This window comes from Stegodyphus dumicola, chromosome 9, assembly GCF_044657685.1.
Source record: "Stegodyphus dumicola isolate Sdum_Otavi_A_Nest chromosome 9, ASM4465768v1".
NCBI classification, from domain to species: domain Eukaryota; kingdom Metazoa; phylum Arthropoda; class Arachnida; order Araneae; family Eresidae; genus Stegodyphus; species Stegodyphus dumicola.
In genome coordinates, this window is record NC_140776.1 from 74,192,809 (window position 1) to 74,253,756 (window position 60,948).

At 33.4% G+C, this 60,948-nt stretch overlaps 1 long non-coding RNA gene across 1 annotated transcript; it reads left to right on the top strand.

Annotated features, from left to right (window-relative positions):
* Window positions 1-4,803: 4,803 nt before the first annotated feature.
* On the top strand, window positions 4,804-48,965 carry LOC146995384 (uncharacterized). Its single transcript, XR_015043210.1, has 3 exons — window positions 4,804-4,981; window positions 16,041-16,136; window positions 48,918-48,965. It is a non-coding gene; the product is annotated as an uncharacterized LOC146995384 (long non-coding RNA).
* Window positions 48,966-60,948: the final 11,983 nt, after the last annotated feature.

Consider the following 60,948-nt stretch of genomic DNA (forward strand, 5'->3'; position numbering starts at 1 on the left):
CAGGGTAAAGTTAAATTAATGTTTGAATAATTGAATGAATGTGAAGTAAGCAGTAACTAAGGAAAACGAATCGTTTAAAAACAAAAATTCATTCAGTGTCAAGAAAGTGTAAATTATAATGTATTTAGAAATATACTGATACTTATTCCTTCCAGATGCTGGAAGGAAAAGAACAAGATTGATTGCTGAAGTCCAGGAAAAGTTGCTGTAAGAAGAGAGATTTATATAAGTATCTACAGAAATTTAGTATACTTTTGTTACATAAGATTTTTTTTTTTTTTTTTTTTTTTGTGTAAACGAGGTTCTTAAGAGTTAGTTCAGAATTCTAGAAACTTTACAACAGGTCGTTTGTAGGACCTGCTTCCAAGTTTTCCAAATTCTGGCAGCGGCAAATGTAGGGTTTATATTTATTTTAACTAATATTTATTTTAAGTTTAAACTATCTTTCCTGTCAAGCCTTACTTTCCCCTGGAACTGCCAATGCCAGAGTATGTAAATTTTAGTAGAACGCGCAAGGATTCAAATTATCAGCGGAAGTATTCTGAGTTAAATAGAATGGAAACGAGTTCCAGGTGTGCTGTTCTTACTTCACGAGCGCGGAGGTAGTTAGACAGAAATTGAAGAACCCCGCGTTTCGGCCTGTGTGCTTGCCTCGGAGAATTGTTAATCGTTCAACGTGATATTCAAAGTTTGCTGAATTAGCAGCGGTATTGTAAAACGCGGTGAGGTTAGTTACGTTTAGAGAGCCTCGTAGTTAGAGTCTTGTTATTATTTCTTTTCAGGTTCTTATTTTTATTTTACCGCCGGGTCGGCGTAGTTTGTGAGCGTCAAGAGCACGCACTTGTAATTTCTTAAGTTGAATAAAAAGGGACTTAAACCCTTAGCAAGACTCTGTCTATTTTCCAGTTTCAACAGTCACCTCTTGTTTGCTTGCAGTTTGGAGGCGCGCAACTCTACAAGTTCTTCCATAACGTCCTCGGGTTTGGTGTGAACAGATAATTTTTTGATTACAACTCTTATCGGTTTATCCTGAGAGAGAGGAAAGGTATGTCAAGGAATTTCTTTTTCGTCTAGGTATCTCGTGACTTCACGATACTCAGTGTCCGATTTAATTTTAATGTGGATATCACCACCTTTCTGTACACATTCCATGGATATGGTAAATTGCTTAATATTATCTCTGAGGGCTTTCCAGTTCGTGACATCTGAAATGATAATCGGCGGAATTCTGTTAGCCTTTTTGTTGGGCGTAATGAAATCACCTTCATTATTAGTACTGTCTTCTTGTGAGTTTAGCGAACTAACATTTGTAGTGTCCATTTTATCATCTATGTTTAGTGAAGCGTATTTATTTTTGGTTGACGTCATTGAAGCGTTGCTGCTTTCACTAAGTGTGCGTTTGTGGTATTTTTTGGGTGTAATCCATTTTTCATTATAATTATTTATTTTGCTTATTTCCTGAATAACATTTGAAACTGGTTTGGGTTGCTTTGTAGTTTGATTAGATGTCGAATCATTGCTAGTATTAACTAACGAGATGCTACCGCAGATATTTTGCACTGAATCTCCTGCAGTTTGTTTAATCGCTACACACTTCTCAAGCTCTGCATAGGTTTTTTGGAGCCTTTGCTCCATTTCTGGGGTGATTTTCCGTAAGCCATTTCTAAGCGTGTTAAACGCTAAGTTAAATTCAGACATAATCTGGCTACAATCCTCAATCGTGCCATGTTTAAGAATATTCTCAACAATATCGCCGCTTATTAAGGATTGCTAAATCATTTATCTCATCCATATTTACCAAGTCAAGCTATCCTATCGATGTACAAGACAATGCCCATAATGAAAGCGTAGAAATCAAAAATATACTCACGAACTTGTCCAGATGAGCTACTCCAAGTACACCTCTCGAAAGAGACCAACGAAAAACACTTACTATTTATAAATAAATTTCCTTCACTTCCTAAATTTTAGAATCACACTCGTAGAGCAAAATAATAATACGAACTCAAACAACTTTCGTATCGAACTTTTTACTACTGCACTACGAACTGAGAGGTTTTCCTCCTTTTATAAGATTTTAAAATCGTGCGCGAGAATTTTCTAGTACTTTCTCGAAATCAAAAAGTGCTATTTATTAAATGTTTAATGCACGCGCTCTTGTATTTTCAATTTTCCGGCTTAGCTTTCTTTTAATATTCTTCACGCGCTGCACTGCGCGGGAAATAAAACCATTTAACTTATAATTGAACTAACATTAGCTTTTTTAAATACCAAATTCGTAAGAATATATTCAAATTCACTAACAACGGATGCATCATAAACTCAGTAAAACATACAAGTTACTATCGTCGTAAAATTCAACGTACTAAAATTTTGTTCAAAACTTTAAACATGCCACGTCTTTCGATTGCCACATGCAAGAAATAAAACTAAAAAAAAAAAAATATTTAACTGACTCGGAAAGGTAGGAAATAAAAAAAATCTGAAATGTTTCAATTTTAAATTATATCCAAAGGGGCTTTTTTTAACATTTTGTGTGTTGCCTTTATTTACTAAATATCCGTAAACCACAAATCGCACTTAAACCATAAAATTCAGTTCAACAGCAATATCGCAAAATAATTTTAAAATGAGCATATCTTTAGAATTTCCAATACAGAGTCTGGCATACTGGAGTTATTTTTTTTCCCCGTACAGTGTTGCCATTGCTCGATTTGAAATCGTTGAGTTTGTTTATAAAAAAATTCGTTGAGGTGTTACAAAATATGAAGTCGATAATAAAATAAATTTCAAATTCAAATTAGGGCTTCCGCATGCCCATTTTCTATGGAAGATTACGTTATTCAAAGTTTGATGGCTCTACCGTTGTTTTATCACAATGGGAGAACCATGCATACATTCATGAAGATTCTTTATTATTTATTTTTTTTAAATATAATACAGGGCGATAATATTTGGCAGCAACAATTTGAAAAGTGAAACAGTGCTTATCGTGAATCGACCCAAGCTAGCAAAACGAAATTAATTGTCCTTCTGGGCAAATTGCCCCTTTAGACTAATAAAATTAAGCAAAAACATTTACACACACAAAATAATAATAATAATAATAATAATAATAATAATAATAATAATAATCTGAAAGGTTTCAGATTTTAAATTATGTCCAAAGGGGCGTTTTTTTTTTTTTTTTTTTTGAAAATCTTGTCTGTTACTTTTATTTATTAAATATCACGTTCTTTGCAATTAAACCATAAAATTCAGTTCAAAAGCAATATCGCAAAATAGTTTTAAATTGAGCATATCTCTAGAATTTCTGATAGAGAGTCTCGCGCGTTGGAGATAAAAATATTTTTTCTGTACAACGTTGCCATTGCTCGCTTTGAAATCCTTGAGTTTGTTAATGAAAAATTCGTTAAAGTTTTACAAAATATGAAATCGATAATAAAACAAATTTCAAATTTGGGCTTCCACATGCCCATATTCTCAGAAGGATTACATCATTCAAAATTCGATGGCTGTGTACCGTTGTTTTATCACAATGCGAGAAATATACATACATTTATGCAGATTTTTTATTATTTAATTTCTTCAGATATAATGCAGGACTCTAACATTTGGTGGCAACAAGTTGAAAAGTGAAACGGTCATTTATAGTGAACCAACGACAATCGCAAAACGAAAACAATAGTCCTTCAAGGACAAAACACTTTTGAGCTAATTATAAACTTCACGTCATCTGAAATCCAACGTAACAATCCAATAACAGCTTAACCTCCTGCAAATATTAAACAAATACAATATTTCAAAATTAAATTTTAAAAAAAAATCTGGTATGCTAAACTCGTACTCATTACAATCATCAAAATAAAGATCTAGGTTTGCCACAGGAAAACATACGGCAGAAACCACAACCAAATCAAAATCCTGCCGAATTAAAAACTCTCGCCAAGTTTCGCACTCACCCCGATTATGGAAGGTCAGCCGATACATTTTTCCTGCAACCAACTTTCGGATGCCTGAAGGCATGTTGCTTGCCCTAGCAATTTTCAGAACACAGGTCAGATAAATGTCTTTTAACCCGAATTTCACTGTGAGTGAAAATGTCCACACTGATACGTACTACTGAATAAAAGAGATAAGAATATGAAAAAAGAAAAAATAATATGCCAATTTTATGAAATTTCTCACAGTATGTCAAAGAACTCTAAACTAACGTTCCGCAAAAGTTTAAATATCTAGCACCATTTCTTCTCTAGGAGGCTCAAGACCTCTTTTTCCTATTTTACATATTTTCATTCTTAAAAAGCAGAAATTTAAGTTTAGCCTTTGGAAAAAATAAGTCCAATAAATTAATGCGGGATGAATTGCAATCTAAAGTAGCAAGGAAAATTATTATTGTTAGGGAAAAAATACTTTGGTTACGTATAATCGCGGCTTCGTTACTCTTTCATTTTTACGAGGAACACATGTCAAAAATTAAATATTATTGCCAATCGACGATGGATAAATTCTTACAGTAAGATATGTGTCGCTTGTCAGTAGCCAATATAACAAATGTGACTTTTAAAATAAAATTTTCGTTCAACAATTGGATTTGTAATAATTTTAATTTCTAACTAATGTACTAAATCATTGAAATCAGTATTTGAAAGAAATTTTGAATTTTTAATGGCTCAAAAGTATATGTTGTTAATCAAACTTGCTTTTAATTGTACAAGAAAAAACTTTTTATTAGAATACTTTTAGTAAGGATCAGTGATGATTTGATATAGAGCTTCTAACGAGTCGATTTATTTTTACAAACTATGTGGCAACAGTTTGATAGATCAGAATTCATTTAGATTTTACACTTGGTTTCTAAAAATTCTGATTTTACATTTTCAAAGATTTAAAAAAATTATTATTTTTGAAGATCGAACTAAAAATTTTTATAATAGGAGTTACGAAAAGCATCTGCCATCTTATCACACATTATCAAAAGGTAAGAAGCATTTTTTAATTTTATAAAAATTACTTTATGTAAAATTCTGTGTTAAACGGTTAGTTCTATTCACTTTCCAATGACAGATGGACTAGCATACAGAGGCTCAAATTTGTTTTCAGACGTTTGTACTTCCGAAATTTATTTGTGTAGATTTTGCCTTAATTTTTGAAATTTGTGTAGATTTTGCCTTAATCCTGGCTTCAAAATGTTTTCCCAATATGTTAGTTTTATTTTAAGCCTTACTTGTTGTAAAATAAAAATCATTAAATTTTTTCCTGCAATAAAATAATATATTCAAAAATTGTCAGTCAGTGATTCACATAATGAATTAAGCATTTGGAAGTTTTATTGAGATGTCTCGACAGACGATGTTTCTTGATATAATTCTGAGTTTTAAATTAAAATACATCACAAGAATCATTGTCTGCATTTGTAAATTATTACTTGTTTAGAAAAATATGTTAACAATTTATATCTGAAGTAAATATGGAAGGACGTTACAGATTAACGACAAAGTTCCGTTAGAAATTTAATAGTTCATCAATTTAATGGTGCAAAAGTGCTTGATATATCAAAAACATTTCTTGATGTAAAATGTTCGACTATTTTTGACGCTATAAAACCATGAAAACAGCATGGAACTGTTGAAAATGTTCTGAAGTGAGTAATCCAAATTCTAAACCAACAAGAAGGAATCGGAAATTTATCGTATGTAACAAAACTAAAAAAGTAGTGCTGTAAAATTTACAGGGGATTTAGAAAAACGATTTGCAATAGAGATAACCCTGAAACTGTTAGAACAATCATTAGAGCATATGGACACAACAGACAGTCAACAAAAAGGAAATTCAGTTCTCTTCTGTTATCAGGACCGGATTTAGAAATTTAGGTATTTATGCATGTATGTATGGATGTATGTGTTCACGTATGCATATCTACACTTTTAGACAAAAAAAAAAAAAAAAAAAAAAAAACCCGACGCAACAAGAAGGAGTTATCCCAATGGGACGAAAATCGGTACAAGTGATGTACACTGCTCAAAATAAAAAAAAAAAAAAAAAAAAAAAAAAGGACAGTGCTATATCTCCCTTTCTACTGGGCCGATTGACAAAATTCAAACTGCGTTTCTCATGTCTCGAAAGCGCGACTTAGGATATATATTAGATTTATATATAGCACTATTCTAACATAGTTCATAACATAGGTATTTTGACACAAAATCGGACTTTTTCTGAAATAACATACCAATTTTTTTCCATATTTCGATTCTCCGACTCAAATTATGCCAGAATACCAAGTTTTGTAAAAATCGTACAAATAGTTTTTAAAATATTAGCTCTCAAACTTTTAGCTCCTCAATGTTAATTGAATTTGGCAAATATTTATTAATATCTCTTTTTTTATTAAACTTTTTTGATTTTTTCTCTCACATTTCGAAATTTAGGTTCATTCCAAATACAATTTACCCATTCTTTGTGTTTTATGTTTTAAATTTCTATTTTTAAATAATTTTTATAAATTTTTCGAAAAAAATTTTGAATTATAACCTATAAAATTTTTACCATCATCATAAAGTAGGTGTATTTTTAAGAATATCTGCAAAAAATTAGACTTTTTTATTCAAAATTTTCTAAGATATACACGAATTTACATATTTTCGCGTTTTGAAATTTGGCATCTTTTTTTTTGAGCGATAATAACGCCAAATGTGGTCTATGGATTTTTGTTACATTGAATTGCCACAGCTATTTTTAACCTTAAATTTCAAGTAAAATTTTACGGAGAATTAATTATATGAAATATTTTCCCTCAATAAGGCATAAAAAATATTTATTAATACTATATGAAAAGCTATTTTTTTAAATTATAGATGATATTATTCAAATTTTAACAATGTTTTTTAATTTCTCTCTTTCTTCCTTTTTTTTTTTTTAAAAAATAAGAGTACATTTTTCTAAGAGTAAATTTTTACCTTCGGCGTTTTATCGTCTGCTACTTTACTTCGTTTAAATTGAATTGTCTAAAACAGAGAATTTTCGTTTGATGTTTATTTGAATTTTATGACATTAACTGCATAATTTATTTCTAAACAAACTGTTGCTTTTGAAGTGGCTGAAAGAGCGGCTGATCCTATCATCCATATTTTTAAAGCACGGTATATTTTTATAGAAACATAAGATTTGGAATAGTCATTTTTATAAAAGTCAAATTATGATATAAACATACAACCCTCTAGAGACTGAATTAATGGAAGTTCAATGGTTATGTAGAAATGATCTGCAGCTACTTAATGGCAGGATAAGTCAGCAGATTCTGTGGACAAGTAAGAATAATTATATAAACGACACCCAACATTCTGGATTCAATTAACAACGAGGATACGATATTTATTAAATGCATTTAAGAAGTTTTAAAACCTAAAAAATCAACTCATTTTTTATCCTAAAATGTATTCTTGTGCGTAGCGTATTTTCATTATATCCTTAAATTTCTAATTTAGAATGCAATTGTCAAGAACTGAATCCTAATCATCAGTAATATAATAAGTAATTATTACGGTTATTAAAAAATCCTTCTTATAAAGTAATTGCAAATATTTCAAAAAAACTTTCTGTCTGAATGCAAATATTTTTCTGTGCAAATATTTTTAATTTTATATTAATCAAGATTGCACACGATATTATTTATTTGCACTTCAATTTTTACCGTCAGCTCTAGTAGAAGTTACAAATCAATTATATTTAATTAAGGATTGGATTGGATTAATTAATTATGGCAAAGCACACGAGGGCTATCTGCCTAAAGGGAGGGATGCCTTCGTGGAGGACGTTCTAAGGTAAACTAGCTCGTATACACGTTACACATGGGGAAAACCACGAAACCGCCCATGCAGCCAGCCCGTTCGCGGGATTCGAACCTCAGACCGAACTACCAGTCCTCAGCATCTTTACTGCTCGGCTGCTGGTGGGCTATTTAATTAAGGAATGACCATCTAAATTTAGAAACAGTGTACCGTAACAGCAATTTAATTATTGGCGCCGTATCTTTCATGTTACTCCCGATTGGCAAGCTACATGATTTTTAATGAGTATTCGGGTTTTGCTAGTAACTTCATTTAGAAATCGCGCTTAAACTAGGTTAGTTGGTTATTTGAACATAGAAAGAACATGGGAGCTATTTGGTTAAGATGCTTTCATAGAGAACCTTCGTAGAGAGAACCTAAAAAACTACGAAAACCAACCATGCAGCCTGGGTTAGACTTCGCAACAAACAATTAGTATTTAACAATCTTCAAATGCTAGGCAACTCGTGAGGCTCCAATTAAATCTCTAATTTAATATTTTATTTGTAAATATTTAAAATATTGTTGTATACTTAGACACAAAAAGCAGAATTTAAGTTTTGTTAACTCGTTAGTAAACTACTAAGCCGAAGTGCAAATGAATATTCAATTTCTCTTGCAATAATTGTATTCACTTAATATTTTTGGAATATGAGCTAAAGAAGGAACGTTCTCGGTAGATTAAAGAAGTGTTTAAATCCAGTGATATTAGGTTTGTCTTACAAGCTCAGGATCAAAACGATTCTGCAATTGCCCGAGTAGTTGACTTGTAAATGGCGGTGAATTAAGCAGATGACTTTTAATCTTACGTTTTCAGTCAGAAAACGTATTCCAAATGTTTTGTATTGCATGACAATACGTCTTTTCATTATTCAATAACCAGTCGGAAAACCGCTTGTGTTCCGAAAATAAGTATGTGTACTCAATCGTCCTGCATGTTTTCCAAATTTGTCTTCTTGTGTTTTTTTTTTTTTTTTTTTCTTTCCCAAAAACTAAAGTTGCCTCTCAAAGGAAAGTTTTTTGATATTGAAGAGACAAAAGGAGTATGACATCTACTTTTAGAGGCATGTCAAAAACAGATCTCTACAAGCCTTCTCTTCCATTACATGTTGTGCAGTCAGACAAAAAGTTGCATCAGCGTAAATTCTATAATCTATTTTTATTACACTCTGATTACTTTATTAACATACAGTGAATATATACTAAATCTTTTACTTCAGCTTAAGTAATTCGGAATTTTTGACGTAATTGTTGTCGGAACTAGGACTTAGAAGATAAGTCAAATTAAATATTTCGATAACCCAATAAATTAAAGATCGAATTTCAATATTTTATTTTCGAAGGGAGGGGAAATTGTTTCAGTTTTGGTCCATTATCCTAAGTATATTTGCTTCGATTCTTTATTTTTCCATAAAAGCGAAAAATTTACGTTTGGTATACATATAACGAATAGCTTCAAATGAAAATTTAACAATATACGAAGTGGTTATAATTAAAGTTCCATATTGAAACGGTCATAAAACGAAAACTACTGGATCAAATGTTATCAAACCTGGTAATCGTGTAAAGGAGGTCATAGGAATTTATTTTCCGCGAAAAAAAGGAAGTTCCATACCTTACCACCAGGGGCGAAATGGAGCTGTATGCAATATTTTTAAACGAAATATGGGTCGGAATCTAACTTAACATTTTGTTACACGGGTTTAATATGTTGTATACCCATAAGAAATTTTGAAGTAAGCAAATTACCATTTAAAGGCGTTAAATTTGATAAACGTCGAGTGCGCCATCCGTGTAAGTGAGAAATTCGTCCGTGAAAACCACGAATTAGCGATTAGAAAATGTGAGATCGCAAATCACTCGCACAAGTGCGTACAATCTGGAAATCGTTTTCTTACAGATCGCTAATTTGTAATTTTTGAAGCCTGAATTCGGTCCTAAAACATGAAGATACTGATTCAAAACGCTTTTAATCGATTTGGGCCAAAGAAATCCCTCATGTTATCTATCTAGTTCCATTGCATTCTCCTACTGCATTCGATTGCATAGCAGTCATTCCACACCGTTTAGTGTTGAATGACAGCTAGTTTTATAACTGAACCATTTTTCTCTGAAGAGCAGTCGACAGCTGGACCACTGTGATTGCAGCTCACTTAGAGTCAATGTTAAAATGTTCCGTGATACATGAACTGCAGTAATGTGGCATTTTAGATACTACGATTTTTATGCAGGGCTGGACCCCACCTCACGTGTGTCGCACAGTTACTTAGGCAACATTTCACGAATGAACGTCTTATAAGCCAACATTTCCCTTTTTCCCACCAGACCTCAACCTCTGTGACTTTTAGCTATGGGGTTTTCTCAAAAGCACTGTTTATGGTGATAATATAAGCAATTTGGTAGAAATGAAGAATGTGATACACTGACATGTTCGTACCATTCCTCCTGATATGCTAAGAGCTGCTGTTGAGAATGCAGTAACAGGATTTAACTTGCTTTCGGAAATTGCTGGACGCTACATTGAACATGCTTTGTAACACGTTTCGGAAAATATTAAACACATTTTCAATAGATGTTTTCGTCTCTTATTTCATTTAACAATCTTGTATACAACGCAATTTTTCCCCTGGTGGTGAGTTTTTGAACTTTTTTTTTTTTTTTTTTTCGCCGAAAATAAATTCCCATAACTTCCTTTACACGATTCCCAAGTTTGATAACATTGGTATGGTAGTTATCCTTTTATGACCATTTCAAATTGGAACTTTAATTATAACCACCATGTAAATTAAACTTACAGTTTGGTTCAAGTCCCAGCTTTAAAAATATATATATAAATATAATCTTTTATATTAATCCTCTTAGAAAGAATGTTTTAAGAAGCTAAATTTTCTCTCGCGTTATAGATTGTGTAAAAAAACATGATCTTTAATATGATTTAGATTGTTTCAGCCGATATAAGAATCGGGTCACTCGGTGGTAGAGAATAAACCCTGCTGGACTGTTTTATTTCTTTGTCATTTAGCAAAAATCTTTTAATTAAAATATTTATCCTTTGGACTTCGCATTAAACTTTATTTATAGTTAAAATGACTAGAAAATGAAAAGCTGTCTTCAGCTGAAACGCAGTTCATGTAATTGATATTTTAAGAAATTGACAAGAATGCAAAATTTATGGAAGTCTAGCAATCGAAAAATCTTAATTTCCTTGTGTGTGCACTAACAATAACTGTAGAAAGAAAGAAGAAAATTAGGGAGAAAAGTAAGCAAAAATTTGCAGGGAAATTTGGCTGTCAGACATACCAAGATGTTTCAAAAAGTTGGACGCTTTTGAATATACTTTCAGGATACTTCAAAGAATTTAGGTGTTCAAAGAAAAAACACTTGGACCTGTACACCAGCAAATACCATCAATTGAGCTTGTGGTTAACAGAAAAGAAAAAAACGATATCATTGCAGATTAAAGTGACTATATGGTTGTATAAATTTAAATTACGTTATAGTACATCATATCGTATCATAAATGGAGAATCCCATGATTTTCTTATTGGAATTATTTGAAGATTCAGAAGTTTATCCAGTGATGTATGTGGATGTCACCTAAAGATATTTTTTTTCCTCCTGATGAAACAGCGGCCGAGCGATAAAGTCGCTGAACGCTGGTAGTTCTGTCCGAGGTCCGAATCCCGCGAACGGGCTGGCTGCATGGGCATTTTTGATTTTCCCCATGTGTAACGTGTATGCGAGCCAGTTTCCCTTAGAAAGTCCTCCCCGAAGGCATCCCTCCCCTTAGGCAGATAGCCCTAGTGTGCTTTGTCATAATTAAATAAACCAAAACCTCTTGATGAAGCCAGTCTTTCCTTTCATCTCATACCTTCGAAATGTTTAGCCTCTAAAGACTGAAAAAGGCTTTGACCAAATATTGATGAAATGGATTGAATTGAATTATTAAGTTACGTCAAAGCAGGGCTATCTGCCTAAAAGGAAGGATGCCTTTGTGAAGAACTTTCTAAGGGAAATCAGCTGGCATACACGGTACACATGAGAAAATCCACGAAAACGCCCATGCAACCAGCCCGTTTACCGGGATTCGAACCCCGGAGTGAACTATCAGTGTTCAGCGACTTTACCTCTCGGCCGTTTGTGGGCCTTTATGAAATGGAAGGCGATAACTTTATTTAAAATGATTGTCAGAAATATCAAGATATTTCGAAAATTTGAATGCTTTTTAATATACTTGCGGAATGCCTAAAGAAAAAGAGCAAGAATAAAGTAAAATGCCTGAAGAAAAAGAGAAGAAAAAATAAATTTTACGGTAAAATTTAGTATTTGTATTTTTTTTTTTTTTTTTTTTTAATTTAAAACTTTTTAATATTATGATATTTGATTCTTACGATTTCAAATATAAAATATTTGACTAAAATATGAATAACATTTAAGAAGCCACATGTAGGATAAAATTGTGTAAAGCAATGGGCACAATGATAAAACTGTTTAAAGCAGTGTGCAAGTCATCCTAAGTTACAATGTCGCAATCCTAAGTTAAATTTCTCTCTTATTTATATATATCTTTTCTGAACGGAACATTGAAAGGCGTGTTAACTGTGCTTTACTGTATTTTCTCTTTTAATATATGCAGTTTTCAAACGCATCGTAGTCTGGGTTACAAAGTATTCCTCCGAAAGAAACGCAATTCAAATAAATAAAATCAAATTCTGGAAAATTTATATTAATAAATATATTTAAAATGCTCAATTCGAAGGAATAAATAGAAAATTTTAAAACAATTATCTGAAGAGACAATGCAACACAAACAATTAAAATAAAAGTTAAGAATTTAAAAATTACCTAAAATAATAACTATGACAAAAAATATATATAAAGAAAACTATTTGAAAAAAAAAAAAAAATAAGCGCTGCACTTTTATTTACGCAGTTCGAATAGGTAAGAAGAAATTTTTAAAACAGTTATTCGAAAAAAATCATGCAACTAAAACAATTAAAATGAAATTCGAAAAAGAAAAAAATTACTTAAAATAATAAGTTATAATTAAAAATATAATATAAAGAATATTATTTGGAAAAAAGGAACGATGGTGACTTTTTTTCCTCTCACGGGAAAGGAAACTAGGTTGCCATATATTAAGAAGTTCGCCAAGTGAACTATTCTTGGCGCAAACTGACAAAAAAGTGCCAACATAAATTTGTGAATTTCTCCGTAAATTTCGCTCCAAATTTTACGAAATTTCATATTTAGGCGTAATTTGAGTCTTAGAATCGAAATATGTAAAACAATTGGTATGTTATTTCAGAAAAAGTCCGATTTTGTATCAAAATACCTATGTTAGAATAGTGCTATGTATAAATCTAATATATATCCTAAGTCGCGCTTTCGAGACATGAAGAACGCAATTTGAATTTTGTCAATCTGCCCAGTAGATCGGGAGATATAGGACTGTCCTTTTTTTTTTTTTTTTTTTTTTTTTTTTTTTTTGAGCAGTGTACATGTACAGAGAAACAAATGATTACATCTTGAGAAAAATTGGATGATTTATTGAAGTGATAGAGCTTTACAAAGTGAAAAAGTCAGTAACGCGTTTGTCCACCTCTGCCCGTATGCAAGCAGTTATTTGGCTTGGCATCGATTGATAGAGGTTGCGGATGTTCTCCTGAGGGAAATCGTGCCGAATTCTGTCCGGCGCGTTAGATCGTCAATATCCCGAGCTGGTTGGAGGGTCCTGCCCATAATGCTCCAAACGTGCTCAATCGGAGAGAGATCAGGCGACCTTGCTGGCCAAGGTAATGTTCGGCAAGCACTAAGGCAAGCAGTATAAACATGTGCAGTGTGAGGGCGGGCATTATCTTGCTGAAATGTAAGCCCAGAGTGGTGTGACATGAAGGGCAACACAACGGGCCTTAGAACTTTCTCGACGTACCGCTGTGTTGTAAGGTTGCAACGGATGACAACCAAAGGGGTCCTACTATGAAATGAAATGGCAGCCCAGACCATCACTCCTGGTTGTCGGCCTGTCTGAAGACAGTCAGGTTGGTATCACACCGCTGTCCGGGGCGTCTCCAGACTCGCCTTCGCTGGTCATCGGGGCTCAGTTCTAAGCGAGATTCATCACTGAAGCCTATTCTACTCCAGTCAGTGACATTCCAGTGCGAATGAGCCCTACACCACTGCAAACAGGCTTGACGTCGTACAGAGGTCACTGGTAGTCGGCGCAAGGGGTGCCGTGACCTCAGCTTCCTTTCTGTGAGCCATCTATGAATGGTTCCTTGCGGTCACCGAAGAATTAGTTGCACGTACAATCGATGATAATGATGCATCTTGGGCTGTGAGTGCTGCTCTGAGGATTGTTCGGTCTTTACGTTCTATCTGTTACGAAATGGACAGGCGGGGTAAGATGGCTTCCCCGCAAAGCAGTTTTAGTGTTGCCATAAAATGACAAGAGAAGGCAGGGTTGCCATATTTGGCGAGAAATCGCCTATTTGGATACAAAATTGGCGATATGCCATGAACGGATGGAGAACCTTCTGGAACGAATTCTTACCGGTTTAGCCCAGAATGTTCTTGAACACAAGCCCATAGCTATATAAACCCTGCTGGTCCGCAGTCAGTTAGTGTGTGTGCCTCGTCTAGAGAGCTGATAGTCAGTCACTGAACGAGTGTCTCGAAGTCTAGCGACGACTTGGTCGTCGAGTGCATCGAGAGAATCTTTTAGTGCATCACGAATTTGTGCATCGTCGAGTTTTGTCTTAGACTGTGCTGATTGTCTTAGACTCATAAGCTATACTCTTATGTATCGTCGAGTGCATCGCGTGGAGAGTCTCGAGAGTACGAGGAGTTCCGAGAACAACCAAGCAGAGTTGGGAGCTGTACTCGGGTGCTTTGTACGGAAGCTGTTTCCACCGTTATTGCCTGACAGTGTGAAGGCTGCGTCGCTGAACGTGTCAGCGTGTTTATAACAGTTCGACGACTGTAAAAGTGATTTTGAAGCTATCTGATTAATATTGTTTGTTAATCAGACAGTGTGTTTGTATACTTCATCAAGTAGTATTGTCATTATCCACTCCAAATCCATACGAACCCCTTACGAACGTAACATATCGTTTCTCTAAGCCTACCGCTTCCTTCTTGACGCTGTGCGCGGCCATGGTTCACCCACCCCTGCCAGCATCGTCTAATAGTGGCATCGCTCCTGCTCAAATGTCGAGCTATTCGCCGATAAGACCAACGTCCTTTCATAATCTAGGTTACAACTACATAAAGGTTTTAGCGTATAGTTCAAGTAAGGCCGGAGGCCGCTCACATTTTAAAATTAAGTTCAGTAAGGGTGCCGTAGCACTGCGTCCGCAGGCGAAATTGAAGAGGTGGCAAGTCATACGAAGAACAAATTCGTAATTGTTGAATTAATTCACATTAAAACATCAGTAAATGGTCGCACAAATTATGCGTAGGGTGCTGGAGTAGTTTATCTTAACGAGGAACTTCGTCGACTGAGTAGTTAATGTACATGTGACTGAGAGTCGCATTCTGATTGGTCGATCATACAAAAATAGTAAATCTTTTTTATGACCTGGAATCGTAATTTCTCCTCTTAAATATCCTGCCAGTTGCGCAGATCAGATGCGCTGTAGCGACAACCGTTCATTCATTGGCAGCCAAAATGTAAAATTTTGCATTTTCCGTCGAAACCTGTATGCATATCAATTTGTATGCAAATTGCTTTATATCTTCTCAGTGCGTCGTGGTGCGTTTTTTTTTTTTTTTTTTTTTTTTTTTTTGTCTAAGAGTGATATATATATATATATAAATATATATATATATATATATAATGGTGTGTGTGTGTTTTTGGGTACGTACGTTACATACCGACATTTCTGAATCCGGTCCCGATAGCAGAAGAGTACCGGAAATTCTTTATTAGCAAGAAAACAAGGAAAATGCATCTGGCGTTCTTAAAATTTATGGTAAGCAAAGTCCACCAGAGGCCGAGTGGTAAAATCGTTGAACACTGATAGTTTTGCTTAGGGTTTGATTCTAGGTGTACGGGCCGGCTACATGGCCGTTTTCGTAGTTTTTCCCATGTGTAATGTGTATACGAGTCAGTTTCCCATGAAGGCATTTCTCCATGAAGGCATATAGCTCTCATATACTTTGGCACAATTAAACAAACCAAATCCATAGTAACCAAAATTTCTCACTTTTAGTGTAGATGATGTTGCCTCTTGGATTAGAGCCAAAATATCGGCTTTATTACCGGTTTTCTTGTAAACCAGAATCAACTCTATTTTCCCAGCGTTATGGCAAGTATTTATTTATTTATTTATTTATTTATTTTTTTTTTTTTATTTATTTTTTTTTTTTTGTTACTTGCTAATGCATTTCTTAATAATTCTTCTGATTGTTCCTTGGAGTGCAAAAGCCCTTGCAATAACATTATATAAAAAAGAAACGACATTCTACGTCATATAATGAATAAAATCAAAAGTGTTTTTAAAAATATTTTAAGCAGTTTTTAAAATTAGGCCTTGAAGTCATTAGCTATTATTAAGTTACATATTATACAATTAAACATGCTCCAAATTAGTCATACACATATCCCCCCTCTCCAACTTTAATATCATTTGTTAAATGAAAGTAAAAGAGTGATTCTTACAAATATTTTTCTGCTGATTTAAAATTTGTTTATAAAACTTGTCCATTATCAAGGGTATTTGAGCGATGATATGAAGAAAAGTAGCAATAAAGCTAAACATGAGGAGAAAATATTTTACATTCTAGGGGAAAAAAAATGCGGCTAACAGAAGAATATCTGATTTTATTTGCGTAACTAGCACATAAAAGTATATAAGAATCGGCATAGATTTTATGCAGTAAGCAAAACGATTGTTCATCAGCATGGTTAGTAACGTTCAGAAAAAAAAAAAAAAAAAAAAATAGTTACAATATTCACTTCAGTTCAATTCTTACGAATAAGTTTATATGGTTTAAACGCGAATCAAATTATGTAGCTGCTTGTTTTGTTTTGGCTCTGCAGAATTAATGATTCATTCGTATTTTTAATAACTAGTAAGAAAGGTTCTTTAATATATATATATATATTATGAATTCTTTTGTTCCATTACTCAGTTCACTCTTAAAAATTAAATCTTTGTGATATTTGAATGATACATAATGTAGCACTGCCAATTTATTAGAAATCTTTTTAATATTAGTTTCCGTCAGATCCCATCTCTGTGCTGAAGGAAAAGTGTGTTTTTCCAACTTTTATAAATTTCGTACTTGCAATAAGTATATTTCATAGTCTGCTATTATTCAATAATTAAATTATTTCAAAACATTTGCTATCGACTGATTTCATACATTTTCTCCTGATAAAAAAGTTTAGAAAATTTTCTTCTTACCATTATCCCTTTAAAAACTACACGATAACAATATTCTTCTATAATTTAACAACAATTAACATTAATCTGATGATATTTTGGTAGGAAAATTTGATTTTGAGGAAGAGAGATATGGGGTACTTTTATGTCAAACTGCTCTTTGATAAAGAGGGCTCTAAAGTTTATCTTCCCTGAAACTGATGAAGTTGTTTGTAGAATCCAAGACGGCATCTTGAGGCTTAATTTTGTATTTGGTATGCCTTCTGGACGTTTCGGTTTATTTTGCAATAGTAGCAAAAGCTAACTACTAACCTGAAACCAAAGATATTGATTCCAATTCCACGGCTGTATATTTGTTCTCCTTTCTCCTCTTTGAGGGTGTAATATTGGCTGCCTTCTATGATGCATCCTGGACAGTGTTCTCCAGGATAAGGCGTCCAAAGGGTTTCGTGATAATTCCTTAATATGATTAAGAACTTTTAATCACTTAATCAACAAGAATCCAGACATTAGAATTTTTAGGAAAAAGTATTTGATTCTTTTCTATGTAATGTTACCGCTTTTTTATTTAATCTTCCAATTCGCCGATTCTTTTCAAGTTAGTTATTAAATTACCTTGCCTTTTAGTAATAAAATTAAATTTCTAGTTCTAAAAATATTGTAGCAGACTGAAATTGCTTTAGATTTTATAATACTATCAATATGATTTAATTTATATGAACGAAAATACAGACAGTTCTTTCAGTCTGGGAATTAGATTTCTTTGAATCTTCCATTTTCATCAAAATCTATGAACTTCAGTTAACTATTTTAATCCTAACTTTTTAAAAAGCGTCTGGAAATTTTGTGATTAATTTTGTATTTTTCCTCCTTTTCCTTTCGAGTTTTATGAATAGATGGCGTCATAATCTGATTGGCATTTATATCTATGTAATTAGTAAAAGAATATACGAGAGAATACTACTTAAAGGAATTATATTCTCTTTAGATCATGTTCCGAAATGATTACAACATTTAATGAAATTATTGATAATTTTAGGCGGAATTTTGTCTAATTTTAAAATCCACAACGATAGCCCATAAGCGGCCCCCACAGCCCATAAAAGGCCAGAGGTATGAGTTCTTGACACTTGCAGTTTGACCCGAGTTTAAAACTCGGTAAACGTGGAGTTCTTGTAGTTTTTTCCGTGTATAACTTATATCTGAGTCATTTCCCTTAAGAGGTCCTTGACAAAGTTCCCGTTCTCTTAGATAGTCCTCATGTGCTTTGACATAATCGCAGTAATCCAATCCAGTTATCTGACTGGAAAAGAATTATGTCAGTGTAGAACTTAATGTTAGGCAAACATTGAGCCTTGAAGTAGCTAAGGTTTTGAATAAAACTTCATCATTTCGAGCGTAATTAGACATAAGGTAGAGGCATTTGTCGATGTAGGAAACATGAAAACTGTGCAATGTCCTAGCCAGGATTCGAACTCCAGACTTCAGATTGTTGCACAGGCATACTTCCAGTTACACCACGAAGGCGCAGTAAGGGAAAATGCCTTACTTTTTCTCTGCACTTAAAGAGCAACTGAGGAAGTTAGGATCCAGTCGCTAAATCCTGGTGGTGAAAAATTAGGGTCCACTTCGTTTTTGTTCGGTTGCCACTGTAGCGACTTTAGATTTGTCGATGCAGGAAACATTTGATCCCGCTTGAAATGAAGAGATTTATTCAAAATCTATGTCAGTACTTCTTTGATAGAGATTTAATCAAAATCTATGCCAGTACTTCTTTACCTGACTTTAAAGTCTGCTATTGTTTTAACCCGAATTTGAAAATCTTCATCTAATTATAAACTAGCAATTTTTTTATTTAAATAGAATATATTCATTTTTACGCTACACTTTGATTATTTCGAACATAACGAGATAACAATACATTATGTACACATATAATATTCATGAATTCCGTATAAAAACTTTTATTTTAGCGTTATGAAACCAATTTTATTTGGAATTTTGATACATCTTCTGCAGACTTTATCAAATGTCTTTTAGAAATTTCAGTGTTATTTAGATAATCCTGGAAATAATACTGTTACAAGCAGAAAAGTACTCATATAAGACAGTTTTATGCATCTCAGCACAGATGAATCCTAGCGAACGCGAATGTGATGGCTGCAGGAGTTTCGCAGTTTTTTTCATTTTTAACGTCCGTGCAAGCCAATTGATCTTAAAAAATCCGACACGAAGGCATTTCTTCTCTTAGGCAGATAAGCCCCACGTTCTTTACTGTATTCAAATAAACTATGTTTTCATGTACTGAGTAATACCTGTTTTCAGGAGTATCAAATTATATTAGTTATTTTCATCAACACAGTCTTTTAAATATAACTGCAGAAAATAATCTGTATTTGAGAAGTCTGTTCTACTGAGAAGACTGAAGATGTGCTGGGTCGAACTAAGTTCGACTGGCATTTTGCCTAATGAATGTTGCTGCACAGAAATGTTTAAATCTGAAAAATCTTTCCCGCTGTGTACTCTCGTTGTGTAAGCACTTATGCATAGTAATCGTAAAATCAAGAGTTTCAATCCCTGCGAGGACATAGAGGATTTTTCACGTTTTCGACTTCGAAAACAAAATTAAAGCTCTACTGTGATTCCCGACTAAAATTTGTTGGAGGATAATTCGTCACCACCTGTGTTTAGTAGATTGGGTTTCGTTCCCTTTTCCTAAGTCACACTTTCACTTTTTTACTTCCTTGTACGAAGTAAAAAGGAAGTCTTGTAATCGCGAAAAGTTTCAGGCAGCATATTTCTACGAAAATATCCCTTTTGACCGCTATCAAATGAAATTTAAAGATGTTTTTGCGTGATATCTGTAAGGACGGAATAAAAGACTCTTTTCCTCCAAAAAAAATTATAAAACTGTTTAAAATGAATTCTGAAAAGAATTTTTCGTGGCGTCTGTACGAACGTATGTATGTACGTATCTCGCATAACTCAAAAACGAATAGCCTCAGAACGTTGAAATTTTGTATATAGGACTGCTATAACATGTAGATGTGCACCTCGTATTTTGGTTGCAATCGATCGCGCCAAACGTATATAAATATATTTATATATATATCCACTCTGTTACCCGGCTCGGTGATCTCAGTTTCTTTACTCTTATATGTTTGTAAATCGTACATTTTTTACTTTAAAAGTGATTGAATTATGTTGTTCTTATCTTCCGGTTAAGGATTTTATGCCTTTATTAAATCCGTATGGGTTAAAATTCCATAATCGGGGTGAGCGCCAATCTTGGCGAGAGATTTTTATTTGGCGCGATTATAATTTAGTTGTGGTTTCCGGCTGTATGTTTTCTTGTGGCAAACCTAGAGCTTTATTTCGGTAACTGTAAGAGAGCGAATTTAGTGTACCCAGATTTTTTTTTTTTTTAATTTAATTTTGAAATAGTGTTTTTGTTTTTTAAAGTTTTACTGTTTAATATTATTGTTATATATATGTTTAATATTATATTTATATAAATATTTGCAGAAGGTTAAGCTGTTGGTGGGAGATTGTTGGATTTCATATAACATGAAGTTTATAATTTATGAATATTTTCATTTAATTTTATTTAGTTAATTTTTTTTTTAGTTTTGTTTCTTGCATGGGGCAATCGAAAGATGTGGAATATTTAATGATTTGAACGAAAGTTGTTTAGTCTGTTGAATTCCACGACGATAGTAACTTGAATATTTTAGTTAGTTTATGATGCTGAATACGCATAATTTGCTATTCTGTTTACGTTTAAAACTGACTTCGCAAAGCTCTGATCTGATAAGTGTATACATTTATTTACTCAATAATTATTTACAAGAATTGTTCATTCTACGATTTTATGATAAATTACATATATGTAGGACTATGCTTTTCCTTGCAAAGCTGTAGGACTTTGTTTTACTCATCTAGTATTTTATCATCTCATTTTACTCTTCTGTTTACGTAAAATAACGGCGTTTCACTACTGCAAAACTTAAAAGTTACTATTCTGCTTACGTTTAAAAATCACATTTTAGTGCTTTCATTTAGTGCGCCTACAAAATTCGCCAAATTTTGAAGGCCAAAATAGTTTGGCGCCAACTTACCCCGCTTATGGAATTTTAGCCTCTGTGTGCAATATTTTTAGAATTATCAACAATTTTAAAGTTGTTTGAGTGCCACTAAGCCTAATAATGTTTTTGATGGCGGCCATTGCTTGTTTACATTTGAAACAGCAGAATAGTGGATTTGCTGCCAATCTAGAGAGACTAAGCTTCGAAACAACAAAGATAACGCCTTCATTTATTATTGCCAATTAAATCATGCTTAATCCTTTCTGGAATTTTTTCGAGGAAATAAGTGTTTAAGATTTACTTCGTAATTCTTAATACAGATATTTTGACTTTTTATGTATTTTTGCCTTGTCGCGAAGTGAGAACTGAATTAATTGAATGAGAAATACTCAATCGTCTGTGAAAAACTGTTTCTTTTTTGTTTTGTTTGCTTAATTTCTTTTATACATCGTTTTAGCTTTATTATAGTATTTGAATAGAACATGTGGCAACGATTAGATAATTTTTCAAATGATGTAAATTTTGTGCATTCTGAGTTATAGTATGAACGAAATATAATACTTTTAAGTGAACCTAGCGCCAGAGTGTCGCTATGGTAAACAGTGAGTGAATTTTAAAGACTGCATTTATTCTATTGTGGTTTATGCGTTGCCGGCGAAGTAGATTTAATTCAATCCAATAAGTTTAAATTAAATGCAATAAAAATGCGTATAATTTAATATTCCATACAAAAAAGTCATGTGGTGCACACATCATTTTTTTTTAAATCGAAACAATTTCTTGTTATTCAAAATAATAATTCCACTATAAGTGATATTTATTCACTGATATGCTTTAGAGATAAAGTTAGCTTGTAACTTATTAAATAATTGTTAGACTGCAAATTTGAATAAGGTTAAAAAGTAAAAAGCATATTCCTGTTCTATTCTAATTTTTCTTGCACTGAAATGCTAAATAAGTTTATGCAACCGATTAATTAGCCGATTAATTGAAACAAGTACTTTGAAGCCACTGAATTTGCAGGTGAAGTATTTTTCATATAGGATTTTAAAATGTTAACAAAGCACTTTTGATGGGAAAGTATTTGGCTGTCCTCCAAAGCAACAGACGTAAGATAGTATTTTTGTCCTGCATATCCGCTGAGAGGAAATATCTCGTCTTCTGATGCTATCGTCTATGCCATGTTTTCTCAGTTCGTCTGTTGCTCGTTATTCAGCACAACGTTCACTGGGTAGGTTCATCACTGAGTATTTTTATTTCTGTTATACAGACCAGTTTCAGCATATGTAATTGTCAGCAGCCATCGACTAAAATTCGTAATATACCGCCAATATGAATTTCGTAATTATAATATTAGAAACATGAAATTTTATACCTCGTTGATAAATTTAGTTATTTTAACATTATTAGTTGAAAATCTTGCAAGAAATTGCATGAGAATATGTAGGCTAAATTAGCACATTTTTTTATAAACGATGCAAGCAAAATAAACGATGCAGAGAGCATTGCCCCTATCAGATACATATAATTTGAGTGAAAAAATATAAATTTCCCTCGATATGAAAAGTTAAAAATTCTGACCATCGAAATAACGAATCTTAGGTCACTTTACAGCAGTTATTAGAATACACGAATCCGATCTTTATTTTTTTCTTGCCCAAAGCACAAAATGATCATATGTTATCTGTCATTATTGATTCCGAAGAATGTGCAATTTTTTTCAGATGCCCATCGAGAAATATAAGATTTAAGTTGTTAAAATTAGGTATAAAAGCAAAACATTTTACTATTATTAGTCCAAAGGCGCAATTTGCCCAGAAGGACTATAAGATATTTCTCCCGCCCTTCTTAGCGAGCCTTCGTAGTGTAGGGATCTGCACGCTCAGCGCATATTGAGAGGTCCGCGGTTCGATTCCCGGCGAAGGCGTTGCATATTTTTCATCTTTCCTACTTCTAAACTAATATCTCTAAACTAATATCTTCTAAACTAATATCTTCTAATATTTCTACAGTGGAGAAATCAAAAAGGGTGTTAGATGATGATTCTCCGCGCCCAGGGTTTGGCGACTGGGTCTCCTAAAACCTCAGCATCGAATTACATGCCTTCGGAAGCTCAGTAAATACACCTTGTATTAGCAAAATGTGATGTAGGAAATATATTCTTTTTGAAGAAAAAAAAAAAAAAAAAGACACAGTTCTTGCAGTCAAATTTCGAAACCTAAAAATTACAGAGAATAAATAATCTAGAATGACATCTAGACAGTGAATGGGTAACGCATGCATTTTAAAAGTTTGCTTATTATCGTTTTCCTGTTACATGGGCTTAAAAGCTGTTATTCGTTAATGGTACTATATTACATTACTTTTATAATGCATTTTAGTTTTGATATTTTCTTTGTTGGGGTTTACCTTTGTCCTGATGGTAAATACGTTACATTAAAATTATATCTGTTTTATGTGATGTTCCAGGGCTGATTGAATTCACCTGACCGGCGCAGGGAATTAATTCAACATCATTTGAAACTTTAAAATTTGAAGATGCTGATCATTAAAAACTATATTTATTAAAAATTATTAATTTAACCCTAATGATAACAGTAATAATTTAATAACAGAAATCTATTGAAATATAAATAAGTTATTAATGAACAAAAGAAATTTCCTATGAACAAAAGAAAATGCGATCGCAAAATATTCTTGTTATTCATTTAGAAGGAACTACAAAAAGTTTACTGCTTTGAATGCTGTTCTGTATATTAAAAGGATACTTAGCGAATAAATGACGGAAAAAAATATCACAGAATGTAGGCATGCCCACACTAAGCTAAGACCACACTCAGCGTTGTGGAACAATAACTTAGATCTGATTTCTGTTTCAAGCGTGACATGTAACTCTAATCCCATTTTTACTTCCTTGTACGAAGCAATGAAAGTATCGTAATCAAGAAAAATTTCGGGTCTCATATTTCAACAAAATATTCATTTCAACCGCTCTCGAAACCATTTGAACAATGCTTTTGCTTTGACATCTGTACGTACAGATGCAATAGAGGACTGTTTCTTGCCAAAAAGGCTTGTAAATTGGTTTTAAAATAGACTCAGAAGAGTTTTTCTCGTGACGTCTGTATGTATCTTGCATAACTCAAGAACGAGTAGTCGTAGAACTTTAAAATTTTGTATATAGGACTGCAATAAAATGTAATTATGCACCTCCGTTTTTCGTTTCAACCAGCTGCACCAATCATTTCGTGATTTTTTTCGGGACTTCTGTACGTAAGTACGTACGTACGGCCACACCAAAAGTATATACAAATATATATATGTACCCACTCTGTTACTCGTCTCCGTGAGCTCAGTTCTCTTTATTCTTATATGTTGGTAAATTGTGCATTTTTTGCTTTCAAAATGATTGAATTATGTTGTTCTTATCTTCCGGTTAAGATTTTTATGCCTTTAATTAACTTCCACGCAATATATCTAGAATTATCAACAATTTAAAAGTTGTTTAAGCGCGGCTAGCCTAATTTATTTTTATTATTATGGTGTTTTATGTTTTTATGTTTATAATGGTGTTTTATGTTTTTCTCTATTTTACAATTTTAAATAAAGATGTTTTGAGTTTTTATGCTTTTTTGCTTTGCCACGAAATGAGAACTGAATATGAAATAATTATCTAATGAAATTCGCGGAAATAAGTTTAAATGAAAAGCATAAAAAAATGTGTACAATTTAACAGACCATACAAGGAAGTCGTATTATGTCCACATCAGATTTTTTTATACGTTGGTGGCAAGACAAGGAAATTCTCTGCTTTTACTTTAACAAATTAACTGGAAGCAAGATAAATTTGTGATGACGCAATATTGAAACGTTAAGTTTCACTTCCGGTTAATCACACATCTTTCTTTTGAGTATCACGGAATACATTTTTTTCTTTTATGTTTGTAGTTTGATCCCGCTTGAATTATACAGTTATTATTCATATTTTAGTTTTTAATCCATCGCTGTTACTTGATAGGGCGACGCCACGGTCACCAGCGACTCGGGAAATTTCTCGAATACCCGATAGCCCCATCCGCCCTTGTCTATGAAAAACTGTTCATGAAAAATATCTTTTTTCAGGCCTCTAAGTTTAATATTTTTAGCATTGAAACTCTTACCTCTAAATAAATGATGTTAAAAACTCGTACTTCCAAAGAATAAACTATAAAAAATAGGTTTAGTTATTATTATTTATAAATATACCGCTATTATAAATATGTAGCTTACAATGGAATGTAACATGATGGTTTTGTGTAAAATGTAATATATGTAATGTGAGATAAGATTTGCTTTCCTGATAACACTAGAAGTTAAACTCAAAGGAGAAGCTAATAGATAGGCAAGATTAGGCAATGCCTGAAGGCCCGCGAGTTTTAAGGCCCATTACTTTTTTATTTTTGAATATTCGAAAAGTAATATTCTAAATTAATAAATTTGTTGCCGAAACCATCTTTGATATTTTATTTGTACAGATTTAATTTAAAATTTTGTGAATACATTATGCTATTAATTATAAGAGAGATTTAGATCTTTTTTTAGAATAATCTAAAAATTAGAAATAAAACAGAATGCCACAGCAACCTATCTTATTTATTTGTAAATTACAGTGCTACGTAATAAATTCTTTTGTTTACACATATTGGCGTTTCTGCAGTTTAAGCAGCACTGCCAAAAAATGCGCATGCGCAATCCAACAAAAAACTCGCCTGTTTTATTTGTGATAATAATTTTTTATTAGCTCAAAACGGCCGTTACTCCCAAATGAGATATTAGTCTGGAAACGTCAATTTACGTCGAAACACTTAAATGCGTTATATCCCTATTTAAATTGCTGCCACCATTTATTATCGCCTTGCACTATATTTAAAGAACTTAAATAATGAAGAATCTGCATAAATGTATGTATGTTTCTCGCACTGTGGTAAAACAACAGTACCTAGAGCCATCAAATTTTGTATAACGTTTACTATTATTAGTCCAAAGGCGAAATTTGCCCAGAAGGAGTATTAATTTCGTTTTGGCATTTTGCGTTGATTCATTACAAGCGTTGTTTCACTTTTCAAGTTGTTGCCATCAATATTATCGCCCTGTATTATATTTAAAGAAATAATGAAGAATCTGCATTAAAGAATATATGTTTCTAGCACTGTGAAAAAATAACGAACCTAGAGCCATCAAATTTTGAATAACATATTTCTCTACTCGGATATGGGATCTGGAAACCCAAATTTGGAATTATTATCTGTTTCATATTTTGTGAAACTTTAACGAATTTTTGATTAACAAACTCAACGATTTCAAAGCGAAGAATGGCAACACTATACGAAATAAAACACTTTTATATCGAGAGCGCTAGACTGTCTATCGGAAATTCTAACGATATGCTGTTTTTAAATATTTTATGATTTTGCTGTTGAATCGAATTTTATGTGGCGTAAGCGCCAAGAACATGATGTGGCATAAATAAAGTAAACACACATCACGTTGATAATAAAAGTCAAAAAAATTTTGTAAAGCTAGCTTAGTAAGAAAACTGAGTTTTGATATGATGAACTGAACTCCAAACGTATACTGATATGCTGTTTTAAATACTCAGTACTTTTTCTATTGAATTAGATATGGCGTAAGTGCGAAGAAAATGATATTTAATAATTAAGCTAAAAAGAAAAAAAAGGGGGTTAGCAGGAGTGAGTGTAACAGCAGACTTGTAGATTGCAAGCTCAACCGGAGAGTAAAAAAACCTTAACAAACCCTTTCGGCCGACCGTCAAAGTAAAATATAAAACTTTATACTTTTTTATTGTGTTTTATATATATATGAGCAAAGGAACTACAAAAGCATAAAAAACATTTTTTTATCATGAACAAAATATGTTAGTTTCAATTAAACTGCGCATGCATATTTAATGAAAGGGCAACCAGAACTGGTAAGTGCCCTCGTCTTATAATAGCCTGTATGCTATATTTAATTTTAGCTCTTAGAACTCCTTTCTTAGTTTGAGTTGGAAAATAAAATTTAAACGTAAGAAATATAGAATAATCATAACAATTAATAAAGTACTATATATGTTAATTAAAATGAATAAGAAAAAAAAAAAAAAAAAGAACCAAAAAATGAAGAAAAGAACAAGCATAAAAATTAAAAAAGCTCTAAAAATTAGACGACTTTGTTATTAAAACATCATTTCCAGAAAAAGATTCTTCAGTAGATATCGTCTGTGCACGTAAGGTTGAAGAGCCTAAACAAAAAAAACTATATTACCAGCTGAAGTCGCCTCTGCTAGTAAAGCCGACAATAAGCATACAGAACAAATAGATAAAGGTATATGCACGTCAGCAGATGTAGGCAATTATGTAGGTAAAAATATTACTCATGATATGAGAAAATTTCGAATTAACTGAGATGACTTATTTCCAAATGATATTAAACAATCAAAAGGCGTTTTAGTGTAGCATATGATACATTCATGACGAAGTACCGACATGTACTACCATGTCATTGGTTGTGTTATTCTAAATTATGGGATTCTACATACTAAAAAACGTTGTTGGGTGTTTTCTAACTTTAATAATAGTTAGCGTTCGGGTATTAGAGATTAGAAAATTTTAACTGTGAGAATTAAAATACACAGTTCTTCCAAATTACATGTGGAAGCGAGCGTAATGTATGAAGCACGAAAAAAAAAGTGCAATTGATAAAAAACCTTGAAGAATAAATCTGATGCGAGACAAAGTTTTGGAAAAGAGTTTTAGAACGGGTTATTTAACCTTATACTTAAGCTGTGGAACATGTTTTAGCTTTTTGCGAGTATAGTTAAGATATGAACACTAGTTATAATGGCAATTTTTTATCGCAAGTTAAATTATTAAGTAAATATGACAACATTATGAAATGAGGTTTTGAAATGCCTGTAGGAAGTGTATCATATTTGTGCTCTACCATACAAAATGAATTAATTCAATGTGCTGGTCATAATTTAGAACAAAATTTTGTGAACAGATAAACGTGTCTCCCTTTCATTATTTATTCTACACTACTGAAGATATATCGAAGACGGATCAATTGGGTGTCATTTTAAGACATATTCATGTTGCAAGAGATAATTCAGAACCCATAAATTTTATAATTAACTAGCAGCTTCGCTGCCAGCCTTCGTCTGGCTTTTAAATGTACCGGAAAAATGGCTGAAGGGTATGGTGATTTCCGGTTATGTTTTTACCACCAATCCTCGAATTCCATATCACAGATTATGTTCTTACTGCATTAATATAAATATTAACAAGACATAGTGCACAATAAAAATTAAGCTTTATTTAGGAACTTCGCGCACACTGCCCGACAGCCTGCCTGTTTCGCTCTGGTCGCTACTCGTAAGAAATTTCTCCTCTAGGGTTGCCACACTTATCGGAGGGCGCAAGGCGCGCTCCTTATCGCCATCACCACAGAGTTTCCCCCCAGTTCCTTTAATGACTATTCAAAGGAACGACATAGGTTATGAAATTATCTTAGAGGATCCGTACTGTCGGGTATTTTTTACATGGTTACAAAATTAGAATATAAAATTAGAAAAGATCAAAATGAAATTCAATATATAACAAGGTATTGACACATATAATAAACATGAAATAACAAGAAATATGTTAAGATATGAATTTAAAAAAAATTTTTTAAATTGTTATGTAAGAAGCAAGTTTCTTAGAGAAGTGAACATGTCTTCCCGATCTGGTGACAGTTTGTGTCTTAGAGAGTTCGTTTGCAGATTTATTCTGCTGAACTGTCTTTAAGTCTTTATTTGTTTTCAGTTCAGGCAAATTAGAGTCCGAAAGCAAATAGGCTGGTTTCACACGGTCTATAGACACAGTAGATTTCAGACCGTTAACATCAATTGTGAAAGTTTTGTTCGTTCTAGAAAGGACTTTATGCGGACCTGTGTATGGTTGGCACAGAGGTGGCTTTACTCGATCGACACGTAAGTATACATGCGTACACGACTTTAAGGTAGCACTTACGTAACATTTTTCTTGGCAATGTGCAGATGTTGCTATTGGATTCAATTGTTGCATTCTATGCCGAAGATTCGTGATAAATTGTGTGTCATACGGAGATATCTTAGATGACGTTATCATATCACTAGGCAGCTTGAGAGTTGTGCCGTACACCAGTTCAGCACAAGATGACTGTAGATCTTCCTTTACGGCTGTCCGAATACCAAGCATAACAACTGGTAGTGTTTCAGTCCAGTTATTGGTCTCGTGAGCCTTGAGAGAAGATTTTAAATGTCGATGAAATCGTTCAACAATGCCGTTGGACATTGGATGATAGGCTGTTGTTGTGATTCTGTTCGTACCTAAAATGCGCGTAAATTCTGCAAAAGTGCGGATCTCATTTGAGAACCTTGGTCTGTTGTTATGATCGATGGGCAGCCAAAACGAGATATCCAACAGTTGAAGATGGCTCTGCAAATGGTTTCCGTTTTCATATCCGGGATGGGAATGGCTTCAGGCCATCTGGAAAATCTATCTATGAGAGTCAAAAGGTACACATTGCCTTCTGATGGAGGTAACGGTCCGACGATATCCATATGGATTTCTGAAAAACGTGCATCAGGAAGAGAGAATGTGCCCAGTGGTGCTTTAGTATGCCTAGTAATTTTCGATTTTTGGCAAGATTCACAGGATTTCACCCAATTTTTGATATGACGTTTCATATCGGGCCATACATAACGAGAACAAATAAGCTTCGTAGTAGCTGCAATTCCTGGATGTGACAGATTATGCAGATGATTAAAGATGAGTCTGCGAAAGGAATTCGGAACAAATGGACGAGGAATGTCTGTTGATATGTCACAAAGAATATTACCATCAGAATATTGGCACGGTTTAAATTCCAGTTTCAAAGATGATGTGTTGTTTTTGAGAAGGTCTTGTACCTCCGGATCATGCCGTTGAGCTTCCGAAAATTTTTTAAAATCCAAAAATGGAGATTTTGTTATGGAATCAATTTCGATTCTTGAAAGAGCGTCAGCAACGACGTTTTTTTGAACCTTGCACATGCCTAATATCAGTAGAGTACTGAGAAATAAAATCTAAATGTCGCAATTGTCGAGGTGAACATTTATGAGGGTTCTGTTTAAAAGCGTATATTAACGGTTTTTGATCCGTATAAATTATAAAATTTCTGCCCTCTAACATATGTCGGAATTTCTTAATTGCAGAATAAATAGAAAATAATTCCCTATCGTACGCTGACCATTTCTGTTGACTTTTACTGAGTTTCATAGAGAAAAATGCTATAGGTTCCCATGTTTGTTGAGACAACTGCATAAGTGTGCCGCCGATTGCGACGTCTGAGGCATCTACCCAGATGCTTAGCTGGGCTCCGGGAATAGGGTGTCTCAAAAGGGTAGCCTGAGCAATGGCATTTTTGGCAGCAATAAAGGCTTGTTCAGCATTCTCGTTCCAATTTAATTGTGGGGATGAATCCTGAACACGAGAACAAGATTTCTTTTTATTAATATAGCCTTCTAACAATTTTATTAAAGGAGAAAGAATATGTGCTGCTTTAGGTATGAAACATCTATAAAAGTTAAACATGCCTAAAAATCGGCGAAGCTGAGTGAGAGTGGTAGGTTGAGGAAAATCTAAAATACATTTGACTTTGTCAGGAAGAGGTTCAATTCCGTTTTCACTAAGGTGAAAACCTAAGAAATCAATAGATGTTTGACCAAAGGTGCATTTTGAAACATTTATGCAAAGTCCATATTCCTGAAGTTTGGAAAATAAAGCTTTCAAATGCCTGCAATGTTCCTCAGAATCTTTAGAGGCTATGAGCAAGTCATCGACAAAAGCGTAAACGCCTTCTAAATCCCGCGTGACTTCATCTATAAAACGTTGAAAAGTCGCAGATGCATTGCATAAGCCGAATTGCATACGGATACTTTCGAATAAACCGAATGGTGTGCATATGGCGGTTTTGTGGATGTCGGCTGGGTTAATTGGTATTTGATGGTATGCCTTAATCAGGTCGACATGACTAAAAATTTTAGTACCGTGCAATGCAGCAGTAAAATCGGCTAAGCATGGAATAGGGTATTTGTCTTTTATTGTTTGAGCGTTCAATGCTCGATAATCTCCTACAGGTCTCCATTCCAGACTTCCCTTTTTTGGAACCATGTGAAGTGGGGATGCATAATTGCTGCTCGAAGGTCTCAAATGCCCCAATTGCATCATAGTTTGAAATTCTTGTTTTGCTATTTTTAAGCGATCTGGAGCTAACCGACGAGGTTTTGCAACCACAGGTGGACCTTTAGTTATGATATAATGAACGGTGTTGTGTTTAACAGGTTGGTTAGGATCTGGTAATCTAGTAACTGAAGGAAATTCTTTTAAAATTTTGTGATATGGTGTATCACTAAATACAGTTTTTACTGAATAAATGCTTGCATTTTTCACGCAACCGACGGTTTTAAAATGCGTTTTTAAATCTTTGAGACATTTGTTTCTGAGATCAGGCACCAATTCAAAGAAATGGAGAAAATCTGCTCCAAGAATGGGTGTACTAACATTTGCTATAAGAAAAGTCCATGTAAACTGTCGTCTTAATTTGAAATCCAAAGAAAGTGTTTTTTGACCATAAACATGAATAGTAGAAGAATTAGCAGCGAAAAGTGTTTGTTGGGACGAATTCCGTTTTTGAGAATTATTTGCTGCAAGTAAGGACACGTCAGAGCCGGTATCGACCAAGAATGAAAGGTTTGTTCTACGGTCACGAACGAACAGGCGACGTGAAACTTGAGGCAAAGAATAAGTCGCCTCTATTCTTTGCTGGTTTCGTTTCCCTGCCATGAACAAGGTTTTGTACATTTGTCATCTCTACACTTTTTCCCAAAACGTCTATGATACCAGCAAACAGAATAATCTCTCCTTTTGTAATTGCTTCTTTCCTTATTGCGATCTCCGCGATTTGGCGAGCGACCACGAGAAAGAGAAATGCGATCAATACGTTTGTTTAATTTTTCTATTTGTTTAAATAATTTATCCTCAAGAGACTGATCGACTGTGCGAGAAACGGCACAAGTCCCTGGGGTTGGATTTACTTCTAAAATTCTGTCGGCAATTTCTGCAGCTTTATCTACAGTTAAATTGGAAACCGCTGCCAAAATAGACTGAACAGTCGAAGGCAAACGTTGAAGGAATAATTCTAACATTAAGTTATCAGGAACATTTAAAGATTCTGCTCGACGTCTCATATTTCTAAGCAAATCGGAAGGTTTTCGAGAACCTAATTCTTCTCCAGATAATAATTGGCGAATTTCTTGCTGAGAAGATTCTCCTGAACGATTTATTAACTCAGTTTTAAGCTTTGCATATGGATCAATAGGGTCTGGTTTCATAAGTAAATCCCGTACTAGTGATGCGATATCTGGAGGAAGATGAGAAACTACATAATTATATTTAGTAATGGATTCTGTGATAGGTTTGGGGGTGGCAAGAGCAAAAGTACTTTCACACATAATAAACCATAAAGATGGGTCTGATCGGTTATAAACCGGAATTTGGACAGCATGAACATCAGACATTGTGCAAGGTTTTTAAGCCAAAATAAAAGGAAAAATTTAACTAAAGAAAATGAAATTAAATGATAAGTAGAAAACAGAATTATAAAATGATCTATAATTACTACTCATCTGTGATCCGGAGGACGAAAACCGATGTAATCCATTACTTCTGGTTTGGAGATCTTGAGTGATGGCTTGTAGTCAAAACCGAAAGTGCTTGAGAACTGTTCATACGATTTAACACAGTCCGGGTTACCATTATGGTGATTTCCGGTTATGTTTTTACCACCAATCCTCGAATTCCATATCACAGATTATGTTCTTACTGCATTAATATAAATATTAACAAGACATAGTGCACAATAAAAATTAAGCTTTATTTAGGAACTTCGCGCACACTGCCCGACAGCCTGCCTGTTTAGCTCTGGTCGCTACTCGTAAGAAATTTCTCCTCTAGGGTTGCCACACTTATCGGAGGGCGCAAGGCGCGCTCCTTATCGCCATCACCACAAGGGAATAATACCAAACGTTAAATTTAAAAACTGCGTAGAATTTTACTTTTCAGAACAACTTCATAAAAAAAGTTATTACGTATAACAAAATTACAATGAAATAAGCAATATCCCTTAATGCAAATATTAATTATCCTAATAAATAAATTAACCAACTTATCTTTGCAAAATCTTAAGAACGCAAATGGTATAAAGAAGGTTAAGAACTTTGTTTCCTAAAAAAATCACTGAAAACGTTTCAGTATCTTAAAAACAGTGAAATGAGCAATAAATAGCATAAAAGAATACAAAAACAAAAAATTCTGAAAAGCAAAGTATAATTAATGATATTTTATCTTATATTTTCAAGAGAAAAAAATTACAATGAAATAAGCTATATCCCTTAACACAAATATTAATTATCCTAATAAAAAAATTAACCAACTTTCCGTTGAAGAAAAAAAAAATCATGCAAACCCTTTCAATATCTTACAGTGAAATAGGCAAAAAATAACATGAAAGCACCTCAAGAAAAATTCCGCGTAGAATTTCACTCTGCAGAACAACTTTATTAAAAAAAAAATCAATAAAAATGTATTATATATATATATAAATGACAATGAAATATGCCAATCTCTTAAAAACAGTGACATAAGAAATACGATGAAAAATTGTTGCCAAACCCATATATCTAAAAGAATGAAACTATTCAAAATGACGCGAATTCATCAAAAATCTATCTACAACAATAAGACAGGAAAATTTTTGCCAAAATCATATTTTTAAAGATGTGAGAAGTGTACTCGGAAGCTTCATTTAAAAACATTTTTAAAAATACAAAATATTACCATTTTTCCAAAATTCTTTTTGTAAAAGCAGTCGCAAGGATGAAAGTTTAACGTGTCAAAAAATCAAAGAAAAATAAACTGTACATTTTAAAAAATAAACTTTTTTAGAAAAAATCCCGTTGAAAAGGTGTTAAGCTCACTTTGTTAAATAAATTCGTATTTAATCGATTTACTGAAACACGAAATTTATTTTAAGTTCGTAAAATAGCTAAGTGCCTACATTTCATTTCGATGTGAAAATGGAGTGTGTAGAGTAAAATTTCGTTTTCCTATAGCCCATTATGTCTCAAAATGACGCGATTTCGTCACAAAACATAAAATAAAAAAAAATCGAATTCGAATTTCGAAAAAATCGCTTCGAGGTGCACTGCCTCTTGTCTAGATGTACCTATGTACCAAATTTCGTAGCCGTGGGTCTATTAGCTTACGCGCAACGCGAACGAAAGACACAGACAAACTCTTTCTTTTATTATACGAGTATTTAATTCAGATCCACGTAAATTGAAAAAAAAAAAAAAAAGACAAAAGTAGGAATCTTTTTACTGTCTTTAATTTAATTTTATTCTAAAAGGAGAAGAAATTTCATAATAGTGCATTTATTTATTTTCTAATATTATAATTTATTATTGAAAGTAGTATACTGATGTTAATTTACACTTGTTGTAACGAGCTGCATAGACTAAACTTGCATAGAAAATATCCTATTAACCTTATTAGTAATCCTCTACTATCTCCTATTGACATGAATTATAGCTTTTACTGCTCCTGTTTCACCATAACAATCTTTCCAAAGTCTATTAACTCAGCAAAGACGGCGACGCAATTGCCAGAAGTTTGTTGGAGCATATTTAACGCAAAACCATACACAGTAAAACAATGGGGTTTTAAAGTTGAAATATACCGTATTATTAGCCTTTGCTTAATTTTTTTCGCATAAAAATTAGCCTATGAACGAGGCCGCACGGTTCGAGGTTTTCTCCTCTTGTATCCGTATTTAATTTTCGAGGGATCTGCATAGATATGATTTGATTTATGATTATTTCTAAAGCAGACATATTTTACTAGAAGGATGAAACGAATCGGCACGTTACTTTTCCTCGTCCTTAGCCAATGGAATGTTAATATACAAGTTAAAATATAACTTCTCTTTTTAAAATTATTTTTTTATAGTCAAACAAGAAAATAAATGTTTTATTTTCTAAGAAATAAAAAAGGGGGTTTAAAGTTTTGAAAATGTTCTGGAAGATTTAAGAACGAAGTGGTCTGCCTAATTCAAAATTAGATTATTTATTATTTAAGAAATACAGTATTTCAAATTGGTATAGAGTTAGACAGTTTTCTGAACTGTCTCATCTTTAGTTTTAATACTGTATAAGCTCTTACTGTCCGTCACGGGCGAGGAAAGCTTCAGCAATCTTATCCATTTCTCAGAAGGCCCACCAGCGGCCGAGCGGTAAAGTCGTTGAACGCTGGTAGTTCGGTCCGAGGTTCGAATCCCGAGAACGGGCTAGCTGCACGGGCGTTTTCGTAGTTTTTCCTCATGTGTAACGTGTATACGAGTCAGTTTCCCTTGGAAAGTCCTTCACGAAGGCATCCCTAGTGTGCTTTAGCCACTAGGGCCACTTTTTATTAGGCAGATAGCCCTAGTGTGCTTTGCCGTAATTAAATAAACCAAACCATTTACCAGATGTTTCGTGGAAACTGTTCTTCGCTTATCAACGGCAGATAATTTAATTTGACATTGTTGGAATTCTTTTGAATTCTGCACTGTATGCGTGCGCTAATCGTAGATTCGTAAGATATTCGCTTTTCCATCTCTTCCAGAATAAATTTAGTAAAATTTTTCTGTAATTAAAACGTTTCAATAAAGTATCCTTGTTAGAAACCAGGTGCTAAGAGAAATGGTTCTTCTGACTTTCGAATACGTATACGTTAAAAGTCTCGAGTTTATGACTCCCTCAGTTTCGACCAGAGCTGTCTCTTAATTCTTTCACAGTCAATGAATATTTTCCGATTGCTTTCTTCAAACTTGTTTTTATTGATCTTATAAGGTATTTTCTCCCTCTTTTCTTCATGCCTTCGTTGTGTAACGGTAGCACACTCGGCGTGTATTCGAGAGGTTCAGGTTCGAGTCTCGGCGAGGGCATTGTTCATTTTTTCTGTCCCCGGCTTTAAAATAAACTAATGATTCTATAATCTGATCCATCTTTCATAAAGTTCATCCCTCCATGAACCTCTTTCAAGGATGTATTTTCGTTTGATTTGGTGAAATGAAAAGTACTTCTTTATTTCAGAATGATTAACAGATCTCCATTACTTGCGGTAAGTCCATTTCAGCGCGCTTAAATGTTTTAGTATTATTCGTGTACTTGACGGAAAACAACCCTCTTGTAAATGCAAATATTCTGAAAGCGAACATGAATTATTCTGTTGTCATATTTAGATGTAATTCTAAATGGACTGCTCGCCTAACAGCACAGGTAAGCAAAAGTATATAAAATTTAAAGTTACTGTTTTCACAAAAAGCGGACCAGCAATGTCTATCGCTGTTATCGCAAAAAGTGGAGAATTCTTCAATTCTATCAACTGGCAATGGTACTGAAATCTGCATTCCTGGACGAGCATTATAACGTTTATACATTATGCATCGTTTTAGAACAGATTTTACGCATTGTCTCTCTCTTATAACCCAAAACCTTTGTCGAGTTTAAACTACCGTATAGAAATTCCTGCATGGTATGCCTACATATGACAATTTTAAACTATAAGTTCGGTGAAACTGTGCTTTGCGGGCAATAACATTAGAAATTTTTGTAAAACTTCAAACTGTCTTGTAATCTCCCGCCAATTATAACAATTTCTTTCTCATCTAAAGTTGGGTTTAAATCTCGAATCTATGATTCTTCGGGAATTCATTTTGTTTCTTTCAGATTCTTTAATTCTTCTGGGAAATTTTCTTTTTGTATTTTCTTGATCCAGCAGGTTTCTGCGTCAGAAATTACACTTGCATTTAATTCAGCTTGAATTATGTCTTTCTTGTTTTTGCTTTACTCATTAAATATGAATTCTAATATATAGGCTGTTATTCTGCATAGCTTTGCAATGAAAATATACTTATTCAGATCTAGGAGGTAATTTTTCTTTTCCTCATATGCGTCAAATGTCGCATTCATTTTGATATCTGAAACTTTAATCTCTCCTCCATAGTCAAAGGATCAATTTCAACTTTACTGTGAGGCCATTTTTCTTCAAGTTGTTGTAATCATCTGAGCCTTTTAAGCCATTTTTCATTGTATATCAAATATGCTGCTCTGCGCCTTCTTGATATTACATCCGCTGGATTATATTGACTTCTGCAATGTCTCCATTTCGCTGGATAGGATATTTTTTAAATTTCACTAATTCTGTTCACCACGAAAAGCTTCCACGGTTTGACATTTCAAAGCTAACTTCAGAATTTTTATCTGATGTTTTGTAGCGGGCATATGCAACAACTCCATATGCTAATTTATTAGCGTCGGCAAAAATTTGTAATTAGAATTCGGTAAGATCTATTTTAAAATAACACCTAAATCAAAATCGTAAAACAACCTTGTATTTAGCTTAAGTATATTGAAACAATCGATTTAGAGGGCAGCTAAAGGTCCCTCCTCATCAGGAGAAAGAAATACCTAGAAAGAAGAAAAATACAGGAAAAGGAGTCTCAGAAACACGTGGTCCTTATCAGCACTGCACGTGGTTATAACCGGATTTTTAATCAGAGTTACACTGGCCGCCTACTTTTACTGAGCCAGGCTATCTGATCAAACATGTAACACAAAGGACAAGAAAATTAGCGAAGTTAAAAATAGGGAGCGAGGGGCAACTGCACCTTCAAGCTCAAAATCTGAACTTCGAATCGATAGACATTCTTTGCTTTAGCTGCCCTCGAAATCGATTGAGTGTTTCAATATACTTACGCTAAATACAAGGTTGTTTTTACGATTTTGATTGTCACATTAGCGTATGTCTCTTCTAGTCTAACACCTAGATATTGATAAAGATTCCATTTCAAAAATTTCCCTACACGAGTTCTCCCATTTAACTTTCAATTCCTCACTTATACGTTAACACCTTACACAACTCTCTCCTATAATTCTTCATATAGTATCTCCATTCTAATTAAAAATGGCATAATTAACTCTATCTAATCATAAATTTTACATGCTGATTTCAAAACACTTCTGTTTGAATTCTGTCTGTCCTCTAACAATTCCAAAATAGAAGAAACGTCAAAACTAAATTTATCTGTCTTGGTGTTCCAAAAGATACCCATATCTTCAGTGGTCCTATACAATATTTAGAAAGTGAATAATCTTCAAATCCTATATCATTCTAGATTTTCTAAAGCTCCTTTGAATTAGTTCGCTAATATTTTCGCATCTGCTTCTAACAGTTGCCTTTAATTATTCATATCTGCCTATGATAAGATGAGTTTTGCTTCTGTAGACAGGTGTCAAGTTTCAGATATAGAATTTGCTACTGCCAACAGATTATAAACAACAAGTAAAAGTTAAAGATCCTATATGTTTAGCGTTATATTTACAAATAGTATTTATTCGGCGTGTTATTGTTATTACAATAACACGCCGAAAAAATTATTATTATTACAATATAGTATTTATTCAACGTGTTATTGTGTCTTAAACCTATATGTTTCTTTATTCGAGTCCTTGTGCCCACGTCCTCCATCGCATGTCGCATGTATTTATTTATGGGGTGTTTTATTGCCGCTGCTAAGAGGAACGGATTAGAAGCCACTCCAAATGCGACTTTCGTGATTGGGTAAATTTTCAATTCCCCAGATGTCAGCTCATCAAACCATAAAAGTTTTTGATAATCCCGGTCAATAGACTTCGATATCAGCCACGAAGGCAATTTTTTTTCCTGAAATTTAGTATTAACAAAATTTTAGGCTACAAATTTGAGCCCTTTAATAGACTATCATTCAAAGACAAACATTTTATATTCTTCATAAACAGATAAGGTATTTATTAACTTAGAAGCCAAACAACAAAAATCAGCGTTATATTTTTAAATTTTCACAGGAAAATATAACGTTGAATTTTGTTATTAAATTAGTTATATCATTTCAGAATAAGTAACGAGTGTATGAAATTTTTACAGTTTCCGTATTGTGTGCAAAGTTTTCAAAAGCCTTCCCTGAAAAATCATGATTATGTGGATTCTAAATTTTATTTAATTTTATTTACTGAATAATATTTAAATAGTATTTCTAAATATCACCTTAAAACCTTTTATTTATTTCTGATTGAAAACTGTAAGTAATGTGCAAAATGTCCCTTCCTTTACCAACACTTTAATGCTTTATTTTCAAAAGGCTTCTCAGTCAACAAACAGTTTCTCCTTGAAGGGGGATGTGTAATATATAAAAATATGAAGAATAATTTATTATTAAATTAAACTTGATTAGAAGATATCGACAATAAAACTTTAAATATCTAATTTTTAATTAAAGTGCAACCCCTTTAAGGCGACTGCGTTTCCGCAGTATCCGGGTTCCTGTAAACTTTTGCCCACTCTCTTTCCAGAACTGAAACAAAAATTTTCAAAGCCTATAAAAGTACCTCAACTAACTGTGCATCCTCTTCCGCTACTTCGTTTTTTACTCCAACGGGCCGCTTAGCCTCTGTTAGCTATTCTCCCCTATGTAAAATGTAAATTGTGTATCTAAAACTCTGGATGCGTTTAGCGCCCCATTTGTTCAATCAATTAAGAAAATAAGTGCTAAGAAATTCGTCAACCAAAAAATAGATGTTTAACTACCAAGCTGTTTGTGCTTCTTCCAATTTCCATTCGGTCATCCACTACACCGCAAGTTTCAGCCAGCTAGGCAGCAGTTTTTTCAGCCATGACTCAAAAGTATATGGGTGTATTTCCTAATCAAGCTATTATCTAATGTCAAGTTATCAACAACGAAATATGTCATCACATATATAACATAAGGTACCCACTAAACTCTGGAACCATCCGTTTAACTGCCAAAATGGCTGCAGCTATAATCATAACAGTCGTGTCTAGGTCTAGTAAACTGGCTATGCTCTACTAAATGACACCGCTAACAGCACCATCTGGTGGAAAACGGTGGAGTTAGCGTTCCTATCTCGAAAATGGTATCAAATTGGGAGGAAAAAGTGAATTACGAAGTTGTAGAATATCATCGATTTAGTCAAAAAAGAAACCTTGTAGACATGAATGTTGAGAACAGAGCGTTTCAAATACGCATTTGATTGTTTGCGATTTCCTTCACTGTGACGTGATGAAACGTTTTAGGAAGAAAAAAACAACTAGATATCACAAGGTTCAAATTCGATGTTCCAACTTCTCTCCGTCAACTGAAATTCTCATCTGGACCCTTGTTCGAACTTCAAGTAGCACACATTGTAGCACAGCGGGTGACACATCTGCACAAGCATCTGTAATACTACTTTAAAAGTGCTGTAATGTTTGCGGAGAAATCGCATACACCTGTTATTGAGGAATCGCATAGGAAAATGTTCATTGGCGTCAAGTCAGGTGAACTCAGAGACCACTCTTCGAAACTACTAAACCCGATTAACCGTTCTTCGATTCCATTCATTAAATACTGTTTCATTGGTGACGTCTTGTGCGCAGGGGTGTCTTCATGTTGGAATCATCCATTTCGGAGTTAAAGCAATGGCAGGTTCTCACCAGAATCTGTTGTTACGTCTTGCAGAAGTACACTGGTTATCATAAATTAAGGAAAAATCACAAAAACCACGATTACTGAAAACGTTACATGTAGAATTTTATGAAACTTACCCACAATATACAACACATAGTGAGGTATCAAATAAAATAAAAAGAAATTACCAGACAATTATGATAGTATAGAAATTAGCACATGTATACAATGAACAAATCGAAGATGTCAGTTTGCTATAGTAAAAGTATCTTTCAATATGGAATATAATCGCCTCTAGAAGCAATACAGCGCATTCAGCGATGTGTGATGCTTTCAATTATGCGGTCTATCAGTTCCATAGGAAGCGAGAGCCATTCCTCTTGCAAAGCAGTTGCAAGCGCGGCAAGGGTCTAAGGCGGTGGATTGAGAGCAGCTAAACGTCTCCCTAAAGCATCCCAAACGTGCTCGATAGGATTCAAGTCCGGGGATCGAGCTGGCCACTCCGTGCACATAATTGTTTCCTGTTGAAGATAATCATATACGATGCGAGCCCTGTGTGGTCTTGCATTGTTGTCCTGTAACAGGAAAGCACCACCTATTGCCCCGGTATATTGGCGCACATAAGCATCAATGATGTCATCTCTATAAACATGAGCATTCACTGTTCCCCTTGGAAAAACATGTAGGTCTGTGCGTTCACCCAAAGAGATGCCACCTTAAACACAGACACTGCCTCTGCCTTATGCATCTCTTTCACGGATTTCATGTTTGACGGATGATAACGGGTTCCAGGTTCTCTCCATATCAAATAATGCCTACTATGGCGTTCTAGACTAAAGCTGGACTCATCCGTAAAGAGAATAGCCCTTCATTGCTCAGGCGTCCAGTGGACATGCTGTCGTGCCCACTACAAACGATCCCTCCTATGGCGTGACTTGAGCAGGACGCAAATGATTGTTCTCCTCGCATACAGACCACCTTCGTGAAGCCTTCTACGCACAGTTGACGTTGAAACGAACCTTCCGGTGGCTGCAGCAAGGAAGGATCTAAGAAGAGTCGGAGTAGCGGTTCTATTCCTGAGTGAACATAATGTCAAATATCGGTCATCGGCGTTCGTCGTAGCAGTTGGCCGTCCTCGGCTGAACCTCCTAGATGCCGAATCTGTGATTTGAAATTGCCTCCAAAGTCTATGAACCACAGAAGGACTCACATTTACCCATCTGGCCACTTCTGTTTGACTTTGTCCTGCCTCTCGTCTCCCAATGGCTTTCTGTTGTAGTTCTGCAGGCAAATAATGCCTAGAGATCATTGTTACGAATTGGCTACCTCAGATTTCTGATGTCACTATCACAGTGAAATATGTGGGCTTGCTCTCAAACATGCTTACTGTTATGCTCCCAGATGACGTATTCCGAGTGCAGCGCCACTAATTTGCATAATGGAGTTTTACTCAGCTACTCTTACTTGGCAACATATTCAAATTTTACACGGTTTGGCTTATTTTTAAAGGAGTTATCGCTATTTTTGTGATTTTACCTTAATTTATGATAACCAGTGTATTAAATATTGTTGGACCGTTAACACAATCTAGTAAAATATTGTGCCAATTAGCTTGCTATTTTATATTCCTTGCCAAACATTAATCGGAAACCGTGTTTGATGTCGCACGTCGGCAGAACATGATGGATTTTCCCAGTAATTGGTTGTGCAGCTTACTGTATAGTTCATTCCGCGAAAAGATGCCTCATCCGTCCACACTATATCTGCCAAAAATTTTGACTGGACCTCTATCTGGTTCATGACGAAGTTGTACCATTAAAAACTTCTTTTGGCATCCCCGTCCAGTATTGCCTGATGAGGTGTTGGGGTATGGCTGAGCACCTAACTTGTTTAGGATTTTCCAAACGCGACTTTTTGAGAAGCCACAGTTTTCAGTTATCTCTCTTGTGTTGCTGTGCGGATATGTGAGGGCGTATGATAGTACATCTTCCGGTTGTACTTTCTACTCTACCTTAGCTGGCTTTCCAGATCGAATACAGCTACTCACACAGTCTTGTCTCTCTTAAACCTTTCACAGCTTTTAGGATGGTTTTGTGAGAAGGATGTGGGTCTGCAGGAAAAAAATGCCGATACAACCGCGCTGCCAATCGTGCCTTGCGCACAATTTCACCGTAAATTAAAACCATCTCACAACAACCGTATTTTGAAAATCGCTCCCTGACTTGCACTTCAACATAAACCCCGAGGAAATATCTCTTTTGTAGCTGTTTCAGGTGAACAGATGATATTTAATACACTTGCATAACGCACAAATTTCGCTCATCAAGCTCAAGTTGCGTTGAGTTGATGCGTTTTGCGACACGATTGTGCACGATCTGCATATTGTCTACTCTTTGTAAAGCTAATCAGTATAAGGATACACGCCGCGGGTTTTGAACGACAGTCTTCTTGATCGTGAAGTACAACGATACTATTGTGACATGATGCAGGCTCGTTTTTTGTCCGAAGATGATCTTTTCTCCTTTAATTCAAGTTTCGTGACGTCACAGTTTCGGAAACATGGACCTTATAAGAGGTAGACTAACCCAGTGGGCGGAGCGCGCGTCACCGACATGTCGGCAAGAAAGAGTAGGGACGATCTGGTTTACTTTAGCACTGAAACCTATGGCGTTTGTATCACATAACTCTTTTTAATTATTAAAACTGATACGTTGTATAGTGATGAGATTATGAAAGCCACAGTTTTTTTCCAAATAGGATTTAATATATCTCATTAAAGCACTTTTTACTTACTGCATTTCGCGCATTTTTTTCACGCGTAATTCTTGTACAAACATCTTTACTTTGGTAAAACACTAAAAACTCTAAGCACAAAATTTATGAGCTTAACTTTTCTTAAAAATAAAGTAAAATTAAATGAGATTGATAGTACGCGATGCTTTGAAATAAATAAGGTAAAATTAAACAAGATCTGATAATTTTTTTTTAAATTTAATGAGCACTTTCAGGCAGTAATTTTCCAAACTATAACATTATAAAACGATCATATTTATTTGATTATATGATCATTAAATTATTAACATTAAAGTGGATTAGTTATTTTAATAATTCATAAAATTCGGAGCATAAAATTTTCTGAGCGTAATGAAGGGAAAAAAAAAGATAAAATAAAATCTAGAAGCACTCTTTTTTTAAAGTTTTGTGTGTTACCTATATTTATTAAATATCATGTTCTTCGCCCGTAAACCACATACATTTGAAAATAGCATATCCGTACAGTGCTCGCTCTGAACTCGCTGAGTTTGTTAATCGAAAATTCGTTAAAATTTTACAAAATGTGAAATAGATTAAAACAAATTTGAAATTCGGCCGTCCAGATGCCTATGTTCGGGTGGAGGATTACATTATTCAAAATTCGATGGCTCTAGATACTGTCTTTTTTGTCACAGTGCGAGAAACATACATGTATTCATGCATGGGCTAATAAATTAAATTAACAATAAATAAAAAAATCTTATGCAGAACTAAAAATAAATTAAAAAAATAATCATTATAAAATACAAGCAAAATTAATCATTACGGTTAAATACAATTTTAATATTAGAATTAAATGTATAAAAATTATTAAGGAGTCAAAAGTGTTTATCACTATGATGTATTATGAAATATAATTGAAATAAAATTCCTTTATAGAAATTGTACTATAATTTTAAAAAATCAGCACAATTGAGAATTTTAAACAAAACTTTCAAAAATTCGTTTTTAAATATTTTAATATTTTTTACTTATTTACACCAATAAAAACATAAAAATTGCAAGAGAAAATTGCTTGTTTGAAATTTTCTATTAGTTCAGATTTAAAATATTATTTTCTAAAAGAAGTAGTTACAAATTTCCTTACAGCATAGGAAAAGCTAAAAAAAATATCCAGTCCTGAAAGCATGCAATAGCTTTATAATTATTTGGAATGTTAATTATGCTCGATAAATATGCTACATTTTTAAAAATCAATCTCAATTTCAAAAATAAAAACATGGAGAAATTCTAATTTGTGAAATGAGGCGCTACAACCAGCTTTTTCTTGACAATTATACACGCTGCAATAAGCAATCAATGTAAATTTCTGGAAGTCGTCCCTACTCCTCCGGATGTGATTAAGGTTACAGCCGGCAACGCCTCAGACAAGGGAGAAAACCCGTTTGGGTTAGTCTATTTCTTATAAGGTCCATGTTCGGAAATCGCGAAGATACAAATGTGAGTTCTCAGCGTTATATTTTTAGCAATCATATGCACAAAGTGTCTTAAGTTGATGATGTTCTACATCTTTGTAATCACCTTTTTCTCCTAACATTTACGAGGTAGGAAGGTTAACTCTGCCATTTTCCACCAGGTGGCGCTGTAAGCGGTCTCTCCTAGTAGTGCATAGCCGCTTTACCATACCTAGACACAACTATAGCTGCAACCGTTCCGCAATTAAAACGAGTGATACGGTTTTTATTGAGCACTCTGTATATTAAAAATCATATTAGTATAGCTAGATATGAATTGAAATCAATTTTAGTCGAGTCAATGAGTTTTATTTGAAGTTTTTAAGCAATTCAAAATTATTAATAAATAAAATTTATTAACATCAAAAACACACAGAAACAATCTTAATAAACATAATGAACTAAAAAGAAGAAAAAATACTAATCAAATTGCATTTATAACAAAGTTTTTATTTCATAAATCCATTTATTGTTATAAAATGCATTTATAACAGTAAATGGATTTATGAAATACATAATCACAGCTGTCGTTCGCGTGCCTTTTTTCAGGGAAAAGAATCTATTAAATAGTTGCGAATTTTGTTTAGAGATAGATGATTTTAATGTAATTCTATATGAAATTGCTGTATTTCTTTTGCATAATGTAACATGAAAATAAGGATGCTGGAAAGTTAGAATACAGGGGAAAGTCCATTTAACATTGAGTAAATGAGTATCTCGGTAATTTGGCGAAATATTGCCAAGCTAGCAACCGTTTTTTCGAATAATTTTTGTCACCAAACTGGAGATCATTTGGCAATATTTTGGTCCTGTCCCTGTATCACCGTAAAAGGTATTATAATTGAATAAAGGTAATTGATCACAGCTAATAAAGGTAATTGACCCTCAAGTCGCCTTCTAGTGATTTCGAGAATAAGAATAGAAATATCGCGGCGGCCGAGTGAAAACTATATAAGGCCGGAGAGAGTATCTGCTCTCAGTTGTTGCTGTTATAATAGCTGTTAGCTCGGCATGAGATTGGAGTACTGAAACATCTCCGGGTAGCTTTCTCTTTAGCTGCGCTTTGCATTGCATTGTGTTTAATTTTAATAGTAGTTCGAAATGTAATTACTGATAGTAGGTACTCTCCGATATCCAGGGAACGTTATTTTTTAACATTAAGTTCTCAAAATCTTGAGTGGTCATATTTTCATTTTAAAGTTATCTTTACACAACTGTAGTGCATTTATAAATTGCAAAGTAAATTATGGCGATAATAATTCAGAATAAATATCTACTGAATTGTCACATTTTCGTACTAATTAAGTTTCTATGTCATGGATTATATAACGAGGTTCCAAAATCTCAAACCCATCTCTCACATTTGTCAAAATCGATAATTTGTTTGCGCTAAAATAATGCTTAAAACGCTGTAAAAGGCACTGGTTTTAAAACATTCTTCACGGGATTGAAACTTACAATATGTCGAAATCTCATCAAAATAACAATTCATCTCTTTTTTGTCTCTCGGAAATTCTAAAGTAATATTCCATTTTACGGTCATTTCTTTGGATTTTGCTAAAATAAATTAAAATTCATTTCGTAGTTTCTTTGTGTATGGCGACGACAGCCTTCAAACATGGCTACAAAAATAAATAAGGGATTATTTATTAATTGTCAAATAAATAAAGAACTAAAGAGGTGTTTTGCAAACTGATATCTTGGGTGTTGAATCTCAATTTGAACAAAATTCATTGAATCACTCTGATGTTTTGAAACAGAAATAAAATTTAATGGTGAAAGACATGTAGTTAATTTGTCATTTAAAAGAGAATAAAAAATCAGACGATAATTTCAATACTGATAACTAAAGGTTACTGAGTTTAAAGAGAAGATTTAAAAATTAAATCTAAATTTCATTATATAACTAATTTTCATTATTATAACTTATATTATAACACCATAAATTTTATAATAGTATTACTGAAATTATGGTTTTTATTGTTACATTTCTAATTTTCTTATTTTACACTAAATTGGAAGAGCCCACAGCTTTCTTCAAGTATAAACATTTCCATCCATTCTGCATATCCGCTTGAGCTAACTCTGATGTATTAATATTCAACAGTGGCTAAGCGGTTCGCTGGCAGTTACTTACAAAGGCCTCAGTTCTTTACAAAAGGCAACTGGCCTTTGTGAACTCCACTAAAACATAGAATTCTTAATGGTTGATACTCCCAATTCAGGACATTTGAGGAAAATATTTCACTAGTATTTCAATAATTTTACACTTATCTCTTGAGACTTAAATTGACAAATTGAACTTAATTCCATTTTTAAATTATGCAATATTTGGTTATTATATTTTTGTATGCTTTTTCTATATTTAAATGTGAGAAGGTTCATGAAAAAATGACGGGGCGTAGTGAAATCTAAACGCTATTCCCTGAAGCACTTAATTTGCTTTCTAATTGCAATTGTAAATATTCTACAAAATTTTTCTTCCTTTGCTAACACTAGCGCTCTCCTCTCAAAAGAATTTTTTTCGCCAAGCCTTTTTCACCTTGAAGGGAGAGGGATAAGCAAAATATAAAATTATGAAACAAATTTATTAAACTCAATTGGAACCCTGCCGCTTGAGTAAACTTCATCTCTCGCTTCACCTTGTTTTCTTTTTATTTTCTGAAATGTAATCTGCATATGTAGAAATTGTGGGACGCGTTTAGCATCCCTAGTGTGGTACCAATTTAAGCAAAAATTATTTCTGAACAATTTTTTCTTGTTCAAAATAAAAAAAATGATGTTTTAACTGTCAAGTTGTGATTCCCCTCCCCCACCAGTCATCTACGCAACAGTTTTCCTCAATCATGTCTAAACAGTAAATTAGTTTCATCTTTGGCAAAAACTAGATCATGTATGTATATATATATACTAATATATAAACATGTTTTAGAGATAATAGACATGCAAAACAAAAATCCAGCACTCAAGAGTTCTGTTTAAGTGCAATCGCCAGTTTGATAATTAATTAATTAATTTACCAATATAATTTTGATTTAGCTATATGTATATATATATATATATATATATATACTTAAGTTTTGTCCAAGGGCCCAGAATCTCTAGCTTGCTAGCTGTTTAATAAGCTTTTAAAGTACTAAGCTTCCATAACACTGAGAGCTAAGCTTCTAGCACACCCTAAACAAATTACATTAAAAAAACATTTACTTTTAAGGAATTGCATCATAAAGAATTGCTTTAATTTATTTTTATTTATACATATATAATTAGTATAGAATAGAGCAAGTAATTTATGAGAAAAATTTTTTTCTGGTGCAATAAAGATGAGATTTGCATTTTTATTAATAATGAGAACTGTGTTTCAAAATACTGTATTGGGATAAAACATATTTAACCACCAGGTATGATATAAATTAGCTAATAATTATCTCACACACGAAAAACAGAAAGTATATTATTTATCGCAGCTGCGTAATATATGACACTGGTTGGCAATTCAGAATTGAGCAATTCTCGGAGAAATAATTTCTACGTTATTGAATTCCGGTGAGTCATGTATTTCGCAAACAGGTTTCTTTCACGTCTGCTATAGGTTAGATAAAATTTTCGACTTCTGAATATACTCGAGAGACAATATATAAATTGATTATTTCAAATTACTACTATTCATTTGCAAATCTTTAATTTTTGTATCTTCTTTGTAGTGACCAAACTCCGAAGTGTGGGATATCGACAACAAATTTATAGCAAAGGTAATTTATATTTTAAATGGTTTTAATTTTAGTACTTTTCATAAGTTAAAAATTTTCTTGGTAATTAATATAGAATTACATATATACATAGTATAAGTAGTTTTTAATAACAAGTCATCTTCCTTTAAGCAGCAATCATTTGCCTTCAACTAAAAATAAGCAGGATACGAAGAAATATGATATTGTTCCGAATCCGAATCAATAATCGTATGTGAAGTCTACGACCTGTGAAGGCACTTTACTTCTACAATTTTCTTCACCACTAGGGCCTTCTATTGGTTCTTAAAAATCCGAAAAGACTTCTCTGGGATAAGCAGTTGTTAGATAAAGACATATCTTATATGGCCTATCAGAGCAGTACTGTAGAGATGCATAGGCCTAGAAAAAATCAGTCATGTGATCTAAACAAATGAATGCATAAGTCCATATCTTAAAAATACACTTAAAAATATAAAGTAATCTTAAAAAAATACGACAATTCTTCTAGAAAAGTAAAAGTCATCAAAATACTAAAAAAGAATAAAATAAATGATGATAAAATATATACATTGTTCCAAATTATAAAGAGGATATTATTTATATTAACAATTTAACTTCTACGTGAGCCATCGGTGGATCATGATAGGTTTGTTTTGGGGATCTCGTGACCAACTGGTGGACTGATTTGCTTATGAATTAAAAATATACTTAGGTTTAAGATTTGGAATGATCTAATACAAATATTATATATATATATATATATATATTTCGAAAGAAATATAATGTAAGTGCACTGACCAGAACTTGAATTATAAATGAAGATAATAACCTATATATGAACGCCTAACATCTGCCCGTATATAAATGAACCGAATAATAAAATTTTTTAAAATAATAGTTTCACATTTTCTGATGATCTGGTAAGTAATCTTTACTTTTCCTTTGCATGTTCATAAGTGAAACATGGAATGCAATAATATTTTTCACACAACTAAACATAAAGTACTCACTTTTCGGAATTTTTTTTAATTCAATAAAATTACTGCGACTGGCTCGTATAATGTACCCTAACTTGGATCGGCAGTCAACGTGTTAACCTAGCCAGAAAATAATAATCGTCTTATGCCTTCAAACTGCATCCGTCTTAAATTATATCTGTCTTCATTAAAAGTATGTACTGAAATAAGTTATAACTTAGTTTTAACGTTTAGACTTGAAATATATTTAATTAATTTTGCTTCGGGGTATGCCATTTAGACCATTTAATTTTCTTTCTCGTAGAATATTTTCAATTTGCCAAATTGATATGCATAAGACTGTCTTATATGTAACTCTCGCCCCCCTCCATGTGAACATCTTAACAATCGCAGAGGCTAATCCGAGCTAATTCAGTATACAGTGAGTCACTTGAAAACAAAATACAAAATATGCTATCAAGAATCCTGCTAAGAGGCCCTTTGCTTTTTAAAAAAAATTTCTTTTTTGAAATGCAATTTAAGCCAGCTATTACTAGATATACATAAAAAAATTCAGTTTTTATGTAATGTTAATTTCCAGCGGAATCATCAACTGCATTACAATAGGGTAAATATCCTAACAGCTGTAATGAATGCATATTGCTCATGCATGTAGACGAATATTTATATATAGGCCACGAAGTATAAAGAATTATATGGTTATATTGTACTTAGAAAAATTCTGTATATGTATTATATTTATTTATATTGTGATTTTGAATGACTATTTGGTATTTATGTGTTATCCCTTCGATCATCAAAGTTGGCATTCATTGAACCATGAAAATTAGCGGATATCTCATCAAAATTGCACAACTCGTTCTTGCAGAATTCTGTTCCACACTTCCATTTGCAACTATTACAATAAAACAGTCTTCAGTCTGTTTATACCATGAGTGTCTAAACTATGACCGTTTGAGGGCCGCATTTCAAAGAAAACAAAATTACGGGGCGTCACGGCAAAGAAAAAAAAAATTGCAGGGCCACATGTACAATATTTTTTAACAAATTGAAATAAAAATTAGGTCTATGTTGTTTTATTTGTAGAGTTCAGTAGATTCACTTTTCTGTGAAAAGTGGAATAGTAGCAACTGCACAAGAGAGGGGTTAAAAGTACCCTTTATTAACTCTTTAAAATTTACAATGCGTCAACTCGACGCTAACGAAACTACGCCTCTTCTTGGGCGGTAACTGAAATCAGATAACGAAACTAAAGGTTTGAAGATATGAAAAAATGATAGAACTAAACTACAGGGATCAGCTAGATCCCGTTTCTTAAACCCCCGTCGAAGCTAGAGGCAGAAAGTAAATGCAATTAAGCCACATGAACCAGCAATACGCTGGGAGCCAACGTTTAAACAGCAGAGGTGGCAACTGTAGCCTAACTCTTCTTCTTTCCTATCGAAACTCGGTTTTTAAACTCTTTCTTCAACGTAGAATTTGCATTCCTACGGGCGCTACAAAATTTAAATATTCTGACACTGACAGTAAGGGGAATGAAGGCTTACAGGATAGAATAACAAATTAGATTAATATTATTTTCAATAACTTAATTATTTAAAATAAATATAAACCTCTACATATTAAAGTAAGTTAACTTTTTATTATTAATTTTTTAATTTGAATTAGATATGTAAAAGTACATATTTATTATTATTTTGTAAAAGTTTCGTTTCATTTAGTTTGGATCTCATAAAAGATGGAAAAATTCAAATTAATGGGATGGATGAATTTGCTTTTGTTGAAGAAGCAAATCGATATCGGGTTCAATAGAAGAGGTTGCAATTCTTAATGCATTTTCAAGATATTTTTGTTTTTTGTATGCTGCATTCTTGAAAATAATTGTTCACAAATATAGGTGCTGCCAAAAGTTGAAGACAATAAAGATGATTGTGAAAACTAGGATATTTATCGCGATGCAGGTAATCTTTACAAAACTTCAGTAAAGAAACATTTTCAAATTTTTCAGTTGAATATCAGTTTGAAGTTCAATGCACTCCATTTGAAGATTTGAAGGTAATTTACTTATTTCCAGAGAAAATGGGGTAGAAAATATGTTGAAATACTCATTTTTTCGAAAATCTTGAAATCTACTTTCAAACTCTTGAATTAAATAAAAAATTAATGCAGCATACATATTTTATGCAACTCACAGGTTTATGTGCAATCAAAGTACTGAAATGTGTCAAATCTTTTACTTTCATTTGATCGTGCCAAAATTTTAACTTTCTTTCAAACGTTGTTATTGTTTGAAACATCTTATTAATAAGTTGATTTTTTTCTCGAAGTCTCAAATTTAAATCATTCAAATGTTCTGTTAAGTCTACTAAAAAAGCTGAATCTAAAACCCAATCTTCGTCTTCAAAATCAATCACAGATTTCCCTTTTGTTTCCAAGAATACTTTTATTTCAGTTCTTAAATCGTAAAATCTTTTGAGCATTTCCCCCTTACTGAGCCATCTCACTTCTGCGTAATAAAAAACATTTGCAAATTCAGTGCCCATTACCTTAAAAAATTTTGAAATTGTCTATTATTAAGTCCTTTTGCTCTTATAAAGTTAATGGTTTTTATAACAACTCTTAATACACTTACCATTTTTTAAATTTTTCCACGTAAATGATCTACAATACAATGATATGCCATTAAGATCATATTGCCAGCAGCGACGGCTTCATTATTAATCATTTTAATAAGGCCCCCATTAATAGGGTTTTAATAAGTGGCTGGGGCTCCATCGGATTATGATAGATAATAAATTTTTCACAGATAAGGAAAACCTTTTCATCGTCGTTTTTAATGCATCGAATAAATCTACAGACTTGGTTATGTCTTTTAACGATACTAATGCAACCATTTCTTCCATGATATTATAATGTTCAAATTTAAATGTTCCTCTGGTAAAGATTGCCAATTGTGCGGTATCAGAAGCATCAGTGCTTTCGTCCATAGCTAACGAATAAAATTTTAAATTGATGCATTTGCTTTTTAACTGAATTCCCCAACTCTTCAGTTCTTGTGGCTCTAGTTTAGTGAGATAAACTGATTTCAGAAAAATAAAACATTTTTTCAGGGCAAATTATGTTTGCTACGCTTTCCATACATTCTTTTATAAATTAGCCATCAATAAAGGGTTTTGATTTTTTCGCTATTAAATTTGCTACGACATCACTTGCTTTTGCAGTTTTATTATTTTGAGTGGCTGTCTTTTTTTAAAAAAAAATTGTTCAGACGATAACCCTTTTTTTTAGTTCTGTTATTTTATCTTTACGGCAAATGCCGAGAATATACATCATGCTATTTTGCGGCATGCTTTTGACTATTATGTCGTTCCAAACTGTAATCTTTAAAAACTAGCACAAAGTCCCTACAAATTAAGCAAAGTGCTTTACTATTCTCAATAAAAAAAAGTATTTCTCCGTCCAGTTTTCATTAAAAACTCTTTTTTCATCTTCAATTTTTCTTTTTTTTTATGCTTGTTTTTTTAAAGGCATGGAGGCCATCTAAAATTTTTTTATATTTTAATTTTATAAGCAAATTATGAATATTCATTATGAATTATGAATATATATGAATTATTCATACCTTTTTAAGAATTTGATACAAGAAATGTAGTGTAATATACTGCATACAAATATTGTAATTCGTCGAAAATTTGTATACATATTTAAATTTTTTTAACAATTTAACGACGGCAAAAAGACATTGACAATTAACGGTTGATTATTTTTTGGAAATAAATCGAGTGGATACACACACAATTCAAAACGTAAATTCTCATGTGTGGTTTTAGGATGTATTTAAATATTGTACAAGTTGTGAACTTTTAGTGAATTTCAAAAGTATAAATTGAACTACATGCTAACTAATTTGTATAGCTATGCTTATCATTATTACTTATAAACCTGAAATTCTGATTCTGCAAATGACAAAGTTCCCGCCAAGAATGAAAGAAGCAATAGCACTCCCTTACGGTGATATAAACCTGTAGCGAAATCTAGGTGCAAAACGAGGCGCGAAATATGGATATTATAATATTCTTAGCCTGCACGGAGAAAAAGCGGGATTCGCATTGAAAATAAAATAGAAATAAGCTTACGCACGCTATTTTCACGAGACCCGTATTACCAGACGAATTTCGCATCCCGTAGAAATCGCGGGAGCCGTACGCGGAGGGTTTTAATACATGATGACATACTAAGATGTTTTATTTAAATTTTTATTTTAAAATAAATCGAATCGATTATATATGAATCAAATTCAAACATTTATTTTTTAAATAAAAGTATATAAATTTAAATACTTTCATAATTTGCGTTCGGGCCGCATTTTAAAGGCTTTTGGGCCGCGCTTTAGACACCCATTCTCTATACAATCCTCCAAGTAGCCACTGCTGCGGAAGTCTCTGACCGGCTTCATTTTTGCGCTTCGTAAAAAGACTTTCTTTGATTTTAATTATTTTGTTAATACTTTTGATTTTGCCAGTAGCTCACTTTAGAATGGTATGAGTATTAACAACAAATATTAATTCGCTTGACCAGCTGTAAATGAACCGGAATACTGCGTAAATGGGATTCTATATCGAGAATCAGTCGGAGTTACATCAAACCAAAGCGCAGATATTATGAGTGCGTTGTGACGTCATGCTTATCCATCACTGCCGCCTAATCTCGCTACATTTTTTTTAAATGGCAGGCACTTGCCTATAACGGCATTGGCCATTACTAAGGCCAGAAGTGGTAGCCATTTTATTGTGGAGGCACCTAATAGGCGGCCACCGTTACCTCCTATGAAGGAACAGACAATTTTACATCCATGCCTTCTCCGGGATTCGAACCCGGGCCCTTTGGTATCGCAGGTCAGGCTCCCCTAACCACCATCTAGGCGGCAAATCCCGCTACTTGACTACAGTTTCAAGTTCGAAGAGGTAATACGTGAATACCGAACATAGAAATATGAACTACTTTGTGCTTTACCTGTATCATCAATAGATATTGAATCTTAGATATTTAAATGAATATTTTATTATGACCTACTTTTCTTTAGCTGGGTCAGCAACAGAAATTTGAGCTGCACATACTCAGTTTGAACTTTTGAAAATGTTTAATAAGATCAGTTAATCTTCCTATGCAAAATTTTTCATCCGAGTTCCTTCTATACCACAGAGAAGAATGTTCTACATTACTCGAGTTCAAACTTCTATAAGATAAATTAGTTTTTAGCTTCTAAAACAGGTAAACAGGTCAAAGTGCATGGAACATCGGAGACTTCATTAAAGAATCGAATATGTATTCCCCCAATACTCTAACCACCTAAAATTTGGCAGCCCAGTGAAGTCCCATGAGATTTGAAGATGATGGATGGTGCTTGACTGGATGATATTCATACGCGGGAGCGTGGCTACTCCGAAGGAATCGATGGATAATTTTTTTCCTTCGAAACATTTGGATTGACTGTACGCCCTTTACCCTAAGAAACACTGGAGGAATAGATTGGAGTTTTTTACATTTAAGCATAAGTAGATATTAACATGAAATTTGACAACGTTACGTAACAAAAACTGTTGAGTATACTCATTACAGTATTAGATTACGTGCATACAACAGTGGATAAGTTTAAGATGATTCCTTTTAAGAAAATATACTTGAATTTTCACATTTTAATGTAAGTAAATAAACTTATGGGATTTGATTTTACTAATACATTATAATACAATATAATATGGTATATATTGGCTCTTGTTATGTAAAGATATTTGTTCCAAGTAAGACTATACTGAACTCAGATCTTTCAGTCCAAAGTTTATAAATAAATTCCATGGACTCATCTCAGTAAGTTTCGTATTTTGAAGAATTACGGAGATTGTAGATTTTACTTGGAATCAGCTATTGGGATTTAGCCTCTTTCTCCTTTTCGTTTCGGTCCTAAGGTGAGACATGGCTTAAGTTCAGTCCTAGAACACTGAGTGTCTGTTTTTTCTTCGTGAATTTTGTATATGGTTGGCATTAAGATATCACCAGTCTTTTGAGTTTGAGGTTTAGATTAGTGGATTAGCAGAGGAGGAAGTCATTTGTAAGAGCGCAGAAGAATACGTAGGTATTGATCTGCATCTTCTATGACTCCATATATGTAATTGTCGCTATTAACCCTTTAAGGCACACCAAAACATTTCCTTCTGTACGCACAGAAAAATTGAATGAAAAAGGATTTATAGGTTACTATAGGTTACTCTGAACCTTCTTTATTTATAGTAGATGGCAGCTTAATATAAACCAGTCCATATATTTTAGCCATCTTTAGTTTTCTAAGACCCACATTTTTCAAAGAAATATTCCAGATTATTTTAGGGTATAAAAGGAATTGTTTGAAACGAAATTTCTATGTTATGTTTTTGGCTGTATGCTAATCTCCTTATTTTATATTAGTTTTAAGTTTTTTACCTTGAAATCTTGCCTAAAATGAAACGGCAAACCGTAGGTGTGCCCAGACCGGGCTCATCGATAATCTAGGACAACCGAGAGTCTGTATTCTTTGTTTCTCCACATCTCATCGGTCAGTTCATTGACAACAATGCTCGTTTCAGCACTCTTTTCGAAGCTCTATTCAATCAGTGGGCCACATTGGGCACACCCACAGAATTAAAACGATAAGTGCTATCTTCACAAAATTTTACTTGTGTACTCCTTTAGGCCTAATTAGACCTTTTTGCCTACTTTTTTTTTTTTTTTTAAATAAAAACTCTGACTTTAAAAGGTAGCATGCCGGAAAGGGTTAAGCGGTTCCTTTCAAGAAAATAATCTGGATATGATCGATGTGGTAATATGCTAGGAAGGACACGGAGCTTTTGATTTCTATGCTGATTCTTGGGAAGAAATACCAGGTTCTCCGACCTGTTGTGACGTTGTTCCATCCTTCTTGTCTTTCGTGACTAAGATTAGCAGTTCCCAACCTTTTCTGTTTCGTATAACTCTTAATAAGACTTAATCATTTCACATACCCCTTAGTGAGAACGACTGTACCCTTAACCTCCTCATTAAGAACCTATAACCCCCGACACTCCTTCAATATTCTCATAATATATCTTACAAATATTTTTATTTTAATATCATAAAATTAATAAACTGAAATAAATAAAATCAGAAAAGTAAAAGTTGTTCTTTTTCAAATAATATAATTTAAAGGACGCTTTTAAATAATTTTCATTGATAGGTTCTGAAATCCAGTTTTCCTTTACTCTTCGTTTGGGTAAGCATTGTTTGAACGATCTTAAAAGGGTTTTTAAGTGAGTTCTTATGCTCTTTCACTTCGCTTGTAAACTGAAGCTGATTTTTCTGACAAGAATTTGTAAAGTATCTCGAAACTTTTGGTCTTAATTTATTTTCAGTACATGATTTCCAGAAATCTAACTTTTCCCCCCATACTGAGCATAGAATCAGTTATATCAGATGATTTGAAAACAGTTACTGAATTGTTAGGTAATCCTAAACTTAGTTTATTTGCTTCTGAGAAAAATATCAGATAGCTATGCATGCCCTTAAGGCCATCTAGCACTGTATATTTTCAAAAGCCTCTGAAAAGTGTAGTCTTCCGAAATTTGCTTGGTGCAGGTACCAGATCGTAACTATTTGCTACGAGTAATTTTTGGTCTATACAAAGATGTACTTCTTAATTATTTATCAATTTGTATATCAACAACATATTATAATTTGAAATGCTGAAAATACAGTCGCGTAAGCGATTTGTTGTAACAGAACGTACCTCTGACCACGTACGCGTACGACAGCTCGAGAACAGCTGGCTTGATGTTTTTTCAGGAGTTGTCATAGTTGCGATTTTGGAAGCTTGATGTTGAGGAACTCGCCTTCTCGAGAAAGAGCTGCTTGTTTCGCAAGATTCGGCCTTGTCGTTGTCAGCCGTGTTGTTGCCGACGTTGCTGTTGCGCTCTTCGATGCAAGTTATGGTTATTTCACTATTAAGATCTTTAGATATTTGATTGATTTCATGAACCAGGGAAGAAATTGTCTGGATTTTGGATGGAGAGTATGGTTGCTTGACAGTCTGAGTTAATAGATATTTTGGAGAAGTTGTTTTTGACGCAATGCTGATGGCAGCTTTTATGGCTGAGAGTTCAACTTGATGTGTGCTAATGAATGTAATGTATTGTTTAAGTAACCTTTCTAATTTATTTCAGAGCCCAGATATTGTTGGATTGAAAAGAATGCTGAACATCCGAATTTTCCTCCTATTTTTGATTCGTTGAATGTAGATTACAGTGTTGAAATAATTTTAGTGCCTTCAACAGCGTTTTAAACGACATTTTGTATTATCTTCATTATTTCAATCATTTACCAGTTGCCGAGCGGTAAAGTAGCTGAAGACTGATAGTTAGACCTGGTTTCGACTACAGGTAAGCGGGCTGGATGCATGGCATTTCATCCTTTTCTCTATAGATACAAGTTATCCCTTAGGATGCCCTCCATAAAGGTATCTCTTCTCTTAGGCAAGATATCTCGTACGTGCTTTGTCATAAACAATTAAACCAAGTCCGGGTACTAATACTCGAATATTTTTTACTTCCTTGTACGAAGTAAAAAGGAAGTATTGTTATCGCGAAAAGTTTCAGGCAGCATGTGTCAACGAAAATATCCATTTTGACCGCTATCGAATGTAATTTAACGATGTTTTTGCGTGATATCTGTACGTAAGAACAGAATAAAATACTCTTTTACTCCAAAAAAATTATAAAACTGCTTTAAAATTAATTCTGAAGAGAATTTTTCGTGGAGTCTGTACGAACGTATGTACGTACGTACGTACGTATCTCGCATAACTCAAAAACGAGTAGCCTCAGAACGTTGAAATTTTGTATATAGGACTGCTATAACATGTAGATGTGCAACTCGTATTTTGGTTGCAATCGGCCGCATTAAACGTATATAAATATATTTATATATATATCCCCTCTGTTACCCGACTCAGTTATCTCAGTTTCTTTACTCTTATATGTTTGTAAATTGTACATTTTTTGCTTCAAAAGTGATTGAATTATGTTGTTCTTATCTTCCGGTTAAGGATTTTATGCCTTTAGTAAATCTCTATGCAATATTTTTAGAATTATCAACACTTTTAAAGTTGTTTTAGTGCCGCTAAGCCTAATAATTTTTTGATGGCGGCCATTGCTTGTTTACATTTGAAACAGCGGGATAGTGGATTTGTTGCCAATCTAGAGAAACTTAGCTTCGCAACAACAAAGATAACGCCTTCATTTATTATTGCGAATTAAACCATGTTTAATTCTTTCTGGAATTTTTTAAAGGAAATAAGTGTTTAAGATTTACTTCGTAATTTTTAATACAGATATTTTGAGTTTTTATGTATTTTTGCCTTGTCGCGAAGTGAGAACTGAATTAATTGAATGAGAAATACTCAATCGTCTGTGAAAAACTGTTTCTTTTTTGTTTTGTTTGCTTAATTTCTTTTATACATCTTTCTAGCTTTATTACAGTATTTGAATAGAACATGTGGCAACGATTAGATATTTCTTTAAATGATATAAATTTTGTGCATTCTGAGTTATAATATGAAGCAAATCCATCAATCTGCAAAGAGCCATCCAAAACCTTCAAAATGTAATAGACTATATCTTCCCATGGTTTAAAGTTTGGAAAATTAAAATCAGTGAAAGCAAATTCACTACAATTTATTTCCAAAAGAACCCTTACAGAAGACATCTCAACAATATCACAATTAATAATATCTCCATTCCAAATGAAAAATGTGTTAAATATTTAGGCGTTTATCTCGATCAAAAACTAACCTTCAAAAACCATATCGAAAATATCTGTAAAAAAAGCCAACCGAGCAATAGGCAGTATCTATGCACTCATAGGGGAGAAATTCTAAACTTAGTCTCGCTACAAAAAGAGTTATTTATCTACAAGCTATCCGCCCGATTTTACTGTATGCTTCCCCAGCTTGGGCTGCAACTGCAAGAACTCATCGCGAAAAAATACAAAGAATTCAAAACAAGGCCATCCGAATAATTACAAATGCGCCTTGGTTCGTACAAAACCGCACTCTTCACAATGACTTAAAAATTAAATGCACGGATTCTGAAATTCTAAAAGCTTCTCATAACTTTTTTATGAAATGTGACAGTCATCATAAGAATATCATCAAAAAACTAGGAAATTATGATTTCACAATTGAATAACGCCACAAGAGGCCCCTCGCTATTCACCATAATAGTCGGTCAAATGTATATATTTTCGTTTTCTTCTTGTTTAGCCAAGATTTTACTTCATTTTCTTTACTTATAGATTTACTTATCAAATTACAAAGCGCTATGGACTTTGTTCCTGCCAAAGCAGTTAGACTTTCTGCGTAAATTGTTTTTACTCTTGAGAAACGTTTCAATGTATTGCAAATTGTGTTTTTCATCATTTTACTTGCCAATTATTGCTTTATCAGAAGAATAATTTTTATGAAATTTTAAAAATGCCTTACAATACATCCTGCAAGAGATGGCGCAACCAGAGCTCCAGTCAACTAAAATGCTTTTGATCCCTACTAATAAATGGCGCTACACGAGCACCTCATTTGTTCAAAGTTTACTTATTCTACGGACGGCGGCACAGGAGCCTCCGTCGCTTGTAATCTCTGAGTTCTAGCACAACATGTGTACAAGTACTTCCATATTATTGGATACAACTTACTCGATTCTTCAAGCATTTAAAAGTCAAGTATCATATATTGGTAAAGGCCGTTAATGGTCGATTGCCTCTTACTAAGTGATAAGACATAGACATAGACATAGTTATAATATGAACGAAATATAATACTGTTAAGTGAACCTAGCGCTAGAGTGTGTCGCTATGGTAAACAAATAGAGTGAATTTTAAAGAATACATTTATTCTATTGTGGTTTATGCGCTGTCGGCGAAGTAGATTTAATTCAGTCCAATACGTTTAAATGAAATGGAAGAAAAAA